Below are 61,383 nucleotides of genomic sequence, written 5' to 3' on the forward strand. Positions count from 1 at the left end.
GTGTCGGCAAATAACAGACTCCCACAGTTGTCGCAGTCTGAGTAGGGCATTTTAAATAGTTTGCTAGGCCTGGAAGGAACTCAACGGCTCTCCGACCTGCTCGGCGAGGAGGCTTTAGTAAATTTTGGCCTGAGCCCAGCTTGCCCCAAAGGTAAGAGTAACTTAGCTGCTCCTTTTTTCTTCCCATGCTGAGTTCTAATAAGATCTTTTGTCATCAAACATTGCAGAAATGATCTCCAGCGCCAAGACATTGATGGCCAAATATAGGAAGTGGATGGCCACCTCGGAGGGGGCTCAGCCCGAAAGGAGGCCGAAGAAGTTCAGAGTTAGCTCCGACTCTGGAATTGAGCGGAGTGAGCTTGGGGCAATTGAGGTCGCCACCCTTGGTCAAGCCGGGTCTGATCAAGCTCTTGTGGCAGCGGTTGGGGTGCCTTTACTGGCAACAAGGAGGAGTCCTTCTAGTTTAGTGGCGGCTGTGTCCCTCGGCCAAGTCCAGGAGGCCGGAGAAGCTATCTAGCTATCTGAATCGGGTCCCGAATTGGGAAGCGGGTCCAAGCTCCTAACTCTTTTGTGGGCCCAACCCCTGCTAAAGTTGCGACTTTTCCTGAGGCTTCAATCTCAGCTGGGTTTTTGATTCCTCCTTGGGTTTCGACGTCAACCGGGGCCGACTCCATACCTTCCGACTCCGGGATAAGGCAATTGCAACATCAATGTCGCATACTTGAGGGTGACTCGGCCCTTGAGTCTGATGACGTCGCTCGCAAGCTCGTGCGTGGTATTATGCTCCCGCACGATCGAGCTTTAATGGAGAAAAATTTTGACAACTTCATTCGTCGTGTCTATTCAAACAGTGTCCGGGTGAGTAGTGCAATCCTTCTTCTCCTTATTTGCTTTCTTTGCAAGTGTGTGACCTCTACTGATATTTTATCTTTTGTCAGTCCCTCCATGTGGTTGACATGCTAATGTCTAGCATGCTTGCCTACCAGAAGGAGATAAGAGCTCTTAGGATGAGGATGGAGCGTGCCAAGCTCCAAGGGCAAAAGGCCGAGCGGCAATTGCCGAGCAGCAACGGCGCAGGGTCGAGGTGAGGGCACCGGTCACCATGCAATGGCTTCAGAGAGCCAGAAAGAAGGTACGGGCCATTGAGGCCCTTCTTAAAGATAGGCTCGCTCAGATCCGAGAGATGGAGGCCAAGCATTTTCGGGCTCACTCGTCCGCCGCAGGTCGTATCTCCGAGCTTAAAGCTGATCTGATCCGCCTGCAAGGCGAGGCCGAGGAATTGAGGCCAAAGATTGGGCGACTCGAAAGCCTTTTGGAGGAGTCTGCCTGCGAGGCTGTTAGGAGATTCCGCCAATCGGAGTACCTAGACAATCTGGTGGAAGGGGCTGCTACTGCGATGATCCAGGGCTTTGAGAATTGCCCGATCAAGTCCAGTAACTCTTTTTCGGATCCGACCTTAGTAGACTTAAGTCAAACTTGGACGAAGCTGCTGAAGTGGTCGGGGGTGCCGCAGAATCCATTACCGTAGTTAGGCCAGAGGTCGTCCCGAAGTTGTTGCTGGAGCAAAATCAGAGGCCGTTCCTGAGGCTGCTAATGGAATGGAATCCGCCCCTAATGCCGATGTGGAGGTCGTCCAGATTAACTAGTTTTTATTCTTATTTTTGTAAAATCGGCCGCCTCGGGCCTTTTGTATTCAGCCTGACCTTCGGGTCGGGTTTCCTTGTATTCTGCCCTTAGCCCCTTTTTGACATTAATGAAATATACATTCTCTTTTAGTACTTTGTACATTTTGTTGAATGTTTGAGCTCCTATCGCTTCGTCTTCAGAATCTGGCTAGGCATTCGAGCTTGCCCTGCTTTGTGTCTAGTTGTCAAAAATCCAAACTGCGCAGCTCAAATCTAAGTCTATCTCACATAGCAGGAGCCGCGTTGGGCATTTACCAAAGCCCTTATGCTCGGCATTCGCTTTCATCTTGGGGATGATCCTTCAGTAAAACGAGCTTGTAGCTCTTCGTTTGATATCACAAATCAGCTTAGGCTATACTGGCGAAGAAGAAAAACTTACTCGAGACCAACTTGAGAATAGAATTCAGCCCGAGGGTTGGCGCCAGCTCGGGAATAGGTCGAGGCCTGCTCGAGAGTAGAAATCGCCCGAGGGTTGACACCAGCTCGGAAATAGCTCGAGACCAGTTCGAGGAATAGAATTCCGCCCGAGGGTTGACACCTGCTCAGGAATAGCTCGAGACCAGCTTGAGAATAGAGATCCGTCCGAGGGTTTGAGACTAGCTCGAAAATAAAATTTCGCACCGAGGGTTGAGACCAGCTCGGGAATAGCTCGAGACCTACTCAAGAGTAGAAATCTGCTCGAGGGTTGAGACCAGCTCGGAAATAAAATTCCCGCCGAGGGTTGACACCTGCTCGAGAATAGCTCGAGACCACCTCGAGGAATAGAATTCCGCCCGAAGGGTTGACATCTGCTCGGGAATAGCTTGAGACAACTTGAGAATAGAGATCCGTCCGAGGGTTAAGACAGCTCGAAATAAAATTCCGCCCGAGGGTTGACACCTGCTCAGAAATAGCTCGAGACCTGCTTGAGAGTAGAAATCCATCCAAGGGTTGAGACCAGCTCGAGAATAGCTTGAGACCTACTCGAGGGTAGAAATCTGCCCGAAGGTTGAGACCAGCTCGGAAATAGAATTCCGCTCGAGGGTTGACACCTGCTCGGAAATAGCTCGAGACCAGCTTGAGAAATAGAAATCTGCCTGAGGGTTGAGACCAGCTCGAGAATAGCTCGAGACCTACTCGAGAGTAGAAATCCACCCAAGGGTTGAGACCATCTTGCGAATAGAATTCCGTCCAAGGGTTGACACTGATAAGTGCTTGATAATCTATAATTTAGTTATCTTTCCATAGCACTTATCAATGTTCTTAAACTGATAAATACGTATTTTACCATAAAATTGAATGATCATTGAAATAAATTTAAAATATGGTAAAAAATAAATAATTCTTTTCTGAAATCATACCTGAACTTGTCTCTCTCTTGTTTGCAATCTTTCATGAAAATTATAGGAAAACATATAAGGAGGAGATTGTGTTGACCCGGTTTGGTAACCTGATAGAATTGTAGTCAAGCTAAGGTTATAATTAAATGGGTTTTTGGTCCTGATTCGATCGAAAGTTATAATTATTTTGTATGGGGCAGAGGTTTGGATTAACCCTTTTTATTAGGTCACGTCCTATTTTTAGTCTTGTCTAGTCGAGTTCGATCTGAAGCAGCTTAGCAAGAATTAAATTTAAATGACAATGGGCTCAAGGACAAGTCAACCATCATGACCCACCTCAAACCCAAAGTCAATTTCCAACCAATTCCTTACCTACCTTCATATAAATTTATAAATTTAAAACAAAAAAGGGGAAATAAGGAATATAATAAAATAAATAAAAATAATTCTGGGGAGAATCACTTATTCACTGTTCATATGAACAGTGTCCGTAAAAACACTGTTCACATGAACAGTGAGAAATAATGTAATAATAATAATAAAAAAATAATAATATATATAACTCTTTCACTGTTTATCTTCTTCCCTCCCGTTATCCATTCTTCCTGTGATCCCGCCTCACAGAGCGCCCCCCTGCCCGTTCCAGCCGACGCTCCAATCCTCCACGCGGTGCAGCCGGCGACCAGATCCTCCGCCTCTTTCATCCGCCTGCATCTCCGCCTCCGCACAGGCTGCCATTCCGGGCGTCCGAGACAAGCTCCGCATGCTCCAGCGTATCACGCCATGGATCCGGCCACCTCCTTCTTCCGCTCCTCCAGCATCGCGTCCCAGGCCGCTCTCGGAGTCAGCCATCTCTCCGCATCAGGCGTCCGGCGATCCCGCATCCATTCCTTCCACGGTCCAAAGAAAGAAGTCGTCCGGAGCAATCGTCCCAGCCATCCCGCAACCAAATCTCTCCATGATCAACGCTTCCAGCATCCCATGAGATCAGGCATGAGCCCCAAGCATCTAGCCGTCACCCTCTTCAGATTTGAGCCATCCATCCGCGATCTGTCCTCCCGCTTCTTCTTCCGCGATGCATCCGGAGCCAGCCATCACGTTGATCCCGCGGCTCCTCCCATCGAGTATCCCGGATTTGCATCCCCACCGGCACGCTCCCAAGAGATCCATCATCGGGTGAGAGGGTCTATATAAAGGAGCCATCGGCAGGAAGAAAGGGGGAGAGCTCGGTTGAGAAGAAAGAAACAGGGGAGAACCCCTGTTTCGGTGAAGAAGAAGAAGCCACCAAGCCGAGAGAAAGAAATAAAAAAAAAAGAAGAGAGAGGGGAGGAAAGAGAAGAGTTTGTGTTATTCTGGGAAGAATGAGAGGTGAAGGCTTTCATTTGAAGATGGAAGGACATCCGGCCACCATGCGCGGCTGAACACCTAGTCTAGGGCTGGATGAAGCCCTAGCAATGTAACAGGGCATTGTAGTTCTTACTCTTTTAATCTTTTTGGAGTTTGTTTAAATTCTCATTCTCAATGAAAAATTATTTTATGATGTTTAAACCTTGAGCATGCCATTTTACTATTCATGTTGCTAAAGTAGTCTAAGATGATCCATGCCTAGGAAGATGAGATGTGCTACACCCTAGATTAGCATACTTAGGTAGACACTTCATGCTATACCGAAGATGGATCTTCCTAAAACTCTTTATGCTTTTATTTTATAAGGCTTGTAGCCAAAATTGCATGCCTCTCCAAAAGATAAGATTAAGAACACAATCCTTGATGCAATGCTTATGTGGTGGATTCCAAACCCTAGATCTATTTACTTTGATAAAATTTCAATCCGTACTCATAGTTTGATTTAGTTAAATCAAGTTAGCAAATCCTTCTTGTTGATTTATTTTTAAAAGAAAAATAACTTATTCTTCAATCCCTGTGGACCGACACCCGTAATCACTATCCTACAGGATACGTGCTATTGCGTGGTTTATTTTTGAAATTGAAATAACCGATCAATTTTTGGCGCCGTTGCCGGGGATTGCTAGACTTCTGACCTTAAAAACGTAGATTCTTGTGCCCAGAGACTCTGACGCTTTGCCATTTACTGGATAGTTATTTTTCTTATTAAAAAAAAATTATTTAAAAATTAAAAAAAATTTCTTTAAAAAAAATTTCTATTATTGTTACTTTTCTTATCTTCTTTTTTCTCCTTACTAATTTTATTTATTTATTTATTTTTTATCAGGAATCGAGGAAAAAAATCTGGGATGATCAAAGGAGAACTGCCGGAAAAGAAAATGCTGTAGAGGTTTGCAAAAAAAAAAAAATTAAATTGCTGGGGAATTTTCTTTGGTAACCTCTAAACTTTTCTTATTTAAATTAATTATTGGTTTGAAATTTTGTGGTGATTGTTTGATTTTAATTATAGCAAAATTGTGAATGCATGCTTGATACACATACACAAATCAATTTGCACATAGTAAGGGCAATCACCCCAACAAGATAAGAGCCGGAGTTCATCACCGGACTCTTGCCCAACTTAGGTGAACTCAATCTCACATAGTGTCATCTTTAATTAAAATCAATTAGACGTTGGCCCCTAGGGACATTCGAGCTCAATAGGACGAAGATCACCGAAAGTTGCACCAATTTCGCTCTGTGGCTTAGTTGATGTCTAGGCAAGCTTTGTCCCTATAAGGGAGACAGTTCATCTGTTTGAGGCAAGTGGGTTTTAAGTGGGACCTTTGCGAACGCATCGTGACCCCTCCACTTACCTGGGAGCTTACCTGGTCAACTCGGTTCATTTAGACCGGAGAGGCTTAGGTGCCCTCTTCAAACCAGTTAGGAGCTGTCTAGTGATTTTAGGACAAATCAAGGACTGATGTGTTTTTCTTTTATTGCATGCTTGACTGATCGAGTACTAGTGTATGCACGGTAGTCGTTCTAGAGTACGAAACCTATTACCTTTTTGACCCTGAAATAGAACGAACCCTTAGGAACATTCGAGCTAAGATCAAAACATTAGGATCATCCCCACCTCTTAAGATGGCTGAAGAACAACCCAAACTTCTGAGGGAGTACTTTACTCCCACTATTTACACTTCCCCATCTTGCATTCGATTACCTGAGGTAGCAGCTGTACAATTATGAAATAAAGTCTAGTGTGATCCAAATGCTCCCATCTTTTTATGGGCTCACCAACGAAGACCCCTACAAACATTTAGATGAATTTCTTGAGATTTGCACCACCGTCAAGATTCAGAACTTCACTAATGATGCCTTGAAACTTAGGTTATTCCCCTTCTCCCTTAAAGATAGAGCCAAACAATGGCTGAATTCTTTAGAAGCTAACTCAATTCGTTCTTGGGATCAAATGCAACAAGAATTCCTTAAAAAATACTTTCCCATAGGAAGAACGAACCAGTTTAGACGTGCCATTACAAGCTTCTCCCAAACTGAGGGAGAAGAATTTCATGAAACTTGGGAGAGATTTAGGGACCTAATCCGTAAATGCCCTCATCATCAAATACCTAAGTGGCAGCTAGTGCAATGCTTCTATGATGGATTGACTGAACGAAACCTTCATATGATTGATGCTGGCATGCGGGGGGACTTTCATGCTTCGAAATGAGCATGAAGCATGGCAATTATTTGAAAATCTTAATGAAAACTCCCTCCACCATGCTTCATGTTCTCGTCAAGCACCCCCGAATTCTCAAAGAAGAGGAACCATTTGTGAAATAAGTAATTCTATGGACCTGTCTAGCAAGGTAGATGCATTGTCCCATAAGATTGACCAACTGATGGTAGGGGGGACATGTCATTAGCTCTTCCCAAGCACAAGTGTGTGCTATCTGTTCTAGCCCATCACATTCTATTCATGAGTGCCCCTCAGCACCCCAATTTTCCGAACTCGTACAAGAACATATCAATGCTGCTCAAACACAGCCCAGGCCGAGTAATGACCATTTTCCAATACATATAACCCGGGATGGCGGAATCATCCAAATTTTCTTGGAGACAGCAAGCTTCGAACTCTGCCCAACCCACTCTCAAAATTTTCAAAATCCTCAGAATTTTTATCTCTACCGTCCCTCAACTCAATTTCAATACCCTCCCCCTCCAACCCAAAGAAATACAGCCTTTGAGGAGAAAGTGTTGACTGCCCTTCAAGATTTGGAGGCAAAATATACAACTATTGCACTCTCACACACAATCAATTGCTAAGCTAGAATCCCAAATAGGTCAACTAGCCAATGCATTAAATAAACGAGAGGAAGGTAAGCTTCCAAGTCAACCAATGAGTAATCCAAGGGGGACAATACGTGGCTCAAGAAACCCGACTAAATCATGAGCAAGCCAATGCTTTGACTACCCTAAGGAGTGGTCGTATAATAGATAATAAGGTTAGGGAGAGTAACAATAAGGAAGATGAAGAAGAGGAGAGGAATGTTTCGCATGAAAACCCAAAACCTTCTTCAGCTAGTCCACCATCTGTCACAACCATACTCCAAAGGCTCCATTTCCTGAAGCACTTAATGCACCCACTCCCTTTGGCAAGAAGGGAACTTCGCTAGAAGAGATGATGGAGGTCTTCAAACAAGTTAAAATCAACCTCCCACTCCTTGATGCCATCAAACAAGTTCCCTCCTATGCCCAAATTTCTCAAAGACCTTTGCACCCAAAAGCAGAAATCTAGGACACATGTGCCTAAAAAGGTCTACTTACTGAACAGGTAAGTTCCATTCTCCAATACAACACCCCTCCAAAATTCAAAGATCCTGGCGCTCCTACTATTTCCTGTGTCATAGGAGATAACTCCATTGACCGAGCACTCTTAGATCTAGGAGCAAGTGTGAATCTTCTACCCTATTCAGTCTATGAGAAATTTGGGTTAGGTGAATTTAAAACTACCTCGGTGTCCTTACAATTGGCTGATCGATCTGTGAAGATACCACGGGGGATGATTGAAGATGTTTCTTTGTCAAGGTAGACAAATTCTATTTTCCAGTAGATTTTATCGTCCTTGACATGGAACATGTGCCCAACACTAAAAAACCAATCCCTGTGATTCTTGGTCGTCCCTTTTTAGCGACAGCCAATGCATGCATCAACTGTAGAACTGGGCAATGGATATATCATTTGGGAACATGAAAATTAAAATTGAATGTGTTTCATGCCGCTGACCAACATGTGAGGGAAGACGAGTGTTGCCTAATTGACGAAATGGATGATCTTGTAGAGGAAGCCCTTCCCTATATCTTAGCAGATGACCCCTTAGAGGCATGTTCTGGCCCATTTTGACATTGACAACTTTGATATAGACAAGCCATAGAAGAAGTTAACATCTTACTTGACAATCAATCTCCTGTGAGTTCCCTTCCTTGGAAGAGCCGACCTGAACCTCTTCCTCCCATTGCTAGCGCGCCACTTTGTCCTTCCATTGATTCACCACCTAAACTTGAGTTAAAGCCACTTCCAACAAATCTTAAGTATGCCTTTCTAGGACCAGAAGATAGCCTCCCTGTAATTATCGCAGCCAACTTATCTACTGAACAGGAGGGTAAACTTTTGAGGGTGCTAGAAGAGAATAAACAAGCCATAGGATGGTCTGTAGCCGATTTGAAAGGGGTTGACCCCTCTGTTTGCATGCATCGAATTCATCTCGAAGATGATGCAAAGCCTACCCGAGAAATGCAAAGAAGACTCAATCCTAACATGAAGGAGGTAGTCAAGAAGAAGTGGTGAAGTTATTAGATGCCGGAATCATTTATCCAATTTCTGATAGTAAGTGGGTGAGTCCGACACAAGTGGTACCCAAGAAATCAGGTATCACTGTGATTGAGAATACGGAAGGAGAATTAATACAAACACCGCACAACCACGGGTTGGCGCGTGTGTATTGACTACAGAAAACTTAATTCGATGACTAGGAAAGACCATTTCCCTCTAACCTTTCATAGATCAAATTTTGGAACGGTTGGCTGGTCAAGGTTTCTACTGCTTCTTAGATGGTTATTCTGGATATAATCAAGTACCTGTTTACCCGGACGATCAAGAGAAAACCACTTTTACTTGCCCATTTGGGACATTTGCATATAGGAGGATGCCTTTTGGATTATGCAATGCCACCCGCAACTTTTCAACGATGCATGATGGCCATTTTTTCAGATATGGTGGAAAACTTTCTAGAAGTGTTCATTGATGATTTCTCAGTTTTTGGCCTATCTTTTGATGATTGTCTGAACAATTTGACCTTAGTTTTGAAAGATGTAAGGAGACCAACCTAGTATTAAGTTGGGAAAGAGCCATTTCATGGTTCAAGAAGGCATAGTTTTAGGACACGTCGTGTCCAAGAGGGGCATTGAAGTAGATAAAGCCAAAGTCGATCTTATTTCCAATCTCCCCCCACCCCAAAACTGTGAAACAAATCCGGATCATTCCTTGGCCATGCTGGGTTCTTACCGTCGCTTCATTCAGGATTTCCAGTAAGATTTCCAAACCCTTGTGCAATCTTCTGGCCAGGACACTCCCTTTGTCTTTGATAAAGCATGCGAGGAGGCATTTGAAAATCTTCGCTCAAAATTGACCACTGACCTATCATACGGCCCCTAATTGGACCCTTCCATTTGAATTAATGTGTGACGCATCCGACTATGCCATTGGGGCAGTTTTAGGGCAACGGCTAGATAAAGTACCTCATGTCATTTACTATGCTAGTAAAGCACTCTCAGATGCACAATTAAACTACACCACCACTGAGAAAGAATTGCTAGCGGTAGTATTCGCACTAGACAGTTTCGATCTTACTTATTAGGATCAAGGTTACCGTATTCAACTGATCATGCTGCCCTTCGACACCTTCTTGCAAAGAAAGGATACCAAACCCCGTCTAATTCGATGGATTCTTTTACTACAAGAATTTGACCTAGAAATTCGTGACAAGAAAGGAACTGCAAATGTCGTAGCGGACCACTTATCTAGGATTCTTCTTGAGCCCTCTTGTAAAAATACCTCACCCTTACACGATTCTTTTCCAGATGAACAATTATTTGAGGTACAAAGAATAAAAATGCCATGGTTTGCAAACATAGTGAATTACCTTGCATAGGACGAATTCCTGATGATTGGTCAACTCAAGATAAAAACCGATTCTTTCACAAGTAAAGTTCTATTATTGGATGATCCTGAATTTATTCAAGTATTGTCCCGAATCAAGTCATCCGTCGATGTGTCCCTGAATGTGAATTTCAAAGTATTCTTTCATTCTGCCATTCACAAGCTTGTGGGGGACATTTTGGGGGTAGAAAAACTGCAGCAAAAGTTTTACAAGTGGATTTTATTGGCCCACACTTTTCAAAAGATGCCCATAACTTTTGCCAAACTTGTGAACGGTGCCAACGGATGGGTACCATCTCTCGTAGAGATATGATGCCTCTCCATCCTATTTTAATTGTAGAAATCTTTGATGTCTGGGGTATTGACTTCATGGGCCCTTTCCCACCATCCTTTGGTTTCGAATATATTCTGGTAGGGGTTGATTATGTTTCAAAATGGGTAGAAGCTGTCGCCACTAAAATTAATGACCACAAGGTTGTGATTAAATTTTTACATGAAAACATCTTTTGTCATTTTGGTACACCCCGAGCCATTATCAGTGATGGGGGATCTCATTTTTGCAACCGATCTTTCGAGGCTTTGGTTCGCAAATATAACATCACCCACAAAAGTTGCTATCCCATACCATCCCCAAACGAGTGGACAAGTCGAGGTATCCAATAGAGAGTTAAAACACATCTTAGAGAAAACGGTACGTCCCGATAGGAAAGATTGGTCTCAAAGGATAAATGATGCACTCTGGCTTACCGTACCGCCTACAAAACTCCTATTGGGCATGTCCTCCTACCGATTAGTTTTTGGTAAAGCTTGTCACTTACCGGTTAGGAAACTTGAACATAGAGCTTTCTGGGCTATAAAAAAATTTAATTTAGACATGGCACGTAGCTGGTCCTCACCGAAAACTCCAACTAAGTGAACTTGAAGAATTGCGTAATGAGGCTTATGAAAATGCTAAAATTTATAAAGCAAGGACTAAGGCTTTTCAAGATAAAAATATTAACCGTAAGTCCTTCGAACCTTGGGTCAAAAAGGTTTGGCTGTTTCAATTCCAAGTTGCGACTCTCCCGGGTAAACTTCGCTCTAGGTGGGATGGACCATTCATAGTGAAAAAGGTTTTTCCTTATGGTGCAGTAGAGATCCACACACCTCAATGGTGGGACATGTTTTAAAAGTCAATGGTCAAAGGTTAAAACTTATTGTAGACTGTGTTGCCGACGGGCAATTGATCGAATCCCTTAATTTAACGAACCCTGTTTATCAAAATAATTAAGGACCCACTGTGTCTGGCTGAAGACAATAAACTTAGCGCTTGTTGGGAGGCAACCCAATTCTTTTAGTTTTCTTTAACATTGAGGACAATGTTAGGTTTAGGTTTGGGGGTATTCATCTTGATTTTCATCAAAAAAAAGTTAAAAAAAATAATAAAAAAAATTATCTTTAAAAAAAAAATAAAAAATTAAAAATATTTTTTTAAAAAAATGTGTTTATTTTCATAAAATAATAAAAAAATTATTAAAAAAAATTTGTTAAAAAAAAAAACCTAATTTATATACATTTTATGCGAGAATGATAAACACACAAGGTATATAAAATCTAACAGCCCAATGACTAGTGGGAAGTAATACAAATTTAAGTTCTTTTTATTAAGTCTCTCTTAGGGGAGTTGTAAGCTAATTAATACTTTGGAATTTCACTACACACTGGCCGACCCTTCTAAGGTCTAGGCTCGACATTATGTTGATAGTATAGTAGCAACCTTGGACCCCTGATGAATCATACTTATCTAATCCAATAAAAAAAAAAATCAATAAAAATGGATTTAGTCAGGAACATCGAAAAGGGCTACCTATTGTCAAAGGTCAAGTGGGCTTGTGATGAGGACTCCGAGCATAAGTCCGTAGGGGAGTCTTGATGCCCGACACCTTATGCCAACTGGTGTGAAAGTTGTCGACTGATTGCTCGTTACACGGAGAAATCACCACAAGAGTAAAAGTGCACAATTTATATATCTTTCTTTAAAAAAAAGAAAAAAAGAAGAAAAAAAAATGCTGTATTGACCGAAAAGACAATAGTGTGAAAGCCGTCGTTGTAAAAATTCGAGTAAACTGGAATATTACAGATAAAGCCCGTGAGGTACTAAAGTAAACATCCACAACTCTCGAAATCCTGCAGATAAGATGATTTTGAATCAGTGAGTAGGTTCCTTCGACCAATCCTTGGAAACTACTGGTATTAGCAATATTTTGGAGATCCGAACTCTTAGCTTGGGTACGGTCCAGATTTCACCGAGCACTCCAGTATAAATAAGTCTTACAACTCCCTAAAAGGAAACTTAATGACTTTAACTTAGATTGCATACTAACCTAGAATTTGGGCTGACTTAGTAAATAAAACCGTGTGTGCTTTGAAATTCTTATCATTTATGTATCTTAGATAATAATAATAATAATAAAAGAGAGTTTTTTGAAAATCTTAGCTAGTATGCATTTGGAATTCGATTTTCACTTCATAGATCAATCGATCTAATAAAAAAATAATAAAAAATAAATAATAAATAATAATAATAAATAATAATAATAAAAAAATGATTTATTAAAGTTTGTGGGTATCTTCACTGAAAACCCTCACGAGACTATAACTCGTCCACTAGGGTAACCTAGGGGTTTAAAGCCATGTTGCATATGGTAAATGCAATCGCGATGCCTGCGAAAGTGAGTTAGAGTTGTTCTTTTCTAGTTTTATTTTGCTCGAGGATTAGCAAAACATAGGTTTGGGGGTGTGATAAGTGCTTGATAATCTATAATTTAGTTATCTTTCCATAGCACTTATCAATGTTCTTAAACTGATAAATATGTATTTTACCATAAAATTGAATGATCATTGAAATAAATTTAAAATATGGTAAAAAGCAAATAATTCTTTTCTTAAATCAGACTCTGAACTTGTCTCTCTCTTGTTTGCAATCTTTCATGAAAATTACAGGAAAACATATAAGGAGGAGATTGTGTTGACCCGGTTTGGTAACCTGATAGAATTGTAGTCAAGCTAAGGTTATAATTAAATGGGTTTTGGTCCTGATTCGATCGAAAGTTATAATTTATTTTGTATGGGGCAGAGGTTTGATTAACCCTTTTTATTAGGTCACGGTCCTGTTTTTAGTCTTGTCTAGTCGAGTTCGATCTGAAGCAGCTTAGCAAGAATTAAATTTAAATGACAATGGGCTCAAGGACAAGTCAACCATCATGACCCACCTCAAATCCAAAGTCAATTCCCAACCAATTCCTTACCTACCTTCATATAAAATTTATAAATTTAAAACAAAAAAAGGGGAAATAAGGAATATAATAAAATAAATAAAAATAATTCTGGGGAGAATCACTTATTCACTGTTCATATGAACAGTGTCCCGTAAAAACACTGTTCACATGAACAGTGAGAAATAATGTAATAATAATAATAAAAAAATAATAATATATATAACTCTTTCACTGTTTATCTTCTTCCTCCCGTTATCCATTCTTCCTGTGATCCCGCCTCACAGAGCGCCCCCCGGCCCGTTCCAGCCGACGCTCCAATCCTCCACGCGGTGCAGCCGGCGACCAGATCCTCCGCCTCTTCATTCCGCCTGCATCTCCGCCTCCGCACAGCTGCCATTCCGGGCGTCCGAGACAAGCTCCGCATGCTCCCAGCGTATCACGCCATGGATCCGGCCACCTCCTTCTTCCGCTCCTCCCAGCATCGCGTCCCAGCCGCTCTCGGAGTCAGCCATCTCTCCGCATCAGGCGTCCGGCGATCCCGCATCCATTCCTTCCACGGTCCAAAGAAAGAAGTCGTCCGGAGCAATCGTCCCAGCCATCCCGCAACCAAATCTCCTCCATGATCAACGCTTCCAGCATCCCATGAGATCAGGCATGAGCCCAAGCATCTAGCCGTCCCCCTCTTCCAGATTTGAGCCATCCATCCGCGATCTGTCCTCCGCTTCTTCTTCCGCGATGCATCCGGAGCCAGCCATCACGTTGATCCCGCGGCTCCTCCCATCGAGTATCCCGGATTTGCATCCCCACCGGCACGCTCCCAAGGGATCCATCATCGGGTGAGAGGGTCTATATGAAGGAGCCATCGGCAGGAAGAAAGGGGGAGAGCTCGGTTGAGAAGAAAGAAAATAGGGGAGAACCCCTGTTTCGGTGAAGAAGAAGAAGCCACCAGCCGAGAGAAAGAAATAAAAAAAAAAGAAGAGAGAGGGGAGGAAAGAGAAGAGTTTGTGTTATTCTGGGAAGAATGAGAGGTGAAGGCTTTCATTTGAAGATGGAAGGACATCCGGCCACCATGCGCGGGCTGAACACCTAGTCTAGGGCTGGATGAAGCCCTAGCAATGTAACAGGGGCATTGTAGTTCTTACTCTTTTAATCTTTTGGAGTTTGTTTAAATTCTCATTCTCAATGAAAAATTATTTTATGATGTTTAAACCTTGAGCATGCCATTTACTATTCATGTTGCTAAAGTAGTCTAAGATGATCCATGCCTAGGAAGATGAGATGTGCTACACCCTAGATTAGCATACTTAGGTAGACACTTCATGCTATACCGAAGATGGATCTTCCTAAAACTCTTTATGCTTTTATTTTATAAGGCTTGTAGCCAAAATTGCATGCCTCTCCAAAAGATAAGATTAAGAACACAATCCTTGATGCAATGCTATGTGGTGGATTCCAAACCCTAGATCTATTTACTTTGATAAAATTTCAATCCGTACTCATAGTTTGATTTAGTTAAATCAAGTTAGCAAATCCTTCTTGTTGATTTATTTTTAAAAGAAAAATAACTTATTCTTCAATCCCTGTGGACCGACATCCGTAATCACTATCCTACAGGATACGTGCTATTGCGTGGTTTATTTTTGAAATTGAAATAACCGATCAGACACCTGCTTGGAAATAGCTCGAGACCAGCTCGAGAGTAGAAATCCATCTGAGGGTTGAGACCAGCTCGGGAATAGCTCGAGACCTACTCGAGAGTAGAAATCCGCCCGAGGGTTGAGACCTGCTCTCTCCGAGGAAGAAGCGAAACATAATCAACTTGAATTCAGGATAGCTATTCGAGCCGGATGAGAGGAAACCTTCACGTCCGATTTTAAAGGGAGAAATCCAATCCTATAGGAACCTATCTCGATTTTTCTTTTGCTAGGCCCATATCTAAAAAACCTACTTTCTCGAAAATAGAATTTCGCCCGAGGGTTGAAACCAACTCGGAAATAGCTCGAGACCTGCTTAAGAGTAAAAATCTGCCCAAGGGTTGAGACTAGCTCGGGAATAGCTCGAGACCTGCTCGAGAGTAGAAATCTGTCCGAGGGTTGAGACCATCTCGAAAATAAAATTTTGTCTGAGGGTTGACACCTACTCGGGAATACTGCAGCTGGGGGTGTTCTTCAATGGCTCTCCGATGACGCCGCAGGGCGCCCCCAATTCAGATCAGGGTCGCACTTATAGTATACTGCGGACGGGGGTGCTCTTCAATGGCTCCCCATTGACGTCATAGGACGCCCCCACTCAGATCAAGGGCGCACTTATAGAGATAGACGACTTTGTCGATAGATCATACAATCGCGAGGCCCTTTGGCTCTCGATCAATACTACAGGGCATCCCGAGCCGAGCTCGAGGGATGACTTTATCGATTTATCCTGCAATCGTGAAGCCCTTTGGCTCTCGATCAATACTACAGGGCATCCCGAGCCGAGCTCGAGGGACGACTTTGTCAATTTATCCTGCAGTTGCGTGGCCCTTTGGCTCTCGATCAATGCCGCAGGGCATTCCGAGCAGAGCTTAAGGCACAACTTTGTCGATTTATCCTGCAGTCGTGAGGCCCTTTGGCTCTCGATCGATGCTGGAGGGCGTCCCGAGCCAAGCTCGAGGAACGACTTTGTCGATAAATCAATATATAATTCGCGCTTGTGGGGGAAGCCGGAGTGTGTCGAGCCCATTAGGAAGTTTCGGAGATACTTTAAAGAAATTCCAGAGGGTGACTTCATTAATAAACACATTCTAGAATTTAAAAGCTCTGACATGATGAAGCTAAATTCCCGTCTGGGAGCTATAGTTTACATCCCAGGTCATCGAACCCGGACTAATGGGGGCGCAGCCTCGCCTCTGCCCCTCGAGGTCAAAAAAGGGCCACTAGCCTTGGCGGACAATCGCTTCGATCTTATCACAGAGTTGGTAACAGTCCTCCGTGTCATGACCGTGGTCTTTATATAAGCGGCAGTACCTGCCCAAGCGCTTCCGCGACCCTGATGGTCGCATTTTTTGTGGAGGTTGGAGGTAACCACGACCCTCAATTTCCATAAGGATCTCTATCCGGGAGGACGTGAGGGGAGTGTACTCTGCAAAACCGAGGGGGCATACTTACCAGACCTCCGGGGGGATCTGCTCCTCGATCGGCGCCGCCGCTTGTGGTGCTCTGCAACTTATCCCTAGAGTATCTGGACTTGTCGCCCTACTTTCTCGACCTTTCTATCGAGCTCGGCGAAAGATGAGGTTCCTACCGGCTAAAGGCTCTAAACAGCTGCAGTGTCACGACCCCCACCCCGATCCGGCGGGCCGCCGCGCGATCCTAGGGTGCGGGTAGGCATAAGGCCACCAGCCACCACGTAGAACCCTACTACCTATCAATCATCAATAAATCCTGAAAATTTTGGCATGATGCATACACAAAATGATCATCTTTCCTATATTGACCTGTCAGGATTATCTCAATACATACAACAACACTACCTGTCAGAGCAGCAATCACATAATCTGTTACATAATAAACTTGGACAATATATAGCAATACATTATCATAGGCACACAACTGATCTGCACATATACATATATATATATATATACCTGCTTCCCAATCCTTCCATGGTCAATCCATATCTACAACAGAATCTATGACTGTAACTATACACTATATACAACAGAAGGTTTATAATACACCAAAAGATATAAACTTCTATCTATATTATACTATGGAGCAGTACAACCAGCAGGCAATCTCTAACCCTGCTCCTCTCTAAACAACATCTGCCCTGCAATCAAAAACACCAAACTGGGGAGTGAGTATATGAATACTCAGTGAGTGGAGTAGAGAGTACTATGCACATGAGACAGGATATAATCATGGCTCGAGTGAAACCTCAAGAGCATATGAGCAGTCATCAATAACAGGGTGCACACAACTCAACATAAGAAATATGGAGTAAATCATCAGAGTTTCACCACAATCATAATCAACTCATCGGGAGCATATATAGAATAATCAAATAAACATGAATGATGCATCATAAATATGTCTCAATAGATTATAACACTGAAATATGCAAATCGGGATGTCAATATGCGAAGTCATCACTAGACAGCTATTGGAAGGTGGGTCTTACGCCCCAGGTGAACCACAACAACTCCCTACTGTCACATGCATATGCAGGATAAGACACCATATTGATAATGTATATGCTGGCCGGTATCCAGAACAGAAATTCATAGAAATATCTCACATCTGAATACTAAACGGCACCTCGCGGGGTCTTACTTTGCCCGGCGGCAAGCCATATATAAGTCGCAGGACTGGCCGATCCTACGCCTAGGGCCGTGTCCCTCCCTAGGAAGGGACTGGGCTCCGCCCACCTAGAAGGCTATATGTGCACACAGGCCGATGTCTAACCCCATCGACTATAGGTGTCCTGTAAATACTGCCAAGCCATGCATAAATGCCATAATGCACCCTCCCAATACTCTACAAAAAAAGAGTATAATCAAGACTACTACTCACTCGACCACGATCCAATCAAAAACTAACATCAGGGTTGAGAGTGAGGAATCATGGGAGTGCAATGCAACTCAATATACCACTGAAAAGGCTCTACAAGTCTTTGAAATAAAGAAAATGAAATCAATTTATAAAAGAAGTCATTTCACAATTCGGAACCAATTTGACTACTCTTCTATCCCTTGTAATTCCTCTCAATGTTCCCTCAAATGCATGCACAAGATAATCAAGCATGGAGAAAAAAGATTATAGAGGAATCTACTACAATATCAATCAATATGCACAAGTGAAATTAATTCACACTTGGCGACATTCATAAAAATGAATTAAGAATGTTTATGGTGCAAAGTACATGACTCCCACTCACTTGTCAATCTGGCACAGCTCTGATATGCCTCTGAAACTCTATAGAAGGCAGTAGGGGACTTTTTCCTCTTGATCCTTAGTTCCTTGCCCAACTGAAACATACATTAATAACACATTTATTCTTGTATCAAGGCCTAATAACCTACGTATCATTGTAAGCATAAAAGTTTCAGTTGACTCAACTCCCCCCTTAATGAACATCTTTTCTTTTTCCTTATTCTTATTAATTAATCCTCAATTTACATGAATCATGATGCAAAAGTATCCCGCACACACCTTAGACCAATGCTATAGGGTCAAGATGTGCGAAAGGATCAAATCCCTTCTAATCCAAAATTTTACTAAACCTTGGGTCGACCCCAACTTTGAGAGTTGACCCCCGCTTGGGTCGACCCAGCTTACCCTGAGTCGACCCCAAACAGAGAGCCAAAAATCTCCATTCTCTGAAATTTTTTGAGAGAGTCGACCCCACCAGCCCTAAGTCGACTCCGGCTTACTTTGAGTCGACCCAACACCATCTTTTTTATCTTTCTTCATCCGGATGAACAGTAACCCTGGCTGATCTCTGGTTACTTCATCCCGGATTTGAACCTCATACCAAACTCCAATTTTCATGAAATTTATACCCAAAGTTCTACACTCATAGGGGTTTCCAAAATAGTAAGATACATCATCATCGAAGGCCGATTGTCCTCCAAAATAATTCACCGAAGTTGGGACTTCGACACAGTTTTTCCGCAGTCTCGAAAAAACTTTGTTGAAGTCCAACTCCCTCTTCTATAAATCTTTTCTTTTCTTTTTTCTTCTTTTTCTATTAATTAAATCACCATTTATGTGTATTAGGGACTCCCTTGCATGAGTACAAGGTCCTCCTTAGCCTAATCTAGGCTTAATACCCTATTATGGCATGAAATTCCTTATTTTCCCACCCGGATGAACAGTAACCCGGACCGACAGCCAGTTACTTCATCCCGGGTTTGTTCCACTTTTCAAACTCCAAATTTTATGAAATTTTTACCTAACATTCTACACTCATAGGGAATTCCAAAGAGTAAATGTATTACTATCGGAGGTCGTTTGACCTCCGAAACAATTCGCTGAATTCAGGACTTCGACACAGATTTTCCGCAGTCTCGGAAGAACCTTGTCGAATTCCGATTTCCTCTCTTTTAACCACTTCTAACACTCCTATTTAACCTATTTAGACCACATCCATTAGAAGACTAGGTAGGGATGGGTATTTATCTCTTTTTCTTCGGAGGATTAGGTCCTTGCACCGATGGAAAGGAGACCGACACTTTCCTTTTCTTCTTTCTCCTTCTTCTTCTTCTTCTCCTCTCTTTTCCTTCTCTTCTTCTTCTTTTCTTTCTTTTCTTTTCCTCCACCTGAGACTCTTCCCTTCTCTGTTTCAAATCTACCGCCTCAGCTAACCAAACCCCCTAATTAAGTCACATCAAATACCAAAATTCTCATTTTGCTCTTGCCACTTCAACGCATCTACAATTATGCCATTATCTTTTGATTCCTTCCAATTTTACCCCTTATATCAATTTTAAGGACTATTATATCCTTCTTTATTAAATTTTTTTTTTGGGTTATTACATGCGGTAAGAGCTTGGACTTGTTGAGCGAGCAGGTAAAACTGCTCCGGCTGGACCTGAAGGATCTGGTCTGCTGGTGCGAGGGCTGCAGGAGGTGGACTATGAAGGGAGTGGCCAGGTACCGACGCCTGGCCACTCGACGCATTCGGAGCTCCGTGACTCCTTAACCTCATGGTCACTACTCAGGCTCTTCCTCTAGTGCCAGAAATATTGTGGTTCAAATCTGGCCCGAGGGTGACCATGCCAGAGGAGTCAGAGAGCGGCCAGAGTATGGAGGAAGACGGGAAAAACCACCTCCTGGGATTGACGGTGTACCTGCACAAAACCTCACCGGTATTTCCGGTAAGGGCCCTCCGATGCTCAAATTAGAGTGGAGCTTTGTAGATCCCGCCAAAAAAGGGTCCCTTAGGTGTTACCTGTTGGGGTTCTTTATAGTCCTGATTGGAGCACTTAAATGACAGAGGTATGGCCCGTTCCCATCATGAGAGAGAGTGGTGCGCAGTTTCAGCTTGCTTGTGGCGCACGGTGGAGTCCGTCCTTGGGGAATGGCGAGACGTTGACAGCCGTAGCAGGGTATGGCCTGCTCTCATCATGAGTGGGAATGGTGCGCAGTAAGAGCTCGCTTATGGCACGCGGCAGAGTCTGTTCTCGAAAACGGCGTAGGCACACACATGGGTGCAATTGTTGGTGAGGCCAAGCTTATTGAGGTCACCTCGGTCACTTGGCAAGGCCGGCTAGACGGGCACTAAGGCCAGTCTAGCATTTCGAGGTCGGAGGTGTGCTTGGTGGAGTGCCCCGAGCTCGAGGGTCGGGGCGCATTACTGGAGAGGGCACCCGAGCTTAGTCGGGCGAGTCAACAAATACAGGAGGGCACATTACTGGAGAGGACGCCCGAACTTGGTCGGGTGAGTCGGCGAATATAGGTGGACGCCCCGATCTTGGCCGGGATGCGTCAGCGAATATCTGAGGTTGAAGGAGCTTTTGGCAGAGTCCGAGGTCGGGCTAGTTCTAGGCCGGACCGAAGACACGTCCAGCCGGCATTGGTGTCTGTTGGGCCGAAATTGGGTGGTCCTTTTGATGTGGGCTGGACGTCCCTCCCCCCCCCCCCCCCCCCCCAATCACTAAGGAAGAGTTAAGATTGGGTTTTTTAGGAAATTGGGGCATGCCCATTTTTCTCTCCCGCAACCAAACGGCTGGAATAAGAATCACTCATTCCCATTCTTATTCCAAAGCCCAATATTCTCCAGCCAAACATGCCCCTAATTTCTACCTGAAATCCATTCTTTTGAGTCTAATATCAGATGGAAATTTAATGAGATTTATATTTAGATTTGGACAATTCTGACAAATATATCATCGACTTAGGTAGAGTGAATTCAACATGTCCCACCTATGGGTATGGGTAGCATTGAAAATGGGGTTTTAAATCGCATGGAATGAGGTGTCTCAATTTCTCCATGGAATATGATGCCCAGCTATTCACCCAATTATAGCCGTGGTCCCGAACATATATCCTGATAGATATCTCCCATTTGTCTGCCCTTCTTATTTTCTTTCTTTCTTTCTTTTTCTTCTCTCTTTTCTCCCTTCTTTCCTTTCCTTTTCTTCCACCATCCTTTCTCTCATTTTCTTTTTTTGCCCCTTTTCTTTTTTTTTTCCTCCTTTTTCTTCTTTCTTTATCTATTCAAATTCTTTCCTTCCTTCCTTTCTTTATTTATTTTATTTTATTTTATTTTTACCCTCTTTCTTTCTCTTCCTGCATAGATGGATTTCAAAGTCCCAACCTTGATTCTATTTTCTCACAGGAATAAGACCGGACAGCCAGGATACCTCACATTTCACCGGGACACAAAAACCTCTGTTGAAAAGACCTAGCTCAAACTTCAAATACATGCTACTTATCCATGATGCGGGCTGCTGATGTAACTTTTGATGTTCCAGCATCGACCGCATTACATATAAATGACCAATTTTGGTGGCACATAAGCTTACGCTTCGATAACCTTTACGCTTCGAAAACCACTAGAAGCCCGTGTCTAACCAAAAGAAAGAAAAAGGAAAAGGAAGTCTCTAAATGCACCAAAATCCTTCGCTAGGATCTTCCAGATTTATCCATAGTGCAGTGCGCATTTCCATCCTTTCCCAATCCCATCCTAGATAGTTCTTGTGCAAGATATAGTCACTTGATCCCTCAATTGAATAGCAGTCATGAAAGAAGGCCTCCCCAACCAGGTGCTGCATATTAAACTATGACGGGACAGCATGCTGGATAAATTTGGTTATCACACAGCTGATGGCACAAGTGTGGTGACACTTGTAAAACTTGCTAAATCTCCAAGCTTCAGTAACTGCGGCTTGAAAAGTTGAGACTATCATCACCACCTCCTCGGTGACCCCTAAAGAGTCAGGGATTAGCACTAAACTAATTATGTAGGAACTCCACTCCTTAAATGGGACATCAACTGCCTGAAACTGACGGACATTCCGCCGCACGTTCCTCCTTTGCAAGGGGAGTTGTTCAGCTCACCGCCTCCAAGAACCTTGAAAGTTTATGGATTTCTTTTCCAATGATATCTACGCCCACAAGGCAAGCACCAACTTCTTACGTTAACATCAGCTTGTTTGAAAACCAAAGAGCTGCCCCAGATTTACAACCAAAAGGAAGAAACAGCATAAAGGACTGCATACAAGGAAAAACACACCATCACATGAAACTCTCCTCAAATCATACAAATTAACCACAAGCAGAGAAGCCAGAAAATTAGCAACAAAAACTTGCCCACACATACACTAATGACACTGCATCATCCCTGGTATTCAACTCCTTGATATCATATAAGGACTGCTGGCTGCCTCCTGCTTTCCACCGAAGGGTGCTCCATATAACTCCCCAGCAGGCTTTTGCTGTTACCATTCGCATCACACTGCCGTTAGGGTTAAGAACTAGCGGGAAGGGCCAGCTTCCTGCTGCTCTCTTTTTTCCTCCTCGAAAGAAGTTTTCTGAGCAAATTGACTCCGTTTTTTTTCCGACTAGGTACCATTGCGAGCATTCCTCTGTCAGCCTCACCTTTGTGCTTCTTTGGTCCATCCAGACTGTAAAACCTCTCAGGTGACTTCACTGGTGAATGTTGGATGATGTCTTTTATTCTATTGGTACTCTGGTCTTTGTGGATCTTCTGCCCAAACAGCAAACCCATATTTGGGTTCTCAATAGTTGCAGCTGGGGGATATTTTGGTTCAGTGCATATTATTTCCTTTGTTTTAGGAGATCTGGGATCTTCAGATGCCGTGTCAACCTCGGTTCGCATTTGATCAAGTAACTGAGGTTGATGGTTGGACTCAGCAGCAGCAGGGGTTATTATTACCTTGTCAAAAAGAGCAGCATCTCTTGGTGATGCCAGGGCTTTCAACTGTTTCCCTAGGTTTAGGATGGTTTCCTGGCACTCAGCAAGTCTTTCTGAAGCTGCAGCAATTTCCCAATCCTGCAGGTTATATAGGCATTCCAAGATCCAATTTATGCAACCTCTTTGTAATTATAAGCTGAACACCTAAGCAATAATATGTGTACCATGACTGGTGCCAAGAAAGAAAATGCTGCTATACCAGGAATCGCTATGACTGGTTCAACATAAGTACTTGCAGAAACAAAAATTGCATGATGAATGCCATGATCATAATAGGCCCAAACAAAAAAGTCATAACTGAAATAATCAGAATGAATGATCATTTATGTTGCTGAAACTTTATGACAAAATTGTAAGAAAATATAAAATATATAAATAAATCTACCTCATCCTATTAGTTTAAGCTTTTAGGATAAGTGGTGATTTCAACATGGTATCAGAGCAGAGGTCCTGAGTTTGAACTGTCTTCGCACTCTTTAACCCCATTATTAAAAATTTCACATGTTGGGCTCATCTATTAAAGAAAAGTCTGGCCCACATGTAAGGGAGAGTATAAGAAAATATAAAATATATAAATAAATCTACCTCATCCTATTAGCTTAAGCTTTTAGGATAAGTGGTGATTTCAACAAAAATCTCCTTAATGCAAACACCGAATAGCTTGTTTAACCTTTTCTTGTCTTTTTTTCCCCTTTTTGCTTGTACAACTTGATAAGAAATTTGAACATTGATTCGGGGCCTGGTTAGCATTTCAAATTACAAGAAGCTAGGATTGCATACTTGCATGGATATAGGCATGGGGTATTGGATACTGCTGCATAATATGTCTGAACCTCAATACCCTAAGCTGAAACTTGAAACTCAATAGAGACCTGCCAATGGGACTTGTTGCCCACAGTGAACAAATTGAAGTTTTGTAGGGACGAAATCAGGTGGATCTTGCACTTAGTTTGGGTCTGATTTTGTTGATTTATATGGAGATTGCCCAAGTTTCATGGCAAGAGGCACACTCAGGAGTCAGGAGTGCCAACCTGGAACAAGTTCTAGAGTGAATGCAGTGTTGCATGTTCGATAGTCAAGAGAAAATAGCCTTTTGCAGAATCTGAGCATCATCTTGCAAGAGAATAAAAAGCTATGCAAATCAAGAAATAGATACTTGCCTCTGAAAAGAAACTTAGGATTTTGATTCGATTGGAGAAAAGAAAAAATTTCTTCAACCCGCTCAACTCGAATTTCTCAAAAGATACCTAGAAGAACATAGAAAAATTGCGAAAGTAGGGCTTAAGTCTCCTTTTCTTTCATTGATGAGCAAAAAATCGAGGTATATAGCCTCTATTGATTATGGTAAGGTCTGTCCTAATAGAAAAAACCTCTATTTATTATGGTCAGATTCCTCTTCCTAATCTTAGTAGGACTCTCTTTCCTAAAATAGACATCGCTAGTAGAAATCTTCTAAACAAGCTAAAATTCGTGAGAAGGTAGATCTGACTTCTACATTAACTCTGCCTTCTGTCACTCCGCCTGATTCTTCTCGGATAGAGAGGTACGCTCGGTTAAAGTCTTACCTAAAAAAGAAACTTTCGATTTAACCGGCCCATTTCAGACTCCAAATGATGGAATTTGGGCTCGATCGCCAGAGGCACCGCCTCATAAAGGGTGGGGCATCATGTCATAGATTTTTCATGCAAAAACTATCTTAAAAAAAAAAATAGATCACCTCAATCGAACATTGTATGACCAAGTTATGGCCTTTGAAAATTTGGCATGCGATTCAGCTTATCGATCTAAGAATCCTTTTGGTTCAGATTTAGTATTGTAGCATTGCTTGCAAAGAAACACATCTGGAGAAGTTTCACATGCAACCAAAGCACATGCATTGATTGGTGTAGTATTTGTGGGGGGGGGGTGGGGGGAGGGGGCCAGGTACCCAGAAGGGGGGAGGTACCCAGAAACTGGGAGATTTTTCTAAGTTATTGAAGCAGGCTCTAACAATTTGGAACAATGCAATCATACATACGAAGCTGAAAATAGATGTTTTCATTAGTGCTTGCAAAACGAACAGGGGGTACAAGTTTCCAATGGATTTGGACAGCTCTGGAGGTAGAAGTGACTCATGATTTTTTTTTGGTTTTGAAGGTCTGCTCCTGTTAATTTCACCCTATGGATGAGGACCAATTGTTATATTGATTTGATTTAAGAAATTTAAATTTGGACCGTGTGTGGCTGAACCAATATTTACTTTAAGTCCTGCATGTCCAGTTGAATAATTAAGCTCCATGAAGCCCGCCCTGGTTTCACTTGGTTTATAAGCCAATCTTAACCCACTATTGGCTTTCTAGGATCCATTTGAATTTATTAAGCTAACCAACCCAGCCTTCTTCACATGGGTTTAGCAAAGCCCAGATAATATCCTAATCAAGCTTTAAAGCTGTAAAGCTGAAATTTTTTGGTTATGCAGGCCATTTTCTACTTCCTTTTCTTACAGTTCAAAGTGTGCTTATTAAAACAATTGATTGTACAATATATATTAGGTACCTTTCATCGCCCCTCTATTAAAGCAAAAGGAAAACCAAATAAGAACTCCAATCTATGCATAAAAACTGATACAAGTTTATGCAGGACACCTGTGGAAAATGGGCAAAGTGATTTCATTTTTCTGTTAGAGGCTAGAACTCATTAACTTTGTTCCTTTCTGTCTTCATCAAACCTAGTGTTCAGTTTTCCCTTCCTGGCTGATACAATTCATGAGCTGAACTTTTTTCTCAAGTATTTTGAGTATCAAATGCAATGAAAGAGTTATAGCCCTATGCGGTCCAAAGTAGCATATCGAACCAAAAGCAGGTGTTTTGGAGGCTAGGTATTCAAAGGAGATTGGAATTGCTCCCTTACTACAGAAGTCCTGAAATCTTCCAGCAACAAGTCTAATTGTGGTCAAGGTAGATAAATGAAAAGTATATGATGGAAAAGGAGATCTGGACAGCAACTGTGAAGCCCAAGGATTACTTTATCTGGAAATGCTTGATACATTTGGCAGCTAGGAGCGTAATTAAGTAGCAAATAGGAAATGGCCCATACCCTCTTGCATTAAGCACCTTGATTTGATCAAGGGTTCATCATGGAGTTTGGTGGGCTTAGAGTCCAAAGAGAACTTATAAGCCGCTTACAGAGGTTTTGTTCAATAACAAAGCTAATCACCCTGTAACAAGTTACTCACTCATCCTCCTCCTAGTTGATGAATGAGATTTTCCTGTCCCATGGCTTCCTAGGACTAGTTGATCACGTCGATCTTCTTCCTCCATTGCTGCAGCAACTTTTGTCTCTTCACTATTAATAATGATATTTAGTTTCATGTAATTATATAAGCAAATAGCGCTTTCTAATGAGTTTAATCCGATTGGAAAGAAAGAAAAAATTCTTCTAAGCCACTCAACTCGAATATCTTACAAAAAAATTAGAAAATAAAAAAAAATATGAAAATAGGGTGTAGGTCCTTTTTTCTTTTATTATTTATAAAACCGAGTTATAAAGTCTCTATTTATACTAGTGAGGTCTACTCTTGTACAATTCAGATTGGATTTTTTCTCGTTAAAAAAGATTACAGCTTTCTCAAAATAGACCTTACTACAAAAATAATCACAAAAAGCTAAAATCCTACAAAAGGTAAATCTTAACTTCTATAACGTCTTTGTCTTCAGCAATGTTACCTAATTTTTCTTGGATTGAGAGATAGACCTAAACAAAGTCTCTTCCAAAAAGGAAATCTTTGCTTCAACCAGCCTATTTTTTGTGGCCCAAACAATGAAATTTGACTCCAATCGCTCGATAGGTTGCACCCTTATGGGGTGGTGCCATGTTGTAGAGCTAAAAGATTACTCAAATTTTTTATAAAAAAAAAGGTACCTTAACCAGATATTTTATGAGCAAGTTAGAATCTCCGGAAGTTTGGTGCACGGTTAGGTTTCGCAATATGATGGATGTCTCTTTTGGACCTTGTATAGTCCTCCTTGAAGCGTCCAGAATGGGCCATATCGACTTTGGTGATCTTCTTAGATCAAGACTCCTATTTTGGGAATCTAGTTTCTGCCAAGGACTCAAGTCCTGGCAGGACATCGAGATGGAGTACCATCCCAAGTATCAGGACAAGACCATCTTACCATTGTCCCAATATCCCGATCGGCACATTTTGGGACATCCCTTATATTAAGTGTCGGGACAGAGCAGACGCCGTCAGAGGCACATCTAGGACCGCCCCATCCCATGGCATTTAAAACCTTGATTTCTAATAAAACATAATTGAAGATGTAGACATACCTAATTCCTTATCCCATAACTGAATTACTTGGCTTTGCAAGTAAGTTAACCCTTCTAGCCAATCTGAAAAGAAGCGATCCTCTAATGCTTTGGTTCTGTGACCTTTCTCTCGAGAATACAATTCTCGTCCAGTGGCCTTTCTTTCTCTACCCATAGATCATCCATAGATGCTAGCACTAATTCTTAGCCTCGATCTTCATCTAACACAAAAAGCTCAAACAATTTCACATTCTCAATATTGATTATCGAGTACATCTTCATGTATGGTGGCAAATCAAGCTAAAATGTATCCTCCCCTTTCTTCTTCAAAATTTTGAAGCAACCATATTAGCTTGCTCAATTTTTTTCCTTCGCCCTTCAATCTTTCTTTTTGTTAAGATGAAGCTAGACTAGCTCCCTTTCTTGGAAGTTACACTTCACACGATGCTTGCCATGCCGATCCTTATACCATTGTCATGATTTTTGTAGCTGTCCCTTGAACTCTCGATGCACCTTTCTAATATTTAAAAAAAACTTGTACATTGGCTTCGAACACTTCTTGCTAGTCTAGTTTTCCACCACCTTTCTTGAACTTACCACCCTTCTTGTCTTTCCTGGACCATATTTTCTCCTTGATTGCCATGATATTCATGCTAGCTTAACTAATATTTTCAACTTTGAAGAGTTTCAGCTCCTTCCGGATACTCTTATGAAGACCTCCAGCATACTTCATTAAGACTTCATAATCATCAAAGATCCTAAGTGAGATAGATTACTTGTGGAAATTGGCGGTGTAGTCATGGATAGATTGGTCATACTTCTACAGGAAGTAATGTCACTTGATCAATCGATCTTTTTTATGGTTAATCGGATAGAATTATTTTTTGATTAAACTTTTGAACTTACTCTATGTTAGATTAGATGTATCGTTGTTTCTCATATATGAATTCAATCAGGTAAGGGCATGGCTAGAGAGCTTGAGATAGGAAAAAGTTATCTTCCAAACACTAGAATATCTAAAGATAGTGAAATAGATGTCTAATCGGTATAGTCAATTACTAGCTTCTCTGTATTGATAGCTCCATCATACACAGGGATCTGGATTCGAGCTTTGACTTTGAAAAATTAACAAGACGGATTTTGAGTGTAGATTGCTCATCCTCCTCACTAGATAGTAGATCTCCGCCTCCAAATGTCACAGATAATTCCACTACAAAAGTTGGTGGTGCTTGAGTTGAAAATGTCGCCTGTCGATATACAAGCTTAATGTGTTTGACAATCTCCTCCAGTTGTATAAGGCATTCTTTATCTCATCATCTGTCAAGATAAAAACAATAGCCTTATTCACCATTGTCCTTCAATGAACTTTAAGCACCAATATTAGTTCTCCCATGTATTCACACATTTGGACCATAAACTAAAGCCCTACAAATGGAGAGGACCAAAGATATGATACCAACTTGATCCATTTGGATAAAGGAGAGAGTTCCTTCATTCCACTCAACTAGAATCTCTTACAAAAAAACTAAAAAATAGCAAAAATAGGATCTTGGCCACCTTTTTTTCATTAATGAATAATAAGACTGAGTTAAAGAGTCTATTTTACTAGTGCGTACTTGCATAACTTACATCAGATTTCTCTAGGTTACATCTTTTCTAAAATAGACATAATTGGTAAAAATAATCACGAAAAAACTAAAATTCCACAAGAGGTAAATCTTGACTTCTACATCAACTTTATTTTCAATTGCAACACCTAATTTTTTTTAGATTGAGAGACATATCTAATCAAAGTCTTTCTTGAAAAAAACTTTTGCTTTAGCTGGCCCATTTCGAGACAAACTATAAAATTTTGCCTTAATCGCTCAATACGCCGCACCCTTGACAAGATAGCGCCATATCATAGAGCTCGAAAAGTTACCTGATTTCAAAAAAAAACATCTTAATATCATATGAGCAAGTTAGAGCCTCCAGAAGTTTCACGCATGATTTGACTTCCTAATATAGCGGATCTCGCTCTTAGGCCCAGTCCAATCCTTTCCCTAGCGGCTAGAGTGGTCCCCATTAAATTTGGTGATCCTCCTAGAAAAGAATTGCTCATCATCCTCCTAATTGATTAATAAGACTTTCCCATCCAGCACTTTTAAGGACTAATCAACCAATCCATCTTCTTTCTCCTTTGATGTGTTGATTTTCTCCCTCAACTTTACGATCTCCATGAGTTACTTTTTTCGTTTTCATCAATATAAGGATAATAAGAGGCCTTGATTAACAAATCTTCAACTATATGTTTTAATGATGATGAATCAGAAAGGAAATGCTAAGGCTATGATGACACATAACAAACATCTGTAACTATAAATTGCAGATTATCATAAAACATTATATGACCCCAACATCCATGATCGTAAGTTGCAGCTTAGCATAAAACATTATGGGATTCCATGATAACCATCATGCTGAGCACAAAATTTTGAACCTTCTCTGCCTATAATCAAATGCGAACTAGTTGTAACTAAATTGGTAAAGAAATATAAATCTGGCTCAGTTCCCCTAAAGAGCAATTCACATAGATGTCTAGCACTTTGCATTCATTAAGTTGTAAAAAGAGAATATTGTGCAAATTTCTTGAACTTGTTTTCATTTTTTCAGAAAACAAAAAGCAAATGACGTCAGTTTTGCTATCAGGCCTTCCAACTTTATGATTGCATCAATTCTATGTGGAGAGTCTAGGTTTGAACCAATGGAATTTATAAGACTTAACGACAGTAGCTGGTTATCTATATCTCTATTGCCTAGAAATTCTGCAGCAGTAAGATTACCTCAAAGGAATGCAAATATACTAATGGAGAAGCAGTAAATAAAGTGTAAAGTATGTTAAAGAGGATTTGAAGAGATTTAGAGAGAATGAAGAGAAAAAAGAGAGTTAAAAGAAGACAAAAATTGAAGTAGACGAAGAACAAGGTGTTAATCAAGCAGCATAAGAACCAGGCTGCACATGCTTCCAAGTCTTTCTTTACTGTAGCAACTGGCTGTATAATAGATTCATCTACAAAATTGCCCCAGTAGTACTGGTTGGGCACTGATAACCTATAGCACCATACAAAATGGATTCAATCATTCAAATCTCATTAAGTGATGCTACTTAATTAATTCATTAACTAATTTCATTTTACAAACTAACATCACATGGTGGCACACTTAAGTAGTGTATAAGAAGAAAATTAATATCAGTGTCCATTATTTGCTTAACTGGCAAGATGTTCAAAAGGTGTTGATGGCTTGTGAGTATGCTCCTGTGTGCCTATCTGGAATTTTATTTTAAACCAGTCGAATGGAATAAGAAAACTTACTGTTCTGAGTTGCTTTTCTTCACTGCCCACAACATATTTTGGAGTTCCCTTAGCAGCCACACTGTGATAGATATAAGTAGATTAGAAAATAATACATGCTTATGCTCTAGGTAAGTAGAAAACAGACATGATAACCCCTTCCCACCAAAACACACACACACATACAGAGAGAGAGAGAGAGAGAGAGAGAGAGAGAGATCAGCTCATTACCCTTCTAAATGAAGCTGCAATTCAAGACATGTTGCCTCTAATTCTTCACAGCAATGACTTTTGTCCTCCAGTTCAACTTCAAGGGATGAGAACTTTTGACGAGCCTCATTCAAATCAACTTTAGCAACTCTAAGCTGTCTGCCAAGATCTTCATTTATTAACTTTTGATTTTCAATCTGGTCTGTAATCAATCCCTTTGCCTCTTTCAGTTTAGCTAGTTCCACTTGTAAATGGGAAATGTTTTCTTCTGATTCATGAAGTCGAGTGATCAAGGTCTCATTTTTAGCAGTTGCTGTTTTGAGTTTCTCCTCCAAATCTTTCCTTCTAGATTCCATAATTATAATCTCAAGCCTCAGCCTTTCATTTTCATCCTTGAGTTTAGTATCAAAATCTTGCATTTGAGACAAACTATATAAGTCATTTGATGCAGATAAAAAGGGCATTGACCTCTCTTTTTCAATCATGAGCTCTCCATGTGCATCTGCTCTATCTCTTTCTGTACCTGGGCTATTAAGTACAGCTTCAAATTCATTGTCACTAGGTGATCCATCACCATCAAAATGCTTCTTGATAGTTTCTTTCATATTTGATACATCTTGAAGGGAAAAACAGTGGTCAATTACCCAGTCCAGTGTTGAAGTTACCTCAGTAACAAATTTTTCAAGGTCAGCCTTGCCATGCAACAGTTCATTACAGACAATAACAAAACGTTGTAGAACAGAAGAAAGTTCAGAACTTTTCCATAGAAATGCACGAGCAACATACCCATTTAATGATGCAGATCTGTGTAGTGAAGAAGCACCTCCACTATTTCCAGATAATGCATGTTGGGCATTGCTAATTTTCATGGATCTCTCTGTGATTCCCTCAACAAGTTTGATTAGCTTACATGCTGTTTTTTTAAAATTTGGCTGAAAAAGTTGGCCTTTTGTCTCACCAGTCAGTGTGCCCATATCAAATGCTCCATCAGATGAATATGACGAAACATGCAGAGGATTCTGAGATATGGTACAACTGGGATATAAGGCATCTGAACATTTTCCCCTAACAGAAAGGTCCCTCTTTCCCAAAGCAACTCTAACTTCTTCAAGAATAACATCTAGACTTCGTTTTGTTATATGATGCTTCTGGATAATCACCCTCAAAATATCCTGAAGCCAACTCGGATTTTTATCAAATGAAATGCATGTCGATTGAGTTTCCTTATTTATGTCACCAAAATCAGAGGGACTATTGATTGGGACAAGCTCCTTTCCAATTGCTTCTGATATGTCAAGTCCTGCATCAGTTTCTTTAGAGGTTGTCTGTGATTTATTATCTCCTGATATAATATCTGAACTTCCAAAAGGTTTATCCATGCAAAATATTGCCAATTTTTCCATCTCAATAAAATCATCCATCAAACTTAGATCTGATACTCCAGCACTTCTACTTGATGGTGTTGCTGTTGGTTTTCCATTTTTGAAGTGCTCCAGCTCTGAAATTAAAGCTGAAGCCCATGATTCAGCACAACTAATATTATCTTCATTACCACCAACCTTGGAGTTTGATGCATGAGGCAGGTTATATGATACAGGGGTGCTCCTTGCTAGTTCAAAGCAATCCTGTCCTTCTGATAATTCCTCAAGTTGTTTCTCAACGTGTGACAATTTGGAAGCTGTACGTGCAAACATGGTCCTTGAGGATTGAAGTTCCCTATTTTTCTTGATCAATGATTCTTTGAGATTTTTGTTTTCATCTTCAATTGCATGCAATCTGTCAACAAGAGAAGTGATGCTCTTATTGGATACATCATTACAGTTTTCAGGTATAAAATCCCTTGACATGATGGGTTCCATTACAGAATTTGACTTTTTCCTCCTTGTTTCCATAGTACTATTACCAAGCATTTCAACCTCACTTCTCATTTTAGCTAAAGCAGCAGGGCCCGGTAATCTCTTCCGAACCATGACACGCAATCTCTGACATTCTGATTCTAGCTTAGCTATCTTCTTTATGCTTTCAAGGTGTTGCTTGTGGGCAGCATCAGCTGATTTGAGACTAAATTCCCTCTCTGCATTTCGAATCTCAAGTTCCTTCTGAAGCATGCAAACTTCATACTTGAGGGAAGCATTGTTTTTCTCAGAGCTATCAAGCTTTGCCATCACTGCAGTAACGTTTGCTTCCAATTGGGATCTGGAATTATTTAATTCTTCAATCAACTTCTCTTTGACCTCAAGAATCCTGCTCAGATTGCTGCTCTCAACACCTAATTTCACAAGCGTCTTATTCATCTCTGCTAACCTCTCTTCTAAAGCTCGTACCTTTTCTTGTTCTCTTGATATTTTCATAGCACAATCATTAGTACTTTGCTGATGTTCTTCCTTATCCATATGTAGCTGCTGCATACATTCCTTTAAAGCTGAATCTATGTCAACTATCCTTTCTTCAGCTGTTGCTTTCTGAAGTAAAGCATCAGCCAGCTGTTGCCTGAAAGATGCCGCTTCTGCTCTTGCCTTCTCCCAACCTAATAAATGAATCATAAGTAAAAGTTACCTATGAGTAAAATAGGTTTTGAATAAAGCATATCAAAAGACGCGGTATAACAGGTTAGGAAAAATTGGCAGGGAAGTCAAATATGGGGCAGAAAATGAATACCTGCAATGGCCTCCTCAGCCACCTTTGCTTGCTTTGCAATGAGATCATCTTTAGCATTGGACTCAGAGCGAGCAGAAGATAGTTGCTCATTTAAATCCCCTAAGGATCTCTCCAGTTCCAGAGCTCTTGCTTTCTGTATAGAATCATGCAAACCTTCACAATAGCTCATATCACAAAGAATGGAATTTTTTTCATTTAATTTGAAACAAAACCACATAGAACTTATAAACTTAGTTTCATTATTCTTTGAGTCAACAGACATAAGAACAATTGAGTTTTAAAATGTTAACAGTGCAATATAGAATAAAAAGGATGTTGCTATATTAGGAACAAAGTGTATATGTGAAATGTGGGTAGGATTTACAATATAGTGACTGAAGCTGCAGTTCTCACTGTCATATCTATCTTTTTCTTCTCTAAGATTTCAAATTCAAAAAAAAAAAAAAAACAGTCTTATGTCCTTAGACATCTACTTCCATTGAAGGTTTAAATTTCAGGCTACCTTTATATTTGTAAATTGAACAGTTCTTTTTAAGTCTACATAGAAATTCACATTTCATGTGCATTAAAATAATACTTTGTCTAGTCTTTTCCTCATCCTCTTAGAAAACTTTAGAAACTTGTACCTCTCGAGTCGTAACATATAAAACTGTCTTTGTCTCTTTACTTTGAAAGCACAATTATGTTTTCTCTTCTGATTATTAATATTAAGAACTAGCATAAATGGGTACATGTCAACATATAAAGTTTAGACTTTACCTGCTGGACAAATAAAGAGAAAGGGCATCTTAGCATACTGTTATGTGGCCAAACACCATATATTCTTAAGATCAGAAGAGATATCCTCCTAAATTTGGACCCATAAAATCTCTCCACAAAAATTTCCAAGTCTCCTACCTGAATTTTGTATTCAAACTACAGCATTAAACTTCCAATATCAAGTTCAAAACAATTGCATATGATATTCTCCATATAGTAAAGGTGTAGATAGTGCTCCAGAGTTGTGGATATCAGAGAATAGCATTTTCCCGCTTAAATGGTGACAATGAAGGAGTCTCCAAACATGGGTATGTTCCAAGTCTCTATCATCCCCTACTTGCTGAAAATCCTTTTTCCTCCGCATCTCTTAGGACAAAGATTTCTTCCCTTGATACAAGCAAAAATATGGTGGACTTGGTTTTAGGATCCCAAGAAATTATGTGCTAGCCACACCATGGTAAGGAGGGGGAAGCCCCCACAAAATTTGGTAAAATTTCTTTATTATGCTGCCACGCATTCCAAACATGGCCTCCCTTCCACTTAATTCCAGTTCCTGCTTTCCAATCCATCCAACTAATAACAAGGTTTTGACGATGAATTCCAGTTTAAACGAGATGTCAAGCATTACTCTCACAAGTACTAGACCCACTTTTCCACCACTTCTTACATTATGTTTCCTAGTAGGAAACTTTTTGTTTTGGTTGATGTTGAGACTGCTGGCAATAAGTCTTAGCATTTGCAATGCCATCTAAATATTGATTTACAACATCACAAATGCATCGTTGTAGAACATCAAAAAATGCATGCATGAGATGGCTTTTTTTTTCTTCCCACTAACTTTGAAGATCATTCCATGCTTGAAGATCAGCGTGTTGTCTTTCTATTTAACGGATGCATCACAACAATAGTCATTTTCATTACAATAATCATCATACATATAACAATAAACATTAGAATAATAATAAGAGGACAAATTGTAGGAATCACCCACTATAAGATAATAAAAATAAAAGATAATTGGAAGACTGCAAAATAATTGAGAAATAACAACAAAATGACTTTGAATACCAAGAAAAACTCTAGAGTGTAAATCCCAATCCTAAGATACATGGCTAAGATAGCCCTGTTCCATAACCATGTGGTAGGGTAGGAAGTGACAGAGAGGAAAATCGAGTCTCCATTCTACTTTCATCATATTGAAAGTGAGTTATTTCCAACAATAATTTCCCGTAAGTGGTGGTTTCCAGTGGCTTCCTCCAATCACAGCTCCATCTTGTCTAGACAACTTCCTTTAGATAACCAACAATAAACTACCCATATATGGCCTCTTGTATGAGCGACAGGCGAATAATTATGATCATTTCAAGCATCACATATTTATTATAATTGATTTACATATATTAAAATTTTGATAGTCTCTATTTAACAAGATATTGATCTGATGGAGAGCAGGATGTGGCTGAAGTTTTACCTTAGTCATGACCAAAATTAGGCTCTAAATTGGGCTAAATACTATTCCCATTGTCTATTTGCCTTTGCCTTGGGTCCTTTCTTTGGAGGCAGCATCATATCAAGAAATAACAAACTATTCCAAACATGAGAGAAGTATTCCTACTAAGTCATTATACATCTAGAGATCATAAACTTATATCTCCATTACAGTTTTAACAAAGATGCTCAACTTAGTTCCCCTAGGCCCCTCACTCTATCAAAATTACACTTTCTCTATGACCCACTAGTCTCCTCATTTGGCTCTCCCATGTATATAGGTTGTTTTTCTGAAGTCAGAAGGTCGAAGCCCTGAACCCACTCGTCATAGTTCTCATAAGTGCTCACATGAAGCACAATGTCTCTTTCTTCAAGCATACATATTTGCCATTTTGTGGCTGCATCTCTCTTTTGCAAGTCTTGTTTTCATTCTTCTTCAATATTTTTTTGAAATTTTCAGATTTTTTATCTGTAAAACTGTAATTAGAGTTGAATTATAATTGATTATTCAAAACCAATGATAGACCATCCAAATTGAAGGTCCAAATTATTAATCATGATCTACACCAAAAAATGGTTAGAAAGTAAAAGTCATGTATTTTGGTAATTTTTAGGTTAAGATTAAGTGGGTAAAAAAAAGGAATGATTTTGAAAATATAATAACATCTAACCATCAAAATCTGTTGAACTCAAAGCTACACATGTTTTAAGATGTGTAGATCATGATCAATAAGGCGGATTTCCAACTTATGTTCCCTTTCATATAATTTCAGCACTTTAGCATAATTGGGAACGTTCATTCTGGTACCCACTTGGCATGTAGGTTAGAGGTCCCCAAAACTTATTGGCATTTTTAGTGGTGGAGACTAAAATCAATGGTCTGGATCTTCAATTTGGCTGGTCCATTATTGATTTTAGAACTATTGCATAGTCTATCCTTCTAAAAATTTATAGATACAGTTAACAAATACTTTATGCTAGGAACCAATGAGAGCAATGCATCTATCCACCCTCTATCTATTTTTTTTTATATTTTTCTGTGGTTTAAGATGAGATGAATAAATCAAAATCATAACAGTTTGGTCCCTGGAGATAGGAATAGTGGCTTGGCCCTTGTAGATAGAAATAGTGTTTTTAACCTTGCTGATCAATCTTTTAGCACCTTTCTTTTGAGTGCACTTCCTTGCCTTTCTTCTTTCCCCTATTCTAATGCTTGTCTTTTGTTCCCTACTATTTATCCCATTAGACTCCAACCATAGTTGAAGTTTCAACCAAAATTTTTGAATTAAAAGTGTTCCAATTTTAGCCATAACCAAACTGAAGACAGGGTCGGTTATAGAGTTTCAACCAAAACTAACTGATGGAAACAAATTTAACATAGGTGTATACAGTTTTTGTTAATTTTTATCACTTCTTTGATTCTTCAATTAAAAAAAAAAACAATTTTCCAAGGTAAAACTTGGAACTTTCAGGTTAGGATATGAAAGCATTTGTTATCCATTCCAAATAAGAAGTTATTTAATAAAAGTGTGGTTATCCTAGAGTTCAAATCTCATTGATTATTACGTGTTAGATTGTCATGAAACTTCAAAACAAAATTACATTCCAGATGATGTAAAACATGATTTAAATTTTAAAACATTATTTTTTTAATTCTCTAAGACTATTTTTTATTGTTTCAGTCAGACACTGAAATGATGACCCAAAGGTTCCAACGAATACAATAAACTCAAAAAAAAGATATATGATTTGTCTTCTTTGATTGTTTTATATGTCTTGGGATGCATCCATCCTGATAGACCTGGAGTCCTAAATGCAACTACGACCAAGTTTTTGTTTTGTCTACTACAATATCTGCCAGGATAGACCAGGATGGAAATGTTTGATTATCTTGACATTTAGAGCTAAAGACTAAAGTAAAACTGCTCCGTGAAATGTTGGATAATTAGGATTTGGCCATCAAAGTGTTCCTATTGGTCATGGAAGATGCTGGTAAAAAAAAGGAAGATGACCATTATCCAATGAAGATAATGTCATGGAATGTATTGGAGAGTTTAGAGACTGAGAGGATGAGAAGAACAAACATATTGCTTTCAGAAGAAGCTAAGGCATTACCTGTATTATTTTCAAGAAAATAAACAAGCAAAGAGGAGGGGGAGGGGGGTGGGGGCGGGGGTGGAAGATGGTAGTTTTCTCATTCGCAGATTATGTCAATGCGCTTCCCCTACCAACTTTTATGAAGCTGAAAAATCCTTACAAAGAGTATCAAAGGATAATAATGGCCCTCTTTCCTCAAACTAGCTTCAGTACCTTGAGCTGATTTGTGCCTTCTAGTATTTTCACACCTCAAAAAAAGAATGAAGGGACCAAAACACCAAATATAAATTTTATTAAAAGCAAGAATTAATGTATTGCATATCATGCTTCTTGCAATAAGTGGCACAGGATGTGGTGCCATGCTGAACTGTGTCAACGCCTTGGCATATATATATATAAAGATAGCAATTGGCAAGTCAATACATGCCACACTAATTAATGCCTTTTAAGATGGGCTTGATTATTATTTCCTTATACCAGTAGATAGACATGTGTAAACAGTTAAATGTATTCTTAAATAATCATTAAAATTGTAGAATAATAAAGCATCCTAGATATCTTTATTTATTTCTGTTTAATGTGTCCGTTGAAAAGTTTAGAGTATTTCATCATACAAATTATGGGAATATTAAGCTTTTTTTTCATTTTAATGGTTATGAAATATGCAAAATAGTGGTTGCGACTGCTAGAAGAAAATTAATGTTTGTAATGGGAAAATCAGATTGCAAATTGCTGAATATTTTTTTAAAAAAAATAAATAATAGATTACCTCTTGCTGATTTTTCATCGAGAGATCGGATTTCCCATTTGTTGTGATGGTTTTTTCCAAAGACTTCCTCCTCCAAAGCCATGTCTTGTGTTCCATGCTTCTAGCTAAGTCTATCTCACAAAATTTAAAAACAGAAAAATTTACAACTAAAAAAATGAAAGTGTTTTTTCTAATTATGAGTGATTGATAAGGCATCAGAACTCCAGAATTGCATTACAAGTCAATCCATCTGAATAGACTAGGAAATTTAAATTATGGGGGAGCTCACTAAAAGCTTCAAAAAAAAAAAAAAGAATAGCAGCACAGAGTTTAAGGTCATCAATTACATCTGGCGTAGAGCTATAATATGCATTCATGAATCACATACCTACGTATAATATACTCATGTATAATGTCAAGGGCTATGGCCAATATTGCCAGAATACATTTGATCAGTGTCGCATTGTGCATTCATTGTGCTATCGCAATTATCTACATAATCCAACTTCAAGTTATATGTCATCAAAGCAGTGAATTGTCTTCTTGACCTCTTCATTTTAAGCTGGAAGATGATGCTAGGCATTGGATTGGTTAAGAATTCATCCATTCTCTACCTTGATCATAATCTCCAAGTCGAGTTCTACATGGCAACTTGACTGGGTATGAATGTCCCTACCAAACAATTGCCAATATTGTGGCAACCCAATCATTAATAATTTATAAAAAGCTGCTAGAGTTGTACAAATAATAAGAACTTAGTTTGGTAATCTGGAAAGAGCCAAAACTCTATTTCTTGTACTATGACCAGCAACTGCTGTAAGTGTCTTTAGTTCTCAAGCTTTCATGTTTAATGGATTTGACAGATGCTGTGCTTCCAAGTCGTAGTTTGTCACCTAATGGCCTTTGAACCTCAAAAGCCAAAACCACTGCTGTAAGACTTCATAGCCTCCTCAGTCTTTTCAAGCTAATGCCATGTCCTACAAATACATGTATAAGCTGCTGTAAGGTTAGTCCTTGTTAGAAAAACGCAAGCGTCTGAAAAATTGATCAGATGTTCTGCTGGGTAATCTGATGGCAGGGCAGCAGGGAGATAACATGTGACCTTTTACAAAATGACAGACTGCATCCTAATTGAGTCCATGGATAATTTACCAACCAACAGACTTCCAGAAAACTTGAGAAAATTTGTGGTTAGTACAAAAATGATAGTGTCCAGAAAGTAAGAATGCTGAAAACAAGCCGGCGCATGCGAATTGGGTGAGAACATGAAGTCTTGTGTACGTGTGTGTGTGAAACCAGCCCCAGTTTTGCTGCTACAATATTCTTTTTCCCCCGAATCAGAGCTCATCTCCAGGCCCTGTCTGTCGTGTTTGTTGGTGTAACAAGTTAGCTTTTTTCTTCTTCCTTTTTTTCTTAAATTTAATTTTTAAGGTAAAGTTAGACAAATCCGGCAAACATGAACCCGAATGCCGATGAATACCTGCACATCCCACTTCAGGATCTTCTTCTGAACACTTACCGGCAAGTTCAATAGCTCTCTGCTCCCCACCAAGATCGCACCTTTCTTAATTGGGATGCCATGTAGTTAGTTTTATGGTTGAGTCCGTTGGATTAAATTGGTCAAACTAAAATAAAAGAGAAGAAAAACCACAAAAATCCATCTTACGAGTTCCAAGACCATTTTTTTCCTTGTCTTGAAAGTTGAAATCCAACGGGCAATCGAGAGTGCCTTGACTCTACTGGCAGACTTGATCCTCCCTCCAAACGTGTGGTGTGGGAATCGGACACCAGAACACATGCTGCTATTTACAAGGAACTAGCAAACAAAAAAGAGGAAAGGAAGGAACAGAAAGTATAGCATGGAAAAATGGAAGGAGGGAGGAGGAACTCACTCACTGGTTGAACTGGACTCCCGTCGGCTCACCGCCGGCGCCGGCTCACCGGCTCAGGCTCACCACCCACCCAAACCCAACGGAAATTGTGGTCGCAGCATCGCACCAATCAACGAAACATACGGCTTCTTCTCCTTTTCCTCCGCCTTGATTTTACTTTTCTTTAGTTTCCTCCGCCTACTCGTTCCTGGAGCGAGGATGGGGAATGGATGTAATGAGAACAAAGGTGGTACCCTGCCTCCCGTATGCGTATGTCTCCCTTTATCTTCTGCTCTTTCTCTTTCTTTGTGTTCGCGTGTTGGAGGGGGGTGGGGGTAAAGTGGCAGAAAAGGAGGGACAGACTTGTGCCGTCGTGCGTGTGTGTGGGGTTGAAAGGTCTATTAATAAAGCTGCGACCATGAGAGCTTTGGCGGGTGGGGTTAAAAAAAAGGGAGGGAGGGAGAGAGAGCGAGCGAGCGAGCGGAAGTGTCGGCGGTGAAGCTGGCACGAGGGATGGGGGCGAGGCGCGTACGTGCGAGCGGTCAAAATGGCAGCTGTATGATACTACCACTGGTGGAGCGCATCAAACTATGGCCCGCCGGGGGCTCCAGGCTCCTCCAACGAAGCTGGCTGCTGCATCATTAGATATACATGATAAAGCATATGGAATCGCTGGGAGATGATGCTGGTTATCTGTGCAAACTTTGCGGTGGAAGCTTATTAATGGCCCCGTGGCGCGGACCAAAGATCATTGGTCGGCACGAAATTTGTTCTTATAATAATACATCGAGATCCGTGCTTGATTAAGTAATATTTATGCAAACCAGCAGGCAATTTTTAGTTAGATCAAATTTAATGCTACGCTGGTGGATCGATTCAACCACAAACCGACAGATACGGATACACATATAATGTGCGCTTTTCCCCCGTGTTTCTTTTTTTTTTTTTCTGTTTTTATGAGTATTGATTGGGGGTTGGACAGGTTCAGTCACGAGCTGGAGGATCTGATCCGACCGATATTTTTTTGGGTGCAAGACGAGAGCACTAGCACTAATGTATGGAAAGAAGGGATAACCTGATCCGTTTATGCTTCAATCCGAGTCCACTTTGCTTCGCACTTCAGCTAGAACTGTGAATTATGGGACCCCAGGTGGGCGGAAGGAAAGCCTCTTGCATCCGCACGCCGCTTGGTGGGTGGCTCGATACCCAGCCCTAGGGCACCCACTCACTCCCCTTGGTGGGGTAGAGAAGTAGGCTGGACGCCCACACCAAACTCAGCAGTGCTTGCTTTTTGACTACCAGGCCGATGGGAACGATGCTCTGATCAGTTAGAGTTCCCACGAGATGACTATCACGGTCCTCGATCTCTTACAACACTTCCATTAGTTCTTTTCTCTTACTTCAAACAAAAGTGCTGAATGAGCCTAAAAAAAAAAAAAATCATTTATCGGATAGAATCATAATCATCAATGCCTCCTCTAACATGATCATATAGCACTAGTTCTTTTTCAGAATCAGGACATGCAGGTTGCACAGTTCTTTTCGGAATCAAGACGTGCAGGCTACCCAGAAAGGGTCCTCCGGTCTATCCTCTGGGCCTAGCCCAACATAAATCAATCCAACGAGCCTCTGCAGTACAAGCATTCTACATCAGAAAGGACACTAAAAGTCCGCAAAATGAATGATTCAAAAACCTTAGGAGCACATTGATAGTGTTGGGGGAAAAACGAGTCGTACCGAAATACATGGGCGCATGACCATCACGTGCCTGAAGGCGCCCGACTTTAAGATACGCAGCCGGGCCTGACGACCGGCCGGGCACTTGACTCCGAGATGCCCGATCCGAGCACTCGACCTCGGCATCTTCGACTTTGGAAGCCCGACCTCACCATCCACCTGCTGCAATCACATCCTCCTACAGCTTGACTAGGGACCATGCCCTGCTACCGCTGCCAACAATTAATGCACATGGCCCCTGCTGATCTCCGGCTCACTCAACAATTAATGCGCATGGCTTCTGCTGATCTCCGGCTCACTCAACAATTAATGCGTATGGCCCCTGCTGATTTCCGGCTCAATCAACAATCAATGTGCGTACTATCTAAGGACCTCAAGCTCTCCACGGCAGACAATTGAGCTACTCTGCCGTGTCCGATCAGCCACGACGACTCACTGACTCTGGCCTGATCTTCCACGACAATGCATTACTTCACAGATCGTGCTCAATCATGATGGTAACCCGTTCGCCCCGTCACATCACAGGTAATCCTGTACCCCTCTATAAAAGGAAAACCCCTCCATCTTAGAGGGGGTTGGACTCTGAAACTCCTGAGACATATTTTCTCTCCCCCCATACATTTGCCTCCTCTGACTTAGGCATCAGAGGGCCGATGCCGGAAACCCCGGCCTCCAGCTTTTTGCAGGTTCCCCGGAGGACGCCGCCCGCCGACGGAATGCCACCCGTCATCTCACGCCGGAGCTCCTCCTCAGCCGACAGCCGCCTCCGGGTCCAATTTCCAGCAACAGTTGGCGCTAGAGGAATGGCCCGAGTTGTGGCCATGAAGTTGAGAAGCAAAGGAGCCTCCAATGCCTCCCGGCGTCTCCCACCAAGTCTTGGACACTCTGTCGAGAATTCGTCATCTCCGGCTGATCCAGTTTTCCAAGTCCAGCCGGAACAGTTCAACATCCTGGTGCAGCAGGTTCAAGCCTTGGCCGCAGTCGTCCAAGGCCTGCAACGTGAGGAAGCCCCACCTATGCCACCTCCACAGGCCCAATTCTAGCCAGTGCTTCCTCCAAACGGATCGGTGCCTCAGGGCCAAAATCTTCATGGCTCCTTGAGGGCCAACAATGAAAAACGATGCTGTCACCAAGGCTCAGCCCGGGCGCCTCCTCGGAGAGAACTGCCGGGGAGGAGCATAGACAGAAGGCCGCAGCTCTCGAAAGCTGAGTCAGCCCCGGAACAACACGAGCCGGAGCAGACTACTGTGGCAATTCCCCAGGCTGGGGAGCTCGACAGGAAGGTCGAGAAGCTTGAGTGCCAGATTGAAGCGCTTCATAGCAGGAAGGCAAGGCGTGAGGGTGACTTTGAGTTTACCACCAAGTCCCCCTTTTTCCGCCAGATCGAGGATGAGCCAGTCCCACCGAGGTTCAAAATACTCCAAGTGGAGCCCTACAACGGAACTACCGACCCTCTCGATCATTTGGAAAGTTACCGAGCCCTCATGGCGTTGCAAGGGTCCTCGGAGGCTATGCTCTGTAAGGCCTTCCTAGCGACTCTTCGGGGAATGGCTTGGCTTTGGTTCTCTGGACTGAAGCCGAGCACGGTATCCTCTTTTGAGCAGCTCGGCAGGTTGTTCGCCACCAACTTTGCTGCCAGCCGGCGCTAGCGGCGAACGTCGGATTCCCTCCTGGACGTCAAGCAAAAGGAGGGGGAATCCCTCTAAGAATACCTCGACCGCTTTACCGCTGCAACCTGAAAGGTCCACAAGCTCGACCAGTCGATAGCCATGTCGGCACTAAAGACGGGGCTCGCTCCTATAGATTTCTCTTCTCCATTGAGAAGAGCTTCCCCGCCGACTTCACTAAAATGCTGGCCCAAGCTCGGAAGTATGCGAAGGCCGAAGAGGCTATCGCCTTCAGGCGGGGCGCGACCAAGCAGGCCTCAAAGAAGCAAAAAAACATCGTGAAGAGCGCGGCCGCCCGAGAAGCCGATCCCCCCGTCGAGATAAAAACTAGCCTCGGCTGAGGAGTCCACCTCGACAGCGGGGATAGCTTCAACCAAGGTCCCCGCCTCGACCGAGATCTCCGCTGCGGCCACGAATGCCCTCGAAGAGGTACGAGAATTACACCCCCCTGAATGTTCCCCGGGCAGAGGTCCTAATGGAGATAGAAGATCGAGACTATTTCCAACCTCCACCACCGATGTGGGATACAGGAGCTTGGCGCAATCCTAGGAAGTATTGTCGTTTCCACCGGGACCATGGCCACGACACGGAGGATTGTTTCCAGCTCCGAGACGAGATCGAGGTGCTTATCCGTCGCGGAGTACTCAACCAGTTTGTGCGGAACCGGTGTGAGGAAAGGAGGCCAGTGAAAATTGCCGCACTGCCCAAAAATCTAAATGACAAGGGGCCTATCGCCGGCACCATCAACACCATTGGAGGAGGAAGCTCGGTTGAAGAACTAATCGAGGGAAGGACCCCTCCGAAGCGCCCGCGCACCTCCGAAACCATCTCATTCTCGGACAAGGACTTGGAAGGAGTTGAGACTCCTCATGATGATGCTGTGGTCATCTCCATGATTGTAAACAAATTTGATGTAAAGCGCGTCCTAGTTAATAATGAAAGTTCGGCGAATATTTTGCATTACGATGCCTATCAAAAAATGGAGATGATGGAAAGCCAACTTCGGAAAATGAATGCTCCACTGGTCGGATTTACCGAAGATTTGGTCCCAGTTCAGGGCGAGGTCGGCCTCCTTGTCACGGTCGGGCTCGCTCCCCAAGAAAGTACTGTGAGGATGGATTTTCTTATGGTCCGCCTATCCTCGGCCTACAATGCCATTCTCGGACGACCAGGGCTAAATGCCCTCCGAGCTGTGGTCTCGACCTATCACCTGCTTATGCGGTTCCCCACCGACCAAGGAGTAGGCTCAGTTTGTGGGCACCAGTCAATAGCTAAGTGCAACATGGCAACTCACCAAGCAAAGCGACCAGCTAAGGCACCAAATGTTGGGAACCCGCCCATGCCGCTGATATTTCAAAAATTTTCAGATGGCAGCGGAATCGGCATGCACGGGTTCGACGTTCATCGCATGAACGTTGTTTCGAGACCTTTCGTAATTAGGTAAGAATTAAAACTTTTAAAACTAATAGGAAGATCAAATCTTCACCTTGCGCGGGTAGATGATCACCGCGAATCTGAATTCGTGGTTTTAGGAAGAGGGTTCGCTTGAAGCCGTTCAAACGTCCGGCCTCTACGGGTATCCACACGAAGTAGAGATCCGATCAACGTTTCCTTGTCTCCCCGGGGTGCTAGCTCCCTTGCAGAGACTTCCTTTGATGGCTGATCTCCTCTCTTTCTTTCAACTCTTGAAAGTGCTTGAGAGGAGGAAGAAGAAGGAGGGATGATGAAGAAGAACAAGAACCCTTTGCAGCCTTCTCTTCCTTGCTTGCGTTGGAGCCCAAACAAGAGAAGAAGGATGAGCCGGCAATCCCTTTCTCTCTTCTTGCTGATGGCGGCTGAAAACCCAAGGGGAGGATGAAGGGCGTACGGCACAAGGGAGAGGAAATCCCAATACCCTAGGTGCTGCCCCTTGAGCCCCTTTAAATAGATTGTGGAGCTCCTAACTTTTAGGAGCTCCATACTATTTTCCAAGAGGGGCGCCGGCCCCTCTTACCTTGCCGCACCAAAGAAGAGAAGAAGGAGGGGGCGTACGGCCCTCCTCTTGGTTTGCCCTAATCCTCATCTAATGAGGATTGGGAGGCCCTAATCCGGTTTAGTCCTAATTCGATTAGGCTTAGCCAAATTTGGTTCAATGCATACTAGTCCTAATCCAATTAGGACTTGAATGAACCATGACTCAATTGAACTCTTCAATCCTAATCCAATTAGGAGTCATGTTGATTCATTAGATTATTAATTAATTTAGACTTAAGGAATCCTAATCCAATTAGGATTTATTTAATTTTAGTCCTAATCCAATTAGGACTCTATTTGAATCCGAAGTCCTAATCCAATTAGGATTTCTAGGAATCCTACTCCAAGTAGGAATCCAATTTTAATTCAAAACTCCTAATCTCATTAGGATTGAGGAATCCTATTCCAAGTAGGAATCCCAGTCCTAATCCAATTAGAACTCTAGGTATCCTACCCGAAGTAGGATTCTTGTTTCAAGTCCAATTAATTAATTCCTTTTTCCTTCTTCAACTTTTTATCAATCAAATTGATTTCTTGTGATTCCTAATCACGATTTCAACCATCGGATCGGTCAATACTTCTAGTGTGTGTGACCCCATAGGTTCTATTCTGACTGGTAGTGAGATATATTGTGATCTCTATCACTATATCATTGAAAACTCCTTTCAATGGGTTGGAACGATTCCAACTCAACTCATTAGGGTTTATCGATCATCAAGATAATCCCTATGAGTCTCACCATCCACCAGTGACACCTAGCAGCATGTAGTGGCTACCCAGCAGAATGGAATGATGAACCTCTAGGTGCAGTTAACGTGTGATACAGTCCTACTATCGTGGATCCCTACAGGACGGAGGTCATGGACAACTCGTCAAACCCCATCGTCTGTCATATGTCAAGATTTATTCGACTTGAGTTCGATAGTGGAAAACTCTTTCTCCACTTTACTGCCCTGGCCAAGGTCTTAGAACTCAGTCTAACAAATCACATAGGATCACTCCTCTTCTATCAAGGTCGATAGATTCCTTGTAGGTGCATACCCTACTCCTACAGTGAACCTACTGCAGCCAATCTACACTGCATGGACCCATATGGCTAGAGACCATGTATGTGTGTAGTCAAACTACAATAACCTCACTGTGAGTAGCCGAAGCACCGCAGGTCAAAGGACCAGTCACACTACTGCAACATCAAGTAAGTCACTGACGAGTGGATAGACATCCAAGTGACTTCTTGTCTTGGTCACGCTCAGTACCCTTGTTCTCTAACAAGCACCTGCACTATCACTTCAGTGTCCCTACACTGTGGACTCAAGTCTCGTCCATCCAGAAGGAAAGTGATCTGTGCACTGATCGGATCGATCACCGTCCTCGTGATGATCCATTGATCAGGAGCATTTAGAAATTAATCACCAATGATACATGGCTCAAATTCTCAACTCTTGAGAATATGTATCATCATCTTATTAATTTCTTGGACGATTCATAGACACATAAATAATATGAATGAAAAGATGCCTTTTATTTATTCAATAATAAATAGTCAAGTACAAAATTATGTCCCTAGAATCAACAATGTGTCAGCCAAATTGGCTTCTAGGGCATACATCTAACAATCTCCCACTTGCACTAAAGCCAATTGGTCATATATCTTAGGCCCATCTTCTCAAGGTGGGCTTCAGTCTTTTGCTGACTCAGCTGCTTAGTGAAAGGGTCTGCCACGTTATCCGCGGAGTCTACTTTCTGCACCTCTACATCATAGTCGCGTATGAAATGGAAGCGCCGCTCTATGTGCTTGGACTTCTGATGAGACCATGGCTCCATAGCTAGTGCTATGGTGCCAATGTTATTGCAGTAAAGTGTTATGGCATCTAATGACATTACACCTAACTCTGCAATTAACTTTTTAATCAGAAGGTTTCCACTGCACCCTTAAATACGGCTTAACATTCAGCTTCTAAGGTAGAATTTATAATGATCGGTTGTTTGGAACTCTTCCAATTTACTGAATCACAATTGCACATATTCTGATGTAGACTTTCTATCATCAATATGTGTGCATCCTTCTACCTTCAACTCTGATCTTTTCCCAAAGACCAAGAACATGTCCTTAGTTCTTCTCAAGTACTTAAGACTGTTCTTCACAGCTATCCAGTGCTTCTTGCCTGGATCCGACTGATATCTGCTTGTGACACTCACAGCAAGAGCTATATCAGGTCGTGTACACAGCATGGCATACATGAGGCTTCCTATTGCTGATGCATAAGGAATCTTGCTCATGCGTTGAATCTCTTCAGATGTGTTGGGGCACATCTTCTTGGAGAGATGAATTCCATGCCTTAGGGGTAAGAGACCCCTCTTGGAGTTTTCCATGCTGAACCTCTTCAGCACCTCCTCTATGTACATCTTCTGTGACAGGCCAAGCATCCTTTTAGATCTATCTCTATAGACCTTTATCCCAAAATATAGGATGCTTCCCCAAGGTCTTTCATGGAGAATTCTTTTGACAACCAGACCTTGACCGAGGTTAGCATGAGAATATCATTCCCAATCAGGAGAATGTCATCTACGTACAGTACGAGAAAAACGACAGCACTCCCACTAACCTTTTTGTAAACGCACGGTTCCTCTTCGTTTTTGATGAAATCAAACGTTTTGATTGCGTCATCGAAACGAGTGTTCCAACTCCGAGATGCTTGCTTTAGTCCATAAATGGACCTTTGCAGCTTGCAGACCTTGTGATCTCCATCACTAGAAGTGAAACCCAAAGGCTGTTCCATATAGATATCTTCATCAAGATATCCATTCAGGAAAGCAGTTTTCACATCCATCTGCCAGATTTCATAATCATGAAATGCTGCAATGGCAAGCAATGTTCGGATGGATTTTAGCATGGCTACAGGTGAAAAGGTCTCCTGATAGTCAATGCCTTCGCGCTGACTATACCCTTTCGCCACAAGCCTTGCCTTATAGGTCTCTACCTCTCCATCCGAACCTATCTTCCTTTTGTAGATCCATTTGCATCCAATAGGTACAATACCTTCTGGTGGATCTACTAAGGTCCAGACTTGGTTGGAATGCATGGAGTCTATCTCTGACTTCATAGCTTCCAGCCATTTCTCGGAATCGATATCAGATATCGCCTCGTTGTAGGTTTTGGGATCCTGTATGTGATCCCTATCTCCCACTAGGAACATTTCCTCGGTATCCTCTTCTAGTATACCTAAGTATCTATCGGGAGGATGGGAGACCCTACTAGATCTACGAGGTGGTTGAGGGACATCGTGTACTGGCTCCTTATGAATAGGTTCTATAGGATCCATGACTCGTTGCTTTTCAGAGACTTTCTCTTCAAGCTCAATTTTCCTCCCACTGCCTCTATCAAGGATAAATTGATTTTCCAAGAAGATGGCATGACGGCTCACAAACACATTGTGATCCTCTGAGACGTAAAAATTGTATCCTAATGACTCTTTAGGATATCCTATAAAACGAGCACTTATGGTCCTAGCCTCTAACTTGTCCGCCTGTAGTCGCTTGACGTGGGCCGGACACCCCCAAATCTTGAGATGACCCAGACTTGGTTTCTTACCATGCCATATCTCATACGGTGTGGTAGGAACGGATTTAGAGGGAACTCTATTCAATAAATAAATCGCTGTGAGTAAGGCATCTCCCCAAAGAAACATAGGTAAATCAGTGAAGCTCATCATGGACCTGACCATATCCAATAGGGTCCGATTCCTCCTCTCTGACACCCCGTTGAGTTGAGGTGTACCCGGAGGTGTCCATTGTGAGACTATGCCGTTTTCTTTGAGATAGTCCCGGAATTCCCCACTAAGGTATTCTCCTCCTCGATCTGATCGAAGGGCCTTAAGAGGTTTTCCAGTTTGTTTTTCTACTTCATTCTTGAACTCTTTGAACTTTTCAAAGGATTCAGACTTGTGTTTCATAAGATACACATACCCAAACCGTGAATAATCATCGGTAAAGGTAATGAAGTAAGAATAACGTCCCCTGGCTAGCACATCGAATGGGCCACATACATCTGTATGTACTAGGGTAAGTATTTCAGTGGTCCTCTCCCCATGTCCTACAAAGGGCAGTCTAGCCATTTTTCCTTGAAGACAGGACTCGCAAACTGGATATGACTCGGAAGTCAATGAGCCTAAAAGCCCATCTTTATCCATTTTGTTCATTCTGTCTTCTCCAATATGGCCAAGCCTGAGGTGCCACAAATATCTTTGGTTTATCTCATCTCTGGATCTTTTGGATCCTTTGGCACTCACTTCTTGCTCGGTAACATTCACAGATACATCCATATGTAAATGATAGAGACTGTCGATCATGAAACCACGTGCGACTATTTTATTTCTTAAATAAATAGAACAGCAGTCTTTGTCAAATGTAAAAACATGACCTTCCTGTGCTAGACATGAAACAGAAATCAAATTTCTGCTAGCAGCAGGTACATAATAGCAGTCTCTAAGTAATAAACTAAATCCAGACGGTAGTCGCAGATGGTAGGTGCCCACAGCCACAGCAGCAACTTTTGCCCCGTTGCCAACCCGAAGGGTTACCGCACCTTCCACCAGCCTTCTACTTTCCTTTAGACCCTGCATGGTAGTGCACAAATGAGCACTAGAACCAGAATCTATAACCCAACTAGAAGTAGAAGAAACCGTTAGATTAGTTTCAATAATGAGCAAGTCTATACCTTCTGAAGGTGTGTCACCTTTCTTGTTCTTCAGGCTCTCGAGGTATGAAGGACAGTTTCTCTTCCAGTGGCCTTCGACATTGCAGTGGAAACATTTTCCTTTGTCGTTAGCCTTTTTCTTTTGAACTTCCTTCTTTGGCTTCTTGTCTTTCTTCTGCTTCTTTGCAGGCTTCTTTTTCTTCCAAGTAGACTTTCTCTTGGAACCAGAAGTCAACTCAGCAGCGAGGACATTGCCCCTTGAACCTTTCAAGGCTCCCTCAGCAGTTACCAACATGTTGATTAGTTCAGTCTTAGTGCATTCAATCTTATTCATGTGGTAGTTTACTATAAACTGACCAAATGAATCAGGAAGTGACTGTAGGATCAAATCCACTTGCAATTCCTTGTGCATGTCCATACCGAGCTTCTCAAGCTCCTCTAGGTCCTTGATCATGGTCAGACCGTGATCATGGACAGACTGCCCCTCGCGCATCTTCGCTTTGAAAAGCCTCTTGGACACTTCAAAACGAGCTGTGCGACTTTGCTCACCATACAACTCTTGCAGGTGTGCCAGTATGTCCCTAGCAGTCTTTATATTTTCATGCTGGCATTGGAGTTCATTAGACATAGATGCCATCATATAGCATTTTACTCTAATGTCATCGTCCAACCACTTTTTATGCATCTCACGCTGAACATCAGTGGGACGTGCTGGTAATGTGGGGATATCTGAATCGAGTATGTAGCCTATCTTCTCACAGTCCAAAACTATTTTGAGATTTCTAAGCCAGTCCTTGTAATTGGTTCCGGTCAGTCGGTTGGTCTCAAGAATACGGGTCAAAGGGTTTGAAGCCGACATTGTATCTGCAGAGAGTAAAGATTTTAGTTAGACTTTTGTACTTGATCCTAATCTGTCCTAAGGTCTTTTAGAACAAATTGTGACTCCCACTATTTTCTCGAATTCCTCACACTCCCCTGGTAGGAAAACGGAAATCCCACACGACTAGGGTTTCTAGTGGGTACTGTGGTCCCACCAATTTACATGCCACCTCACCTAACAGTTATTGGTGACACATAGATGGATGAGTGTACAACTCTTGTACAATGCTTCTCAAGCATGTTGCAGTGCAACTTGGTCTCTAAGCCATGAAGACCTCACCTAACAGTTATTGGTCCCATTTCTTAGTTAAGTCAGACCCACTGTATAACCGTAGGAATAAAGTCGTCATTGGGTCCTCACCTAACAGTTATTGGTGCCCAACCCCACCTTTACCCTACAACATCTCATGTCTATAGAGAGGTCCAGCCCCCCAATGCAACTTGACCACTGTATCCAGCCGAGACAAGTCAACATCAGAAAGGCCTTAGCAGCTCTACTACAGTGGAAGACCTATTGACTTAATATTGGTTAATCAGGTCTTAGTGTTTGCAACTTGAGCCTTTCATAAGAGGTAATCGAACAATTGGCCAGGTAAGCAGGTGGGAGGCTCCCCTTACTCAGAGAGTAAGGTCCTAATTAAGTAACCACCTTTCATGCTTTCCTAGACACCAATTAGATCAATTAATCTAATATGACTTGCTCATATCGGTTCACTCTCGACTTGATTGAGGAGGTTTTGATTTAGGTCTCAATTGGGTTTGCTACATCACATGTAGACCTATCTACCCGACTCGCATTCACATCACATGCAAATGGCACATCACAGGCAGTTATAATCGCAGCATCAAATTAAAGCTAAACTTTAAATAGGTGATGATCATGGATTCTAATTAGGTCGTATTACAAGCACATGCACGTCAATCGATCAACTGGTCTTCAACTCTTGAATTGGTTCCAAGCCTCCTTGATTCGATCCTTGACCAACTCTTGATCCAATCGCCATCAACCGCTTAGACCCCTGCTCATCTCATGCATCATCTTCGACTTGATCGTTGACGTACATCACATCACAGAAATACAACCAGATATAAAATAAAATAAAATAAATTACATCTCCCTTTTAGGAGGCACGCAGGCCTCTCAAAACATCAAATAAGATGCATGCAAGCATTTGAAAAATTACATGACATCGCAGATCACATCGCAGGTCATTACATTTGATACCAAAAGGGTTTGAATCCTATGATCATCACCGTATGCAACAATTATAATTTTCAGATCTGAAAACTAACTGATTATGTCATGACTTAGGTTGCTGATCATGCTAATCATGATTCTAAACTTTGTAATCTCATTAACAACGCAATTAGAATCATCATTTTATCACATAAAAATCAGCATGCAAAAATCAGCACCCCTGAAAAATCTGCATGCAGAATTTTTCAGCATGCATGATCATTTAATTTTTAGATCTAATAAGCCTTTAGATAATTAATTCTTACCTTAATCTACGAAACCTAGGCTCTGATACCACTGTTGGGAACCCGCCCATGCCGCTGATATTTCAAAAATTTTCAGATGGCAGCGGAATCGGCATGCACGGGTTCGACGTTCATCGCATGAACGTTGTTTCGAGACCTTTCGTAATTAGGTAAGAATTAAAACTTTTAAAACTAATAGGAAGATCAAATCTTCACCTTGCGCGGGTAGATGATCACCGCGAATCTGAATTCGTGGTTTTAGGAAGAGGGTTCGCTTGAAGCCGTTCAAACGTCCGGCCTCTACGGGTATCCACACGAAGTAGAGATCCGATCAACGTTTCCTTGTCTCCCCGGGGTGCTAGCTCCCTTGCAGAGACTTCCTTTGATGGCTGATCTCCTCTCTTTCTTTCAACTCTTGAAAGTGCTTGAGAGGAGGAAGAAGAAGGAGGGATGATGAAGAAGAACAAGAACCCTTTGCAGCCTTCTCTTCCTTGCTTGCGTTGGAGCCCAAACAAGAGAAGAAGGATGAGCCGGCAATCCCTTTCTCTCTTCTTGCTGATGGCGGCTGAAAACCCAAGGGGAGGATGAAGGGCGTACGGCACAAGGGAGAGGAAATCCCAATACCCTAGGTGCTGCCCCTTGAGCCCCTTTAAATAGATTGTGGAGCTCCTAACTTTTAGGAGCTCCATACTATTTTCCAAGAGGGGCGCCGGCCCCTCTTACCTTGCCGCACCAAAGAAGAGAAGAAGGAGGGGGCGTACGGCCCTCCTCTTGGTTTGCCCTAATCCTCATCTAATGAGGATTGGGAGGCCCTAATCCGGTTTAGTCCTAATTCGATTAGGCTTAGCCAAATTTGGTTCAATGCATACTAGTCCTAATCCAATTAGGACTTGAATGAACCATGACTCAATTGAACTCTTCAATCCTAATCCAATTAGGAGTCATGTTGATTCATTAGATTATTAATTAATTTAGACTTAAGGAATCCTAATCCAATTAGGATTTATTTAATTTTAGTCCTAATCCAATTAGGACTCTATTTGAATCCGAAGTCCTAATCCAATTAGGATTTCTAGGAATCCTACTCCAAGTAGGAATCCAATTTTAATTCAAAACTCCTAATCTCATTAGGATTGAGGAATCCTATTCCAAGTAGGAATTCCAGTCCTAATCCAATTAGAACTCTAGGTATCCTACCCGAAGTAGGATTCTTGTTTCAAGTCCAATTAATTAATTCCTTTTTCCTTCTTCAACCTTTTATCAATCAAATTGATTTCTTGTGATTCCTAATCACGATTTCAACCATCGGATCGGTCAATACTTCTAGTGTGTGTGACCCCATAGGTTCTATTCTGACTGGTAGTGAGATATATTGTGATCTCTATCACTATATCATTGAAACTCCTTTCAATGGGTTGGAACGATTCCAACTCAACTCATTAGGGTTTATCGATCATCAAGATAATCCCTATGAGTCTCACCATCCACCAGTGACACCTAGCAGCATGTAGTGGCTACCCAGCAGAATGGAATGATGAACCTCTAGGTGCAGTTAACGTGTGATACAGTCCTACTATCGTGGATCCTGTTAGATGTATGCCCTAGAAGCCAATTTGGCTGACACATTGTTGATTCTAGGGACATAATTTGTACTTGACTATTTATTATTGAATAAATAAAAGGCATCTTTTCATTCATATTGTTTATGTGTCTATGAATCGTCCAAGAAATTAATAAGATGATGATACATATTCTCAAGAGTTGAAAATTTGAGCCATGTATCATTGGTGATTAATTTCTAAATGCTCCTGATCAATGGATCATCACGAGGACGGTGATCGATCCGATCAGTGCACAGATCACTTTCCTTCTGGATGGACGAGACTTGAGTCCACAGTGTAGGGACACTGAAGTGATAGTGCAGGTGCTTGTTAGAGAACAAGGGTACTGAGCGTGACCAAGACAAGAAGTCACTTGGATGTCTATCCACTCGTCAGTGACTTACTTGATGTTGCAGTAGTGTGACTGGTCCTTTGACCTGCGGTGCTTCGGCTACTCACAGTGAGGTTATTGTAGTTTGACTGCACACATACATGGTCTCTAGCCATATGGGTCCATGCAGTGTAGATTGGCTGCAGTAGGTTCACTGTAGGAGTAGGGTATGCACCTACAAGGAATCTATCGACCTTGATAGAAGAGGAGTGATCCTATGTGATTTGTTAGACTGAGTTCTAAGACCTTGGCCAGGGCAGTAAAGTGGAGAAAGAGTTTTCCACTATCGAACTCAAGTCGAATAAATCTTGACATATGACAGACGATGGGGTTTGACGAGTTGTCCATGACCTCCGTCCTGTAGGGATCCACGATAGTAGGACTGTATCACATGTTAACTGCACCTAGAGGTTCATCATTCCATTCTGCTGGGTAGCCACTACATGCTGCTAGGTGTCACTGGTGGATGGTGGGACTCATAGGGATTATCTCGATGATCGATAAACCCTAATGAGTTGAGTTGAAATCGTTCCAACCCATTGAAAGGAGTTTTCAATGATATAGTGATAGAGATCACAATATATCTCACTACCAGTCAGAATAGAACCTATGGGGTCACACACACTAGAAGTATTGACCGATCTGATGGTTGAAATCGTGATTAGGAATCACAAGTAATCAATTTGATTGATAAGAAGTTGAAGATGGAACAAAGGGAATTAATTAATTGGACTTAAACACAAATCCTACTTCGGGTAGGATTCCTAGAGTCCTAATTGGATTAGGACTAGGAATCCTAGTTGGAGTAGGACTGGGATTCCTATTTGGAATAGGATTCCTACAATCCTAATGAGATTAGGAATTTTGAATTGGATTCCTACTTGGAGTAGGATTCCTAGAAATCCTAATTGGATTAGGACTTCGGATTCAAATGGAGTCCTAATTGGATTAGGACTAAAATTAAACAAATCCTAATTAGATTAGGATTCCTTAAGTCCTAATTAATTATTAATCTAATGAATCAACATGACTCCTAATTGGATTAGGATTGAAGAGTTCAATTGAGTCATGGTTCATTCAAGTCCTAATTGGATTAGGACTAGCATAGATTAAACCCAATTGATTCATGATTTGGTTAAAGCCTAATAGGATTAGGACTTAGCCATAAGAGGGACACCTAATCCTCCTTAGAGGAGGATTAGGGCATCACAAGAAGGAGGGATCACGCCCCTCCTCCTTCCCTTGTGCGGCATGAAGAGAGGGCGGCGCCCCTCTTAGGCAAGTTGTCATGGAGCTCCTAAATGTTAGGAGCTCCACTCCCTTTATAAGGAGGACTAGGGCCGGCCCCAAGGTAAGAACCTCTCTCTCCTCCTCCTCCAAGCCGTGGCCATCCTCATCCTCCCTTGTTTCAGCCGCAAGCAAGAGAGAAGCCAAAGAAAGGGTGGCGGCCTCCTTCCCTTCTCTTCCTCCATCCAACGCAGGGAGATAGAAAGAAGGCTGCAGGGGCTTGGATCTTCTTCCTCTTCTTCATCCTTCTTCTTCCTCCTTCTAAGCACAATCAAGAGTTGATTGAGAGGGAGGACATCAGCCATCAAAGCTATCTCTGCAAGGGAGCTAGCACCCCGGTGAGATAGAAAGCTTGGATCGGATCCTGCTTCGTGTGGATACCCGTAGAGGCCGGACGTTTGAACGGCTTCAAGCGAACCCTCTTCCAAAACCACGAATTCAGATTTGCGGTGATCATCTACCCGCGCAAGGTGAAGATTTGATCTTCCTAATAGTTTTAAAAGTTTTAATTCTTACCTAATTACGAAAGGTCTCGAAACAACGTTCATGTGATGAACGTCGAACTCGCGCATGCCGATTCCGCTGCCATCTGAAAAATTTTTGAAATATCAGCGGCATGGGCGGGTTCCCAACAGTGGTATCAGAGCCTAGGCTTCGTAGATTAAGGTAAGAATTAAATTTCTAAAGGCATATTAGATTGAAAATTAAATGATCATGCATGCTGAAAAATTCTGCATGCAGATTTTTCAGGGGTGCTGATTTTTACATGCTGATTTTTATGTGATAAAAAGATGATTCTAATTGCATTGTTAATGGGATTACAAAGTTTAGAATCATGATTAGCATGATCAGCGACCTATGTCATGATATAATCAGTTAAGTTTCAGATCTGAAATTATAATTGTTGCATACGGTGATGATCATAGGATTCAACCCCTTTTGGTATCAAATGTAATGACCTGCGATGTGATCTGCGATGTCATGTAATTTTTCAGATGCTTGCATGCATCTTATTTGATATTTTGAGAGGCCTGCGTGCCTCCTAAAAGGAGATGTAATTTATTTTTATTTTATTTTACATCTGGTTGTATTTCTGTGATGTGATGTACATCAACGATCAAGTTGAAGCAAAGGCATGAGATGAAAGGTGATCCAAGCGGTTGATGGCGATGGGATCAAGGGTTGATCAAGGATCGAATCAAGGAGGCTTGGAACCAATTCAAGAGTTGAAGACCACTTGATCGATTGATGTGCATGTGCTTGTAATACGACCTAATTAGAATCCATGATCATCACCTAGTTAAAGTTTAGCTTTAATTGATGCTGCAATTATAACTGCCTGTGATGTGCCGTTTGCATGTGATGTAAATGAGAGTCGGGTAGATAGGTCTACATGTGATGTAGCAAACCCAATTGAGACCTAAATCAAAACCTCCTCAATCAAGTCGAGAGTGAACCGACATGAGCAAGTCATATTAGATTAATTGATCTAATTGGTGTCTAGGAAAGCATGAAAGGTGGTTACTTAATTAGGACCTTACTCTCTGAGTAAGGGGAGCCTCCCACCTGCTTACCTGGCCAATTGTTCGATTACCTCTTATGAAGGGCTCAAGTTGCAAACACTAAGACCTGATTAACCAATATTAAGTCAATAGGTCTTCCACTGTAGTAGAGCTGCTAAGGCCTTTCTGATGTTGACTTGTCTCGGCTGGACACAGTGGTCAAGTTGCATTGGGGGGCTGGACCTCTCTATAGACATGAGATGTTGTAGGGTAAAGGTGGGGTTGGGCACCAATAACTGTTAGGTGAGGACCCAATGACGACTTTATTCCTACGGTTATACAGTGGGTCTGACTTAACTAAGAAATGAGACCAATAACTGTTAGGTGAGGTCTTCATGGCTTAGAGACCAAGTTGCACTGCAACATGCTTGAGAAGCATTGTACAAGAGTTGTACACTCATCCATCTATGTGTCACCAATAACTGTTAGGTGAGGTGGCATGTAAATTGGTGGGACCGCAGTACCCACTAGAAACCCTAGTCGTGTGGGATTTCCGTTTTCCTACCAGGGGAGTGTGAGGAATTCGAGAAAATAGTGGGAGTCACAATTTGTTCTAAAAGACCTTAGGACAGATTAGGATCAAATACAAAAGTCTAACTAGAATCTTTACTCTCTGCAGATACAATGTCGGCTTCAAACCCTTTGACCCGTATTCTTGAGACCAACCGACTGACCGGAACCAATTACAAAGACTGGCTTAGAAATCTCAAAATTGATTTGGACTGTGAGAAAATAGGCTATATACTCGATTCTGATATCCCCACATTACCAGCACGTCCACTGATGTTCAGCGTGAGATGCATAAAAAGTGGTTGGACGATGACATTAGAGTAAAATGCTATATGATGGCATCTATGTCTAATGAACTCCAATGCCAGCATGAAATATAAAGACTGCTAGGGACATACTGGCACACCTGCAAGAGTTGTATGGTGAGCAAAGTCGCACAGCTCGTTTTGAAGTGTCCAAGAGGCTTTTCAAAGCGAAGATGCGCGAGGGGCAGTCTGTCCATGATCACGGTCTGACCATGATCAAGGACCTAGAGGAGCTTGAGAAGCTCGGTATGGACATGCACAAGGAATTGCAAGTGGATTTGATCCTACAGTCACTTCCTGATTCATTTGGTCAGTTTATAGTAAACTACCACATGAATAAGATTGAATGCACTAAGACTGAACTAATCAACATGTTGGTAACTGCTGAGGGAGCCTTGAAAGGTTCAAGGGGCAATGTCCTCGCTGCTGAGTTGACTTCTGGTTCCAAGAGAAAGTCTACTTGGAAGAAAAAGAAGCTGCAAAGAAGCAGAAGAAAGACAAGAAGCCAAAGAAGGAAGTTCAAAAGAAAAGGGCTAACGACAAAGGAAAATGTTTCCACTGCAATGTCGAAGACCACTGGAAGAGAAACTGTCCTTCATACCTCGAGAGCCTGAAGAACAAGAAAGGTGACACACCTTCAGAAGGTATAGACTTCTCATTATTGAAACTAATCTAACGGTTTCTTCTACTTCTAGTTGGGTTATAGATTCTGGTTCTAGTGCTCATTTGTGCACTACCATGCAGGGTCTAAAGGAAAGTAGAAGGCTGGCGGAAGGTGCGGTAACCCTTCGGGTTGGCAACGGGCAAAAGTTGCTGCTGTGGCTGTGGGCACCTACCATCTGCGACTACCGTCTGGATTTAGTTTAATACTTAGAGACTGCTATTATGTACCTGTTGCTAGCAGAAATTTGATTTCTGTTTCATGTCTAGCACAGGAAGGTCATGTTTTTACATTTGACAAAGACTACTGTTCTATTTATTTGAGAAATAAAATAGTCGCACGTGGTTTCATGATTGACAGTCTCTATCATTTACATATGGATGTATCTGTGAATGTTACCGAGCAAGATGTGAGTGCCAAAGGATCCAAAAGATCCAGAGATGAGATAAACCAAAGGTATTTGTGGCACCTTAGGCTTGGCCATATTGGAGAGGACAGAATGAACAAAATGGATAAAGATGGGCTTTTAGGCTCATTGACTTCCGAGTCATATCCAGTTTGCGAGTCCTGTCTTCAAGGAAAGATGGCTAGACTGCCCTTTGTAGGACATGGGGAGAGGACCACTGAAATACTTACCCTAGTACATACAGATGTATGTGGCCCATTCGATGTGCTAGCCAGGGGACGTTATTCTTACTTCATTACCTTTATCGATGATTATTCACGGTATGGGTATGTGTATCTTATGAGACACAAGTCTGAGTTGTTTGAAAAGTTCAAAGAGTTCAAGAATGAAGTAGAAAAACAAACTGGAAAACCTCTTAAGGCTCTTCGATCAGATCGGGAGGAGAATACCTTAGTGGGAATTCCGGGACTATCTCAAAGAAAACGGCATAGTCTCACAATGGACACCTCCGGGTACACCTCAACTCAACGGGTGTCAGAGAGGAGAAATCGGACCCTATTGGATATGGTCAGGTCCATGATGAGCTTCACTGATTTACCTATGTTCCTTTGGGGAGATGCCTTACTCACAGCGATTTATTTATTGAATAGAGTTCCCTCTAAATCCGTTCCTACCACACCGTATGAGATATGGCATGGTAAGAAACCAAGTCTGGGTCATCTCAAGATTTGGGGATGTCCGGCCCACGTCAAGCGACTACAGGCGGACAAGTTAGAGGCTAGGACCATAAGTGCTCGTTTTATAGGATATCCTAAAGAGTCATTAGGATACAATTTTTACGTCTCAGAGGATCACAATGTGTTTGTGAGCCGTCATGCCATCTTCTTGGAAAATCAGTTTATCCTCGATAGAGGCAGTGGGAGGAAAATTGAGCTTGAAGAGAAAGTCTCTGAAAAGCAACGAGTCATGGATCCTATTGAACCCATTCATACAGAGCCAGTACACGATGTCCCTCGACCACCTCGTAGATCTAGTAGGGTCTCCCATCCTCCCGATAGATACTTAGGTATACCTAGAAGAGGATACCGAGGAAATGTTCCTAGTAGGAGATAGGGATCACATACTGGATCCCAAAACCTACAACGAGGCGATATCTGATATCGATTCCGAGAAATGGCTGGAAGCTATGAAGTCAGAGTTAGATCCTCTTCCAACCAGTCTGGACCTTAGTAGATCCACCAGAAGGTATTGTACCTATTGGATGCAAATGGATCTACAAAAGGAAGATAGGTTCGGATGGAGAGGTAGAGACCTATAAGGCAAGGTGTGGGCGAAAGGGTATAGTCAGCGCGAAGGCATTGACTATCAGGAGACCTTTTCACCTGTAGCCATGCTAAAATCCATCCGAACATTGCTTTGCCATTGCAGCTTTCATGATTATGAA

At 41.8% G+C, this 61,383-nt stretch overlaps 1 protein-coding gene and 1 non-coding gene across 4 annotated transcripts; both read right to left on the minus strand.

The window, feature by feature from the left end:
- Positions 1-6,414: 6,414 nt before the first annotated feature.
- LOC120106201 lies at positions 6,415-6,520 on the minus strand. Its single transcript, XR_005508409.1, has one exon. It is a non-coding gene; the product is annotated as a small nucleolar RNA R71 (small nucleolar RNA).
- A 15,925-nt stretch (positions 6,521-22,445) lies between these two features.
- Positions 22,446-41,163, minus strand: LOC103698059 (filament-like plant protein 7). Of its 3 annotated transcripts, none has more exons than XM_039119110.1 (6): positions 40,768-41,163; positions 38,893-39,002; positions 33,780-33,912; positions 31,143-33,648; positions 30,933-30,993; positions 22,446-23,367 (listed from the first exon to the last, which is right to left on the minus strand). In XM_039119110.1, the coding sequence occupies exons 2-6, from the start codon at positions 38,986-38,988 to the stop codon at positions 22,822-22,824; spliced, it is 3,342 nt and encodes a 1,113-aa protein (XP_038975038.1). In that variant the 5' UTR covers positions 38,989-39,002; positions 40,768-41,163; the 3' UTR covers positions 22,446-22,821. The 3 variants fall into 3 exon arrangements, with proteins under 3 accessions (XP_038975038.1, XP_038975037.1, XP_038975039.1); XM_039119109.1 differs by having other exon boundaries at positions 40,764-41,163; XM_039119111.1 differs by lacking the exon at positions 40,768-41,163 and having other exon boundaries at positions 38,893-39,006.
- Between the last annotated feature and the right edge of the window lie 20,220 nt (positions 41,164-61,383).

This window comes from Phoenix dactylifera, unplaced genomic scaffold (genome assembly GCF_009389715.1).
Source record: "Phoenix dactylifera cultivar Barhee BC4 unplaced genomic scaffold, palm_55x_up_171113_PBpolish2nd_filt_p 000489F, whole genome shotgun sequence".
Taxonomy (NCBI): domain Eukaryota; kingdom Viridiplantae; phylum Streptophyta; class Magnoliopsida; order Arecales; family Arecaceae; genus Phoenix; species Phoenix dactylifera.

Bases quoted from the DNA above. Each gene is read 5' to 3' on its own strand.
- LOC103698059 (XM_039119110.1), bottom strand. From the start codon at position 38,988: ATGGAACACAAGACATGGCTTTGGAGGAGGAAGTCTTTGGAAAAAACC. The intron at 30,994-31,142 runs GTAATGAGCTGA...TATCTATCACAG, and splicing joins TTGCAGCTTCATTTAGAAGG to TGTGGCTGCTAAGGGAACTC. The intron at 23,368-30,932 runs GTAAGTTTTCTT...TATAACCTGCAG, and splicing joins AAGAAAAGCAACTCAGAACA to GATTGGGAAATTGCTGCAGC.